This window comes from Sylvia atricapilla, chromosome Z, assembly GCF_009819655.1.
Source record: "Sylvia atricapilla isolate bSylAtr1 chromosome Z, bSylAtr1.pri, whole genome shotgun sequence".
In the NCBI taxonomy this organism is placed as follows: Eukaryota; Metazoa; Chordata; class Aves; order Passeriformes; family Sylviidae; genus Sylvia; species Sylvia atricapilla.
This window is the reverse complement of record NC_089174.1, coordinates 86892876-86963676: the sequence shown is the minus strand read 5'-3', so window position 1 is coordinate 86963676 and position 70801 is coordinate 86892876. Positions and strand designations below refer to the sequence as shown.

At 48.7% G+C, this 70801-nt stretch overlaps 1 protein-coding gene across 1 annotated transcript; it reads left to right on the top strand.

The window, feature by feature from the left end:
• The first annotated feature begins 44711 nt into the window (after positions 1 to 44711).
• ZBTB7C (zinc finger and BTB domain containing 7C) lies at positions 44712 to 52963 on the top strand. Its single transcript, XM_066339995.1, has 2 exons — positions 44712 to 45907; positions 52268 to 52963. The coding sequence occupies exons 1-2, from the start codon at positions 44727 to 44729 to the stop codon at positions 52902 to 52904; spliced, it is 1818 nt and encodes a 605-aa protein (XP_066196092.1). The 5' UTR covers positions 44712 to 44726; the 3' UTR covers positions 52905 to 52963.
• Positions 52964 to 70801: the final 17838 nt, after the last annotated feature.

The window sequence follows — 70801 nt, the reverse complement described above, 5'->3', positions numbered from 1 at the left end:
GTAGCATTCAAATCTCCGCTTTGGGAAGAGAGTCAAAATGTTTTATTTAGTAGAAAAATGGTTGGTGTGATGAGATGCTCAGAAAAAAGATCTAAACATGTCCAGGGGAAAAGGAAAAGGAAAGAAAATTAATGCAAATTTTTTTTATAATGAGGCTAATAAACTTCTAGAAACAGTTACCACAGGATTAGGGCAAGCCCCCTTGATTTGAAATCTTCCAGCCAAGATTGCCTCTGTTTCTGAATGCTGGAGGGCAGGCAGGAATGACAGCCTTGCTGCAGAAATTACTGGGTAAAGTATTTTATTTTGTATGAAGCTGGAGGGCAAAATATATGATCATAACAGTCCCTGTTCCTTGAAAATACTGATATGAAATAAACCTTTGTTTTGTAGCCTAAATATCCTATGAAGTGTGGTCTGAAATCCGTGAGTAGATTTAACATGGATGTCAAAACCTTGAGTGGTGGAGTGATGGATGTTAAAATCTTGAATAATGGAGTGAATGCTGTGAGGGAAAGAGGGGAAAAAAACCCCAAAACAAAAACAAACAAACATAAAAGCAACAAACACAAAGTTCTGCTGTAAAGTTTGGGATGGCAAGGGATGAGGATGCTTGGGGAGCAGAGGTGGGAGCTGTGCAGGAAAATCCTCCTGCGCCCACTGAAGGGGGATTGACCAGCCGTGTTCAATATTGTGTGCAGCTCAGGTCCTCCCTCCCGAGTACAGTGTGAAAGCAGTGGAAATAAAAGCTTGGCTTTTGCTAAGGAAAAGAATGACCCACAATGTCAATTTTTTTTTATTTTTTTCTGTGGGAAGAAGGGCTGAATTCAATGTTTTCCTTTCTCGCTCCATCCTGCTGCAACGCTTCGCTGTGTGGCCGGGCAGGCTGGCGAGCAGATAATGAATCTGCCGAAATGTGGTTATTGATATAGCTGAGATCATTATACCTGAGGGTCTTGTGAGCTTTCCCATCTAAAGGGGCATTTTTCAGAAGGTTGTGGTCATGACATAAACAGTCTCATTCCGCCTGAAATCTCAGCTGGCAAAGTCCTGAGCCCGGGAACATTTTTTTTTTTTTTAAATACATTATCAGAAAGGTAAATCAGGTCAGCTGCATTTTTATTTTTTCTTTCAGCTAGGAAAAGTAAAATGGTTCATTTGCCTCTCACTATTAATGTGATGCTCTGCAAGGAGCTGTGGCCTGATCCGCAGCTTTTGAAAGCAAAAGAGATTTGTTTCCATCTACACCAGGGAGCTTCTGAGGAATTTCCTATTCCCGGGCAAGGATAACTTTCCAGTTTGGGAAGGAAAGCAAGTGATCTGTGCAGAGGGTTACCAGTGCTTGGAGGCTGAAATGCTGGCTGTGATGAGCCATTGGCTTGGTTGTCCTTAGCCCATCCACGTGTGGGATGGTGTGAGTGGACCCAGCAAGGAGCTGTGGCTCATTTTGTGTGAGAGCAAAGGAAAAATAACCCACCGAGAAATTACGAGGCAGAGAAAGCGTTTCAAAATTGCAGCTGGGACTGTGAATTGCACAGGGAGGTTTAAAGTGATTGTGGTGGAGGTCAGGCTGCTCTCTGCAGCACCAGAAGCATCTGAGTCTTTGCAGATGCTCTCCAGCACCTCGCTTCCATCCCAATGCAGACTCTATCTGGGTTTTTGCCACCCATCTCAAATTTGGTCTGAGGTGCTGGGGAAGTTTTTTGGTATTGGGGATGGTGACACATGGAACGTGAATGTTCTGTGTTCTGTTCATCTGTGAATGTTCTATTCATGTGATCTGAACCTCCTTGGGGGCTTTCATCTCACCCAGCTTCAGCTGCCCTGGAGCATGAGAGGTATCCCCAATAAAATTATGCACCAAGCCATCAAGCTCTGAAAAGAGGATCTTTGATCCGTGTCATGCCTTTTATTGTTAACATCCATTTGTGTTTAAATTTCATTTTATTGCCATTTGTTCTTAGTCGCCCTCACCCAATCCCAGTCCTACACCAACACAAACGGAAGCAGACTCAAAAGTATTTATCAGTGAGGAGAAAGGGAGGACTGAAGCATTAAAAGAAAGTAAAATGACCTGTTCTAGTGGAAGGTGTCCCTACCAATGACAGGGGGCTTGGAAAGACATGGTCTTGCAAGTCCTTCCCAATCTAAGCCATTCTGAGATTTTTTTGACCAGGATGTTGCCCTCAGGCATGTATTGTCTAGCCAAATCCAGGTTTAATTGAAAGTTTGTGCAGAAGTTTTGCCATGTTCTTGCTGAGATCTTCCTCATACCCTGAAGCTGCACAGGACCAAGAAAGACTGGGAACTGTGGATCACAAAATATTTGGGAGCTCTAGCAGGCCAGAGGTGGCTGCACTTTCAGGGGAACAGTCAGGGGGACAACTCTTTAAAGAGTTTCTCAGTGAAGCCATATGATGCAGAAAAACCCTATTGTGTAGTTGCACATATATTGTGTAAGTATATGCATACACAACACCTGTTCAGTGTCACCTTGGCTCCATCCAGCCCTGCTCCTTGAAAGAAATCCAACTGTGCTTCCTTTCTTTGAGAAAGATTCTGGGTAGAATAATTGACTGTTTTTCTGCTGGAGACAATGGAGCCTCATTGTCTTCTGCTTTCCATAAAAAGCACTGGGGATCCCTCAGGATCAATCTGGATTATAACCACTAAGGATTCTAATATGAAATCACTGAGATTATTTAAGGAAAGCACTTCATCAGCATTGCTTTTCACTGATTTCCTGTAGAGCTTTTTTGTTTTTTTGGTTTTGTTTTTCTTTTTGTATAAGGGTATTGTGGCAGCAGTAGCTTTGTATATGGACACATCCTGGAGCAGCAAATCTGCCCAGTCTGTGGCATGAGGGAACTGGTAATTCAGCCTCTTGCTGGAAAGTGCAGGCTGTGGGACTACTAGCAAAGAAATACCTACCCAAGCATACTTCCCTAAGGTCCACAGTTCTCTTTAAAGATGGAAAACCATCAGCACATCTCTGCACCATGGGCAGAGAGATTTTAAATGGAGTGGTGCCCCCATCCCTCTTCTGCCCTGCTGGTGCCCCAGTGAGGGAGGTGTTTGTCAGAAGTGTGGGCTCACATCTCTTCCTTCCCCTACTCGGGCACCTTTAAAACAAGGCCAGCATTTGGGAGCACTTAGGGCAGGTTTAACTTTATTGCCATGCTGGAGTTAATGGGGACATGCACAGCTGTAAAAGGAAACATGTGCAGGTGTGTGGGATGGGTACCTTGGAGGAAACCTCCCTAGGCTTTTCCAAGTTTCCCAATTTGGAAGCATCTTCATTGAGATTTTGGATTTTTTTTTTATTATTTTCTTACCAAAATCAACCTGTTAAAAAAAAAAAAAAAAAAAAGGTTTGGGTAGGTGGTGCTTTTTTTTTTGTTAACCACCACAGTTTGGCAATGGAATAGGGATGTTTGAGGAAGAAAATTATTTTCCTTTGAAAAAATGTAACTGCTGCAGCAAATCTCGTTGCAAAAAATATTTTCCTCTAGCTCTCAGAGAGCTGTCTTCACTGAAGTTGATTACTGGGCTCCAACTAGAAAGTCTAAAATCAGCCTGAAATACTGAAGTATGAAAGGAAAATACTGTATAAATTCACAAACCAAAAAAACCCACCCAAAACTCTGGCAAAATTTATTTTGCCCATGCAAATCTTTACATTTGTTGATCGTTTATTTTTCTGATGGACAAGTTTCCTTCAAGTACTCTTCTGGAAAGTTTTCAATTCAATAAACTTGAGATTAGAGTTTTCCTCACCTATGATAAGAAATCATTGCAACGTTTTCTATTGTGTTTTTACTAGGTTGTCCTTGTGAATCAAGGTGGGGTCTGGCACAGCCCTTTCTTCTCTTTATCCTGCTGTTCTTATTTCACACCTTCTTAGAAGTACTTTATTTTCTTCTCATTTATAGTGTAGGAGACCTGTTCAACCTTCCATTAACGGTGATTAAAAAAAAAAAAAAAAAAAAAAAAAAAAAAGTGAACTAATTGCATATGGAAAAGGGCAAATAATTTCCAGGGTTCAGTGGGGTCTTAAGTGGCCTGCAGTGGTTTTGGACTCAGAGTTATCACTGAGATGTTTCAGTTGTCACAGTCCACACCCAGATATTTTTCTGTATGAAAGCACTGGGTTTGGCTTGCAGGAATTTGGGGTTGGAATAGTTTGGGTTGGAAAAGCCCTTTAAGAGCATGGAGTCCAACCATTTCCCCAGCACTGCCAAGGCCACCACTGACCCATGTCCTCAGGTGCCACATCCACACAGTTTTTAAAATCCCTCCAGGGATGGGGACTCCACCACTGCCCTCAGCAGCCTGTGCCAGGGTTGGACAATGCTTCCAGTAAAAATATTTTCCTTGATATCCCATTTAAACTTCTGGTGCTATTGAAAGACATTCCTCTCCTGTCCCTGTTCCCTGGGAGCACAGTCAGGGAGTTGTGCAGAGCCACAAGGTCCCCCCTGAGCCTCCTTTTCTCCAGGCTCAGCCCCTTTCCCAGCTCCCTCAGCCTCTCCTGGGGCTCCAGCCCCTTCCCCAGCTCCGTTCCCTTCTCTGGATGTGCTCTGACACCTCCATAGTGCTGAGGACATTTTAATACACCCTGATTATAAACCATCTTGAGAAGCAGCACCGTGAACGACATTCTTGCTGGCATGGGAGAGAAGTAATTTATTCCTCAACACATTGACTTTGGTGAACTGATGAAGGCAAATCCTTTTGATGGGAGGAGGGAAAAAAAAAAAAAAAAAAAGGAGGTTTTGTGGGAAGTGAATAGTTGCATGGTTTTGTGCTTGAGGAACTTGGGTGGGTGGTTGCATGAGTGCTCCCATCCCACAGAGGATGCCAGCTAGGGGAGTACCAGGAAAAGCAGTGGGTGGCAATTGGTGTTCCTCTCCATGCCGACTTTGACAGTCACTGGATGCTGCCCAAGTTCTGCTCTGCCCTTATCTGGGGCCAGACACATTGTTCACTCCGACTTCATTTACTGATTTACCCAGACACTCCTTAGAAACCCAGCAGTCAGAGGAGCTGCAGATAGTGCTTTGGGTGTGGGGATGGAAACAGCATTAATGTTTTTTTTTCCTACAGACTGAGAAAGCGTGTAATAAAAGTTTCAAAAGTAACCGTGCGCTGAGCACGGAGCTCTTCCAAGCCCTGTCTGGGAGTGCCAGGTTGCCCCAGGCTATCTTACACTTGATTTTGCCTTGTGCTTCAGAAAGATTTCCCTTGTATAAACAATTTTGGTTATGATTTGGCCTTGGTTTTTTTTTTTTTTTTTTTCTTTTTAATGTGCCTCTTTAGAGGAAAACCACCAGGAAAGCATGTAACATGGAACTTGGTGTCCAGCTGCTCCCATCAAATTTATTGCATTAACAAAAAACATTATTTCCCCGTTGCTATACCTGTGCCAGAAAAGAACTAGCTTTTTATGAAACTCAATGTTTTATCCGGTGTAATTTGGGGCAGAATCTCAAGAACAAGCTGTTCCCTGGGGCACCCAGCGAGGAGAGGAGGACAGAGCCCAAGTTATTTATCACTCAACATGATGGCCAGCCCTCTGTGGTTGTGGGCTTTGCCAGGCAAGGCTGCTCATGGCTGCTGAGGTGGGCTCCCAAGGGGCGAGTCCTGCTCTGGGGACATCCTTGTGGCCAGGGGCCACGGGAGCTGCGTGTGGGATGGGATTGTTGGCGAAGCTGATGTGGCCAGGGGTTGGCTTCCAAACCTCAAGGGTGGGGTTTGGAAGCCCCACAGTGGGCATTGAGAAGGTTTTTCAGTCACTCATTCCTTGGATTGAACAGCTGGGTTGGGGTCTTGTCACCAGGACAGCTCGGTGACTGGGGGACTTGAGTGACCAACCTCCTTTGTCTAAATATTTTACCTCCATCTTCTTGCTTGTTTGGGTCATTCACGTGACCTGATTTTTTAGTTAAATTACAGCCAGTTCTTTTTTCAAAAGATGTGTTTTTCACCCCCCTCCCCGCACTGACCCGTCTCAGATGGGTGCACTGTTTGCAGGGGAAGTGGAGCAGATCATAGGAAAGTCAACCACAGAGTGACCTCCGTGGGGGCAAATTTGGGGGTCACCAGTTAGACCAGGGAGGGGCTTGTCTCACTGAGCAGAGAACAAAAAGAATGAGATAAATCTGCTTTAAGAAAACTGAGAGGAAAAAAAAAAAAAAGACTTGAAAAAAATAAAAAAAATCAAAGCCACAACAATCCCCCCCCAACTTTTTCTTTCTGAAGAACTTCATGTGCCGGGTTTAAAAAAGGAAACTCGGAACAGATCCGGTAAAAATCAGTCCGTGTCCCACGTGTTGTTTAGACCTTAATAGTACAGGTGGACGAGGAAGGCTCGGTGCCAAATACTTTTGGTTTAGAGGGAGTGGTGGGAGTGAATTCTCCCAACCGCTCCTAGAAAGGCTTAACTTTCTGCACACAAATCAATGACAATCTCCGCTTGGCTGCAGACACCCGGGGAGCGACGCTGCCGGATTCCCCGCGCAGCCACGGCAGCCGGCGGGAGGACGAGGGTCGGCACCTGGACGGGGAAGGTGGGTCAGATGCTGTATTTTCTGCCTCCTGAAATATCCGATTTTTAGATTATAAACATACCCACCCCCTCCCCAGCTTTTAGGGTGGGTTTTTTGGGGGTTTTTTTTGCGGGATATTGAGGGGAGGGGAAGGCACTTGAATTTATTGCTCGGAGGCTAATCGTGCTGGTGTTGGAAGTCTTTGGCGTGCAGTAGCGATCCTCTGTACTAATCTATCGCCATTTACATGCGCTCTTAATTGCTGTTTGAACTCAAACCCGTGAATCTCTATCTGATTTTCCTCCTTGGTAACTTGAATCTTAACCAGGCTTAGAGATTTTTGGGTGTGCATCAACACTTGTACGATACAACCTCTCAGTTTGTGGGGCTTGGGCTTTTTTTTTTTTTTTTTTTTGTGTTGGAAGTCCAGCTTAGTTGTATGTTTATTTGCTTTAGATAGGAAATACCGGTGCAAAAACAGACCTGCCAGAATGTCCAGCTGGGTAGGCAGAAGAGATCTCGTAGGCAGCTGATTAATATTTAAAATAGAACAGAATAGAATAGAATAGAATAGAATAGAACAGAATGATACATTAATAGAAATATTTCAGTAGGTGGAAATATATAATAGCTAGAAATATATGTCTGTAATTATACAAGATAATATCTATTATATTCCATTATATATTTTTAGCACTCGTTCGTTAGTATTTGTGTTGAAGGAGTTCCTGTTTCAGTTGTTCTCTGCAGAAAACTTGCGAGGAAAACAAAAAAAAAATCCCATTCTCTCCTTGAATAGTTAAAATGTCTTGGAAGATCTAATGCTGGCAGAAAAAAATGTGATTTAAGACATGCTGGGAAGCATGGTTGAGAGGAGGTTGGTGCTTGGTGCAGGGTTAAGCCCAGCTCAAGCTGACCTGCTCTGCGCTGCGAGCGGGGCAGACATGGGAAAGACAAAACTATTTTATCTGGAGACCCTATATCTAGAGCTTGAGTGTAAACCTCATTCTATCTTGGGAACTTCTTGCTTCTTCACTGGTAAACGGGATGCAGCAGGACAGTGTGTTATACCCAGTTAAGCGCTTGTGTTTCCAACAGCTCCTTCTGGAGATGAAACTCGGTTTCAGCAGCACAAATCCCCTCTCCAACTCCCCTGACCCCTTGTAGGCAATTCTCAGATCCTCACTGCGGATAAAAACAACAGTGGTGGTTTTGTTTAAGGCTGGGCTGAATGAGAGCAGGAGGGGAGGAATGTGCTCGGCGGAGGAGGACCCGGCGCTCGGCCATCCCGGCGCTGCTGCCCGGAGCCTTGGGATGGACAGGAATGCTCAGTGTAGGGGCCTGCAGCTGGCCCTGCCCCCTGGAAGGGGCTGTGGAACCCCCCTCCAGTTCACTCACCTGCAATATTTCGGGGAATGAAGCTGGATAAGGCTTTTTCCTTCCTTCTGCTTGGTGCGAGTGGAATCAGAGAGGAGTTTCTCCTCCTGGGTCTATCGGAGAGCTGTTTGCAGGCAGTGATACCATGGGCATGGCCAACCTTTTGTGCCTTCAGCATCTCCAGCACCCTAAACCAGAGAAGAAACCTTTTACAGTCTTCTGGGCACATATCCTGATGTATCCACACCAGGCAGCCCAGCAGCCTCCTGGGAAGGTAGAGGAGATGTTCTGTGGTCTCTCCTTGGTCTTCCAATGCCTTCCAGCGCTCACACCACTGCAGCAAGGACTTTCCAAACCCCTGATCCAGAACAGGCAGCGTTCAACACTCACTTTTTGCCTATGCTTGACACTGTTTACTTCAGGTGCCAGGCAGTGAGGAGTCAGACCCGGCGTGTTTGAGCACTGAGCAAGCATTATCTGGAGAAACCTGGGATTTTCCAGCGAGCCCGGGGCTGTCCAGCACCCAGCTCCCGTAGCCTCCTTTGAAATTCCTCCTCTAATTAATAAATAAGTAGCAAGTTTCACTGACATAATTTCAGAGCTATTGCTCTTAATTAAATAACGAGTTATTAAAATAGTTTCAAAACTGGAGTCTTCCCTGCCCTGGTCTTTTTCCCATTAAGTCTTCCTGGTGGAATGCCTTTATACACTTGGAAGAAATTAGAAAAGGTGAAGGATCTCAGACCGCAGAGAAACGTGATATTGTTGAGTGTGTGTGGATGATGCTTGGAAAAGCAGACAGTGGTGGGAGGACCCATCCCTACCCCTGCCAGTGCCCCTGCCTTCCTGGCAGAATGGAGGTGGGAATACAGAATCAAGATGGGTCTCATCTGCGTGTTGTTTCTCCCTTTAATATTTGTATTATTACATATATATAAATATTTTATAAAAACACAATACATAATATAAATATATGCACCCGTATGATGTGTCTTTTTGTGTATAATGCGTATTATAAATTCACGCGCAGTATAAAAATCAACATAATGTACATTTAACATATGCTGTTGCAATGTCATTTGATATTGGAGAAGGGGCAGCCTGCATCCTGCTGCAGGTTGGGTCAGTGAGGTAGCTGCACGGTTTATTTTCCTTTGCCTGAGAGAGCTTTAGTGATGAATAGAGGGAGGGGATCCGAGGCTGGGATGCTTCTGCCAAGAATGATTTGGAGGCCTCTTTATATTAGTCAGAGGTTTTTTATTCCTTACTGGAAGCCTGAGAGGAGCTGCGTGCCTGATGGCAACGTTGCTCACAGGTCTGCATAATTCTCAAGTATCGCTCATGTGAGCAGCTTGCCTTAATTATAGATTTATCTCTCACTGCTCTTGGATTGCCTTCCTCCCTATTCCTCAAAAATATGCCCTTGCACCTGAGGAATGGGTGTGTGGTGGTCCTGAGTGATTTCTTTTGAGGTGGGCGAAAGGCCGCCGTATCCCAGGTGTTGATTTTGCAAGGGACTTGATGTTCTTGGCAGCTGCAGAAGAGGAGGAGGAGAAGGAGGAGGAAATGTCCACACCATGAAATCTCTGCGCTGTCTCCATGTGGGTTCGGGCAGATGTTGGGACCATCAAACGACTTCCACCTGCCAGGGAGAGGCAGAGCCCAGCAGTGCTGTCCCCCACCCTGCCCTGCCTAGCAGGGAACCAGTTTGGGAAGTGCCTCTGTGTTGCCCATGGATGAGCCAGCCCAGGAGGAGGAAGGAGACCACTTTGGATTGAGGTCCTGGCACTGCTGGGAGGAGGCAGGGTGGAGGGATGGAGACCAGCCAGCTTCCTAACTATGCAAACAACCCACACCCATGTTCAGTGTTTATCCCTGCCGAGCCCGTCACCATGGTATCTGGGCACCTTTTGCCAAGGTGAGTTGAAGCTGATGGAGCAGATCCTCAGCCAAACCCCAGGCTCTCTAGGCATGTGCCTGGGAGGTCTCCTAGATCAGCTGGATCTGCCAGAGCTGCTGCTGCTGGGATAATCCCAACCATTTTGCTGCTGCCTTTGGACCCATGCTGCAGCCTGCCTGGTCCCTGCCTGGCTCCTGTTGCCATGAGCTCCTCCAAGCAGGTGCTTCCTCACCTCTGCCATGGAATTTCTTTATGCTGTGTCACGCAGCAGTACCAGGTGAGTGGCTGGAGAGGTGGATCCACAGGCCCCTATGCTAGCACTGCTTCCTTTATGCAAAATTTGGGCCCTTTCTCCACCATGTGGCACTGGGAGGAAAGAGGAAGAGGAAGAGGAAGAGGAAGAGGAAGAGGAAGAGAAGAGAAGAGATCAAAAAAGAAAACAGCAAAGAGGAAAGAAATGCAAAAGCATGTGTTTTTGTGCAAGTCTGTTTAGCTTTAAAAAAAAACAGCAGTTTTTTGTTACTGATGTTGAGCAATTTCAAAATGGGAATGTCCCCTCCTGCCTTAGCAGCAAGTCACCGTCCTGGGCACTCACTAGAGGGGTGTGAGAGGAGATGAGCCACATCAGCTCATCCCTGTCTCCTGTCTCCAGTGTCTTCCCTCCACATCTTCTCCCCAGCCTTGCAGGGATGGAGACTCCTGGTGCAGCTGCCTTCCCTCTACAGAAATAATTGTTCAGGGGATGAGGCTCAAGGCAGGTGTGGGTGGATTTGGTGCCTTCTCATTTCAACAAGGCTGCCCAGCAGTTACATTATGGCTGTTGCAGTCTGTGCTGAGGGGCAGGATGCTGGCTGAGAGAGGCTCTGGAAGCCCGCTTGAGCAGGGATTCATGCCACAGCTGGATGGTAAAAAGGAATGGACTGTGAAAAAATGGGATGAGATTTACTTTCCTCTGTTGTAGAATGATTTTGATTGGAAGTAATTTTAAAGATCATCTATTCCACACACCTGAAATGTGCAGGGATACCTTCCACTACTCCAGGTTGCTCCAAGCCCTGTCAAGAGGGGCCTTGGACACTTCCAGGGATGGGACATCATTGCTTCCAACTATCACTGCTGTCTGTCTTTAGGGAGATCTTTTGCTTCATGTTGAATTTATGGATGAGGCAACCTCCTCTGTTGGCAGGAGGCAGATCCCAGCCTCTTCAAGGTGCTGGGTGGCTTTAGTAGCTGCAAGGGAACATGAGAACCTCTGAGTGTTGCAGGGCTGTGATTTACAGCTGGGACAGGGCATGGTTTACTTTGGGCAATTTATACCCTCTTAGTCACGTCTGAAGAGAAATTAAAGAGATTAGCTCCTGTGAGCCCTAATTTCCCTGGATGTAAAGTCAGTAGTAGCATTCCCTGAGTATTGGTCTGGCTTTGAGAGATCTTGGACATCTCTGGATTCAAAGTGGTAAAATGAATGCTAAGTGTTGTAGAGAAAGAGGATGATAGATCTTATGCTTGTGGCTGCAACAGTGGAGTCAGGTTGCAATATTCCAGCCTTTCCACTGTGCACATGCACTTTCCAAACAGTTTTGTTGCAATTAATTACAGTGCAATTAAAGCAGAACAACAGTGCTAACTAAGGGCAAAATCTTGTGAAACAAATGGTATTTGGGCTGATTTTGTAATTGCTCCAGGTTCCCCAGATACAAATTACAGTGTCAGGGCTCCTGATTTATGGCAGAGCAATATACGTGTAGATAACTCAGGGCAAGAGCTTCCTGTGTGGGCTGCAGATGCAGAGGTCCATGTCCCATCAGTTCTTGTTATTGTTGACCCCTGAGGGGTGGGTTCTCTTTGAACTGTCCCAGGACACAGGTGGCACCAGCTGTCCCTCTCTGCCTCATCCCCAAGGCTTCTCACGAGGTTTCCTCACCAGGGAGGTGTGGGTGCAATTCTGGGTGCAGCTCCATTCTGGGCAGAGGGGTACAGCCATGAATGGGGATGTGGTGGGGAGAGGGATCCCATTCCTCCCACGTTCTGTGGAGGACATGGCTGATGGTGCAGGACCATGTCCTAGGAAGGGCAGTGGAGGTCAGGCAGCGTCTGGAGCGCAAATCTGATGTGGAACAGCTGAGGGAGCTGGGAAAGGGGCTGAGCCTGGAGAAAAGGAGGCTCAGAGGGGACCCTGTGGCTCTGCACAAGTCCCTGACAGGAGGGGACAGCCGGGGGGGTCGGGCTGTGCTCCCAGGGAACAGGGACAGGAGGAGAGGGAATAGCCTCAACCTGCACCAGGAGAGGTTCAGGTTGGTTATTGGGAAATTTTCTTCACAGAATGGGTGGTCAGGCATTGGCACAGGCTGCCCAGTGCAGTGGTGACATCCCCACCCCTGGGGAAGTTTAAAAGCTGTGTTTATCTGGCACTTGTGGACATGGGTTAGTGTTGGGCTGGGCTGAGAGTGAATGGTTGGGCTCAGCAGGATATTCCAGCCTCAGTGATAGTGTGATTCTGCTGAGTGGTTTAGCCCTTGGGTCCCAGCCTTCAGGTGCTTGTAGAAGGTCCCTGTGAGGGTGAGCAGGTGAGGCTTGGCACTGCTAAATCACAGAAAACAAACTGATGCACAGTCCCTCTCAGTCTGTCTGGTGGGGCCTCAGTAAACCTCGATGGATCACAGTGGCTCAGCTGGGGAAGGTGACCTGCAGAGGGAATACCAAGAGGTTGAACCCTTATCTGCTTGTCCGAGGGGTGCCAGGCATTTTTGCTTCATGGATTGGTTTCCTCTGCTCCTGCTTCCAGCCGTGCTGGGAATACTGTGCTTTGTGTTCGTGTGGGAAGTCCCTTTCCAGATTAAAGAACTGGAGTGAGTGTTTTCTCACCTGTAGTTAAAAGGAGCAAACCTGTGACTTTTTAGTAAAGGAAGGCAGCTTTGTGAGTGTTTAGAGGTTATTAGAGTTAAAGCATTTCAAGAAACCCAAACAAAAAACTCAGCTAATTCAGATATCACTATCTGGAGCTTGAAGCGAGGCAAATTTCTGAAAACATCACGAGATCAAGCAAAAAAAAAATGAGGTGAGCTTAAAGCATCACTTTATATACTTAGGCTTTTCTGTATTCATTTTTTACCCATGGACAATGGGGTTTGGGCTGTGAGTTGATGTTCCAGTGCTGCCATGAACCTACCTGGACACACCAAGGGCTCCCCACAGGATCATAAAATGAGATTATAGAAACACAGAGCAGGTTTTTAGAAGCCACCTTCAAAATCACCTAGTTCAAACCTTCCCCAGGACAGGGGCACAGACAGCTTCCACTATCCCAGGTCGCTCCACACCCAATCCACCCTGGTCTTGAATACTTCCAGGGATCCAGGGGCAGCCACAGCTGCTCTGGGCACCCTGTGCCAGGGCCTCCCCACCCTCACAGCCACCAATTCCTTCCCCAGATCCCAGCTGGCGCTGCCCTCTGGCCCTGGGAAGCCATTCCCTGTGTCCTGTCCCTGCAGGCCTTGTCCCCAGCCCCTCTGCAGCTCTCCTGGAGCCCCTTGAGGCCCTGGCAGGGGCTGGGAGCTCTCCCTGGAGCTTTCTCTTCTCCAGGCTGAACATCTCCAGCTCTGCCAGCCTTTCCTCTTAGGAGAATATTCAGCCATGGAGTGCTAATCTGTTCACCAGCCACCACAGAATCCTGTGGTGCTCACGAACATCTTTTGCTGTGGGTCTCAGATGTACCTGGAAAACCAAGGTGGTTCTTAGCACCATCCCAGCTGCAGATTGGAGTTCCAGTCTTCCCCCAGCAGGCTCTGGTTGGGTACCAGTGCTCCCCACACACATCCCACCATCAGCTGGGCTCCTGCTCTGAATACTAAATCCTGAGACAGAGAGAAGAAGCCCGAACACTGATTAATTTGAGCCTGCGCTGCTCTTATCCTGGTTTCAAAGTAATTGTCTCTCTTGTCCACAATTTTCTCTCCTTACATTTCACTGCATATTTATTAGGTTTTTGTGAGGCTATCTGCAGCCACATTAAACCAATTTACTTCTTGAAATGTCTGACCTTTGATCTTCCAGCCACTGCCTTTCGGAGCCAGAAAAAGAGCCTTTAATAACGTGTCACATGAAAGGCTGGCTGCAGAGCCTGTCACTTGCACACCCCAACTCCAGTTAATAAACTATCGGATGAATCAATTATTGCCTCATAATTGTTACCTATATTTTTGTGCTAAACAGGAAGGGTATTTCTCCCCCTCTTCTCCCACTCACTTTGTGAGGCGAATGCGTGCAAACAGCTACAGCTAATATTTTTCAGAAAAACACCCTCGTTCTTTGTAGCCAGTTCTGATCTTGGCAGACATGTGTTGGGGGCAGGGGTGGTTTGCAGAGGCATTAGACTATCTGGGTGCATCTTATTTTAGGAGTCCCTGCAGCATCTCTCTGTGCTGTGTCTCCTGAGCCCCTCCAGCTGCCCTCTGCAGCAGGCACAGCAGAGGGGGGTTAGTGGGTTGCAGAGTGTTTTTCTGGGGTTATTTTGGCTGTTTTCCAGGCAGCAGCAGTGAGGCAGGGCTGTGCCTGGACTTCTCCATCCCAGCAAGGTTGGAAGCTGCCACTCCAGTGACTGCAGTGCTCGCCATCACCTCCCAGCACACCTCCTTGTGCATCAGGGCTGGACGATTCTGTGTCACTGCTGAAGGACAGGCATCCTGCTCCAGCGGTGATGCCTCACCTCCTAACTCATGGAAAGGACAGTGTGGGGACAGGATGCCTTTCAGTGGGCTGCTGGCACTATTGGCACAGCCAGCTCTCCGTGTTATGAGTCAGGACACCCCACATCATGGTCTTGGCTGCATCCAGCCACACCACGTACCTTTTATTTTGCATTCCAGTTACGTAGCTGGAGTGTCAAATATGTTATCTCTTACTGCTACAGAGCCATAGAGGTCTTGGAGGGTTGCTGTGAAAAATAAAGGCAGATGTGGCCAAGCTGCTGTCAAAGTAAGGACTTGGGGATGGAGCCCTGGGGTCTCTGCAGCCTCTGCACACAGGACACTGCTGCCCTGATCCCCAAGAAGGCATTGGGTCCAAGATCCCTTTTTTTTTTTAAGGCTGCTGGCTCTCTGCACCTGTTTTGGGCTGCTGTTGGGGAGGATGAAGAATGTTGTTCAGGTCCTCACGGAAGCCAGAGCATCCACGAGGCCCCAGGGGTACAAGGAACCCTCTGCTCAGGATGTAGGGCTTTGCTCAGGCTTTGGAGAGAGGTGTCCCTCCCATCTACCCTGTCAGGGGCACGTCCCTCCCTCTTGTGCTGAAATCAGCAGCAGAGCTGGGTTTCACAGGGGTGGAACGGGCCAGTGAGGTTTAAGCACAGCAATTACAGTTTCTGTCACCCGCAAGGTTTTCTGATGCATCACTCTGGAACAACGTCTTGCCCAGGAGCTCCATTTCACTCCCAGTGACATCTCTCCAGGGCAGGAGCAGGCAGCTGTCCAGAGGGTACAGATCCATCCTGGAGGTGGCCTTGGCAACACACTTCAACATCTATGTATTATTTATTTCCCCTGACTCTTCTCATCTCTTACATAGTTGCTTAACAGCACTAGCCTTTCACAAAGGGATGGAAAAGGGCTGAAAAATGCAGGAGGCAACCCAGGTCTTCTCTCTGCTTTAATCTTCCCAGGGTGACTTCTCGCTTGCCATATGGGGGAGGCTCCTGACATCCCCAGTCTGCAGAACACCACGGCACTGAGCAGAAGCAAAGTCTCGAGTTTCAGGGGAAGGAAAAACCATCTGCATTGCTCTCTGGCACATCTGTGCTGATTTGGCTCTGTGAGGACATGGTTTCAAGCTTGTAGGATTCAGCCTCTTCAGAAAGACTGAGATTAATTGCTGAAATGAGAAATGCTGAAAGCTGGGCAAAGAAGAGGTGGAGGGAAGGAGAGAAGCATGGAAATACTCTGGGCTGATAATTCCTTGTGGCAGTCTTGAGTTTATTTACATTAGCATTAAGATTGTTCTGTAGATCATCTGCTGGGTTTTGCCTGCCATGGATGCTGAGGGAGGTAGAAGTGAGACTCACTGGGGAATGACAGAAACGTGGAGTTGTTCAAGTTGGAAAAGCCCTCCAAGGCCATCAAGGGGGCCATGCCCCCAGCACAGCCAAGGCCACCACTGACCCATGTCCCCAAGTGCCACATCCACATGGCTTTTAAATCCCTCCATGGGTATGGGGACTCCAGCAATATCCTGAGCAGCCCATGTCATGACTGGACAACACTTTCCGTGAAGAAATTCTCCCTAACTTACAACCTTAACCACCCCCTTGCACACCTTGAGGCTGTTCCTTCTCCTCCTGTCCCTGTTCCCTGGAGCACAGCCCGACCCCCCGGCTGTCCCCTCCTGTCAGGGACTTGTGCAGAGCCACAAGGTCCCCCCTGAGCCTCCTTTTCTCCAGGCTCAGCCCCTTTCCCAGCTCCCTCAGCGTCTCCTCATCAGACTTGTGCTCCTTCACTTTATAAGTTCCAGAGCAAATCTCAAACTTGAGATAAGATTCAGATGGTCCTGAAGACCTTAATAAACTTCCATGTAAAAAATAAACGTGCCAAACCAGACCTTACTCTCTTCATTACTGATTGCATCTTGGATAGAGGCTCTTAATCTACTTTCCAGCTTTAATCCTGACTCACACCTTGCTACCTGCTTTCTGAGGCAGGTAAAAGCAATGATTTGGCACAGATTTTATTCAGGACTGTTTCCAAGTTGAGCTTCAGAGAGGAAGTTAGCCTGGAATAAGACAGGGATGGGGAGAAGTACCTGTGTTAGTCCTGGCAATGGAAAGCCATATTGCCACATTGGCGTGGAAGTTCTGGAAGTCCCTGCAGAGATTTCCATCTTGTCCTTGGGTGTCTCAGAAATCAGCTCTTTTCTTTCATGTATTCCAGTAATGAGAGCCCTGGCATTGTGGGTTGATTCTCCTTAAAACGATGCTGTCACTCCTGCCTCTTTTACATTTAACATCCTCTGATACCCTGGCAAGACCATCCCAGCTGAGGTGCTGTGCATTATTTTCCAGCCCTAAATCCATGAATGCTTGGCTCGTGGCCCCCACCATACCCCCTCCAGGTGGGCAGGGAGAAATTCAAGCCTTTTTGACCTTCAGCTTTCCTCCCTGAGAGACGAAATTAATACTTCCTGCCATACCTTGGAGGGATGCTGCTGGGATTAATTAGTTAACAGAACAAATCCCGCTCGCCTGCCTCCGTAAGGGCCACCACCGTGTGGCTGAGAGTAACATTCACCTTTCCCGTGACCACAGGGGACTTTGGGCCTCTGTGGCTGGGATTTTGCCACGACTTGGGCGGGAGCATCCTGTGGGTCCTGCCAGGACCCACCCCTTGGGTGGCGAAGGGCTGAAGCTGTTGCAGAGATGCCGCGGGTGCCTCCCCCTGCCAGCCCCACACCGCATAATTCCAGGCTCGCAGTGCTGCCTCTGCAAAGGTAGATTTGGTTTCTATTAATAAGGGGATAATAGCACGGGAAAACCTGGCTGCAGGATGGCCCGTGCCCAATTACTGCGGTCCTTGGGCTACAGCAGCCGCTTCCCTGCAATTATCCCGCCGCGCCAGCACAGCACAGCCCTCTCTGTGTTATTCTTAGCAACAGAGCCCCGGGCAAGGTCAGGGGGGTCCCTGCAGCGAAGCTCTCTTGCTGGGGGGATGCTGGAGTTGAGGTGGGGGATGGCAGAGCCACCTCAGTGTCACCTGCTGGAGATGAGGCCGGTGGGGATGGCAGGGATGCGCCCTGGGATGTGCAGTCATGAGGCTGGCAGCAAAGCAGTGCCTTGTTTTTTGTCCTTGTCCCAGGCCAGGTGGTGCCAGGGGAGTGCAGATAATTCCCAAGGGGCGTATTGGTTGCTTGTTGGTTGCTGTGGGGTCATATCATTCAGCCTCGTGTTTTTGGGACGCACAGAATTCCCAATCCAGTCAAAATGCAGGGGTGGCCTTGGCCACTCTGGGTTAACACTTAGACTTGATTATCTTAAAGGGCTTTTCCAACCTAAACAATTCTGCGATTCTGTGATTTAAGGCTGGATGTGATGCTTGGTCTTGGTCCCAGTGTGAAATGGGTTGTATGGAAGTTCTGCTGGTTTGCACCCACTTAGCCAGCCCACAGTGGAATCAGAGGTAGGAAAGGCAGGGGGTAGTCTGGGGATTGAGATCTGGGAAACCCAGGGTGAATTTCTTTCACTTTCCTTCTTCATCCCTCAGGTGGGTATCCATAAACATGGTTAATGGCCTGGCAAGAGGGATACAGTGAGAAGAGGTGCGTTCCAGACAGGGAGATGCTCAAAGCCAAGCCACCCAAATCACTCTAAAAACACAGAAGACCCTTCTTAAACTTGTGTTGGCTGTGGGAAAAAGATGAATGAAAAATATGTGTCAAGGATAAAAAAGTGATGCTTAAAGGGCAGGAGTAAAGCCTTTCTGTGAGAAAAGTCCGGCTCGAGCCTGTGCTGTTTCAAATTAAGTTTTTGGTTTCCTAGAGGCAGCAGACAATGGTTCACTCAATTCTCTCCCCACTGTCATTAAAACTCGAGTGTGTTGTCTGGATATAGTATTTTGCCCTACCTTAAGAGCTCTAATCTTTTTAGGACCATTTCTTGCCGCTATCTGCAGACACTCGAAAGCCTTCTCAACCGCGGAGTGAAATACAATCCCTGTCTTGGGGAGCTTTCCCTCCCCTTTGTCTTCTGCACAGACAGAGGGAAAATTACCACTTAACAAATCTGCCAGGTCTGAAATTTTCTCCCCCCCTTCCTTCACCCCTTTTGCAGCTATCATTTGTCGGGGGTTGCTTTCTCCCAGTGCCATCTGCCTTTTGCAGGGAGATGGCGAGCAGCGCTTTATTGTTTGCCGAACAATTCCCTGCAATTTGCTGTTCGCTATTTCTTTCGGACTCCTTTAATCCCACCCCCCCCCTTTTTTTTTTTTCCACTTGCTGCTGCTTATTTTTAGCTTGCACACCATTTGTGTTTGTTCCCCAAAACTGTTTATAATTTTAAAAGCCTCGCTTGGTTGGTACTTCTTTTTTGAGTGTCCCTTCTTGCATGCAAAACCCTCCCTGCCCTTGTCCTTTCCCCAGCACCCTGCCAGGCTGGGTGGTAGATGGAACAAGCTGGCATTCCCAACTTCTCTGGCTATCCTTGTTTTTCCCTGGAATCCCTCTCTTCTTTCATGCCTACATAATTTTTGTTTCATCCAGTGTAAATCCCAGCTGAACTGTGGAGGTGCTGAGTGATGCCACCAGCACAAACCCTGCCACTCCCAGCTCCCTTTGGGTGATTTACCCTGTCCTAGTACACTTCAACATCCTCTGGCTTTGCCAGGTGCCAAAACACTGCCAGTGATGGGCTGAGCCACCCAGCTGCTGGGCTGGTGCCACCAGCCGTGGGGTGTGGGCTCAAAATTCAGCACATGGCAACCACCTGGCACAGGGGATTCACTCAGAGGTTTGGGTTGGAAGAACCTTAAAGGCCCTGCCATGGACAGGGACACCTTCCACTATCCCAAGTTGCTCCAAGCCCCATCCAGCCTGGCCTTGAACACTTCCAGGGATCCAGGGGCAGCTGCTCTGGGCACCCTGTGCCAGGGTCTCACCATGCATGGAAAACTTCCTCATATCTAATCTAAATCTCCTCTTCTTTAGTATAAAACCCTTATCCCTTGTCCTGTCACAACACCCCTGCTGAGAAAAGTGTGTCCCCACCAGCACCCGTGGGGTGGCCCTGACCTGAAGCCCCTCTGAACTTTAGGCTGCCTCTCTCCTTGAATAAAGCTGAGCCTTAGATGAGAGCTAGTTCAGACTGATAATCTAGACAGAGAGCTGAGTTGGGATTTGTAAAAGCTAACATCACATTTTGGCTCCTCCAAAGGCTTCATCCATGGCCTTTGCAAGTTGTCAAGCCTCTCTATTCCTCTTCTGCACCAAAACAGGCAATCTCTTTTTTCTCCCACTGTTTTTTTTTGAGCACAAGCATGTAGGGATGGATTATTGCTTCCTTGGTCTCACTTATACAGTGCCTTTAAGGGAATGAGCATCCAACTTGTAGCTATAGGCCTCTTCTGCAGTTTAAATGGTCACTACAATTAATAGCAATTGTAATAATAAGAGTAATTGTCATAGTAGTAGTAATAGTAATAATAATAATGGTAATAAAACCTTGCCCAGTAGAAACTTAGTCAGATCTGAACATGCTCCGAGCCATCATCAGTAAACAATAATATTGGATATTTTTATTTCTTTGCTTGTATGTGCACTGGTGGGGCTACGCCTCACTCCTGTTAATCACTGCTGCAGCTGGAGAATTAAAATCCATCTTTTCTCCAGCCCTCTCTCAGGATTCAGAAATCGAAGCAGGAGTTTTCTTATCTGTACAAACACCTCCTGCTCTGCCCCAGCTGGGTGCCCTGAGGGCAAGTAGTCAGGTCCAGCATGACCCCCTTGCTCCTGAGCTCTCCGAACTGTGTCCACTGTGCCAGGAATATATATTTCATTTGTCCCTGGTGCTGCTGTCTTCTCCCTCGTTAATATTGCAACAACCATTCCTCCCTGGGAGCAACACCTGGCCCCAGGAAGGCTTGGAGCCTCCCTCTTTTTGGGCAGGTAGACAGTAACTCTGCTGGCTCCATCATTCCATCAGGCTCAAAGCCATTGCTTTTTTCAGAAAGTAGATTTATCACAATCATAATATCTTCTTCTTCTTCTTTTTTTTTTTTTTTTTTTTAATGATCAGGTGAATTTATGTTGGAAAACATAACTTGAATTACGTTGGAAAAGCGACTTAAATTTCCTGACCTCAGAAATTATTAGGAATAGATCTAGAGACACTTTCATTTTGTTGCCTTTTTTTTTTTTTTTTTTTTTCTTTTCCTGGAGGTGCAACCCCAGAGCTGCATCTTTAATTGCTATTTTCATGAGCATCACAGCAAATGCACTGTGGTTTAGGGGGAAAAAAAAAGTGGGATCTCTGTTAATAACCAACACATCTCGCTGCCGATATCTCAGACCAGCAGAACAGTGTTATTTCTCCTGTCTCCTAATAACAAACTGATTTTCTCTGTTGTCTCTCAACATCTGATGAGTTCTTTCTCCCATTTCCCTTTAATAAGTGCTATTTTGTTTCCATTATTACTCAATAGTAAAATCTTTTCCCGGCGACTTTACCAGAAGTAGATTTACAGCTGTGAAAATAAGCTTGGGTGTGATGAGATCTTGTCGTTTTATTATCTATTAAGTGCCTCGCATGACTTTGTCGTTATCAAAATGTAATTATGCATTTAAATAGTTCCATCATCTCTGTTTGTTGGTTTGTTTGCTGGTTGCTTTTTGTTTGGGTACTTTTTCTTTTTTTTTTTTTCCTTCAGGAGTGAAACGAAAAAAAAACTCCAAATAGATGTTCAATACAACTCAAAATACGAATGCCACTGACTTCCAGGGGAAGGGCAGCAAAAATCGCGTGCAGCGACGGTGCGGATCTGCCCGGGGTGATGTTCATGTTAAGACACATCTTTGGTTTGGGTTTTTTTTGTGGGTGGTTTTTTTGTTGTTGTTGTTTTTTTTTTGTTTTTTTTTTTGTTTGTTTGTTTGTTTTTTTGGGTTTTTTTTGGTTTTTTTTTGGTTTTTTTTTTTTTTTTTCCTTCTCCACGCACTGGAAAAAGCCGGCGTTTCCTGGTTTGAGATAGGGTATTTACTGATCCCTGCGCCCGAGCTGGATATTAATTGTCGTCGGAGGCTCTGGGCGTGGGCGAATCATTGTATAATGCCCACACCCTTCGGGTTGGCTTAGGGTGTGGCGTTGTCTTTGCCTCACCATGCAGTTTTAAGATGTATTATTACCCAAAAAGCGACACGCCCTTCCGTGCTTCTTTTGTTTTTATTAGGGATCGCTCTGAGCACTCCCAGCACCTGGCAAAGCCGCCGCTGGAGGTGCAGCTCGTAATTTAGGCTTGCCCGGGCTTCCCGCTGGGATTCCCTGTGGAGCAGCTCTCAGGTGCTTTGGGGTGGGAGCGAGCCAACTGGGGCACCTCCATGGGCTTGGTGGCTTCTAACCAAAGGCACCTGGAGTGGCTGAAGACCACCGGGGACTTGGGCTGGTCCCACCTAGGCTGGGCTCCCAGACAGATCTTGCCTAGACAAAGCTTTCTCAATGATCAGGGGTGGGAGATGGAGAGGTGGGAAAGTATTTCTGTCAGAGGTGGACAGGGCAGGAGAGGATTTTACCCCTTTCGGCAGCCTGATCCCTGTTTTGGGCACTTTGTTGGCCGGAGATGCCCCGTGCAAAGGCTTTTGAATCGGTGATCTGCTCTGCCTCAGTTTCCCAATCTCCTGGCAGCTGTCCAGCTGCTTCTCCCACATGGTGCAGGTCCTGAAGGTGGCCAACACAACCAGTTCTTCCTTCAAGTGGAGACATTTCCTTCAAACTGTTTAGGAGAGAAGTGTCAACAGTTAAGAGCCCACTTCATACCTGCCCATATGGGCTTTTGCAGGAACACACCCCACAGGTGGCACATCTTCTCCATCCTGGCACAGCCACTGTGGTGGTTTTTCCACGTGGACAGCCCTCAGGAGCGTCCCTGGTGTCAGTGGTGATGCCCATCTCCTTTGCTCACCTTTAGGTTGCTGCCACCTTCTCCAACCACCCAGTTTTCCTTCTGTGAAGAGTTTTATTACTTTTTCTTGCCTGAAGCAGGGGGCCATATTTAAATGAAACACATCCAAGGCAAACTTGCAGAGAAGTCTCACCTTTCCTGTGCTGCATGATTGAATAGGGGGACAAAGATGCAACCCCCTTATTAGAGTAATATAATTTTCCATCTCGAATAGGAACCAGGGATGTTTTAATGATTGGGCTCATTAGGTGGACTTTCCACTTAAAGTGTCTGTCTGGCAATTAAGTCTGGAAAAAGCATGACTGATGACCACACCTTCTGTGACTTAATGGGGAGTCTGAAGGCTGATCTTATTATCACACTGATACAGTCTGTGATAAAAAAGAATTTAAGATACTCTCCAGAGATTTATTTGCCCATTAGGAAACTGCCAGGAGAAGGTTAAGGGAACTCGTAAGGTCAAAGCTAAACAGAGGAAAGTACTAAACACTTGGGATACAGGTGGGCAAAAACAGGAGGACAAGATTTCCACTCTTGGCTCCTCTACTGACCTGTTCCATGGCCTTCACCAAGTCACTTTCTTCCTGTGTTTTTTCCAGTGTGAGGAGTTGCACCTTGTTGCGCCCTGTGGTGGCCCTGCAAGTACTTGATGAAGCAGCACCACGTCTTTGCCTCAGTGACACAAGTCCCTGCTGCCATCCACTGCTGGATGAGCACGTGGAAAAAGTGGTGTGGAGTGGGAGAAAGCAGTCGGTCAGGAGGACAGAAGTGGTGATTAGGGCAGGGAGATGAAAAAGGCAGAATTTCTGTTCTCCTCCAGGAGGATCCTCATGGGTCCTCAATGATTCCCTCACCTATTCTGTCTGCTTTAAAACATGACCTGCTGTAATATTTTACTTAAGCCTGGTGTTTAAAGGACTGGAACTTATTGTAGAGCTCACTGTGCTGGCTTCAAACCTCCTGTTGGGTACCATTTCACTGACATTAGCTTGCCATAGCTTGTCAGTGATTTTAACTCTGCTGATGGGTTGAATGCCCCAGGATAGAGGACCCGACTCTTCCGGCTTTGTACTTCACTTTGGCTTCCTCAAGTACAGTGGGGAGAGATAATTCAGCTAAATACATTTCAGTACAAAGTGAAGGTTTTGATGACAAAAGAACTCCTCTGTGTCTGGGTCAGTTTTGTTAGATTAGTGGTGGAATTGTGAAAAAATGGAAGCGTTTCGTTTCAGCATCCGCAGAGTGAAAGTCCTGGTTCTGACAGGCAGCATGATTTGTTTAACTCAACGTTTGCTGTGTTTTTGATTAAACAGATGCCTGGAATTTAGCAAAACATTTTGTTTCAGGCTGAGCAACTCCATTTATAACATTTCTCAGTTCCAGAAAGGAGAAGTCCTGCTCACTCCTGTTGTTGTTCTCCTGAAAAGCCTCCTCCGCTTCACTCTGTATCCTGTGCAAGGGGGTCTTGGCAGCTCCAGCCCTGTCTCATCCACTAGAAAAACAGAGTCCCAGACTTCTCTTATCATCCTTCCACTTGGTCTTCCCTCTGTGCCAAACAGAGTGTTGGGAGGCAATCCCCCCTGACCCCTCCTCCTGCCTCCAATAATACTTAGATTTGTGTGGAAACTAAATAATTGAATATGAAGGCTTTTGCCCTGTGTCTTTAAGGAATCCTTTTGAAGTTGACTCTTTTGACCTTCAAGGCCCCAGATAATTTTTTCCTTCTCCGTTTTCCTCCTCTTTGTTGTTCCTTGAGCTCCTGTAATCTTCTCTCCTGCCTGCTTCCTTCACCTCCTCCCACCCTGCTCCACAACTCCAGTTATCTGCTCCCTGTGTTTGAAGGCACGCAGTGGCTGCTGCAGCCAGCATCCTCCTCTGCCCCGTGAGCCTTGGTCTCACTCCCCTCTGTGAGGAGCCTCTCCTGCCCACCCTGTTCTCTCCAGATGATGTTTTACCTGCTCTCTTTCCCACCCCTCAAATTGCTTTTTTAATCTCCCTCCCATTGGGAAATGTTCAATTAGGGGACCTGCCTTAATCTTCTGGCTGGCCAAGTGCAATACGTCCACCCACAGCTTTCAGCAGGGGATGGGCTTCCTTCCCTCTCTCTGGACAGAAGTAGGTCTCCACCCTCCCGTGCTTATGGCCTTGTGACTGTGTGAGCTTCCTGAGCTGAATCCACATCATGTCCATCCCCACTGACTTCTCTGCTGGCCTCGTGGTCTCCCTGCAGGTGGTTGTTGGGGTTGTGTGTTCCCACACTGCCCAGCACACAGTGGGGTCCTGCATCCCCTGACCAGACCCTGTGATTCACAGGGTTAGGAGGGATTCAATTAAAGAGGTTTCAGACAGTGAAAAAAAAACAAACCAAACGTTTAGGTAGTATGTGAGAATTGCTAGACAGTCTCAGTTTTACAGCTTCATGGAATGGTTTTCTCTGTTTTGCCAAGAGTTGCAGCATTCCTGGGGTGAATAGGAGGATTCAGCTGACTTATCGCAGAATCACAGATTGGTTTGGAAGGGACTTTTAAAGCTCATCTGGTCTAACCCCCTGCCATGGTCAAGGACACCTTCCACTATCCCAAGTTGCTTCAAGCCCTGTCCTACCTGGCCTTGAGCATTTTCAGGGATGGGGCAGCTACAGCTCCTCTGGGAAACCTGTGCCAGGGCCTCACCACCCTCAGTATAAAGAATTTCTTCCTCCTTTCTGGCTTCAATGGGACAAGCAGTCTTCTTTCTAAAGAGCAAATACAGCTCTGAATAAAGGATGTGTACACATGCACACACACATATTTAGGCATGGGAGTGCTGGTGTTGGAGGGGAAGCAAAGCTCTCACCCTGCATTTATCTGGGCAAGGTCTTCCTGCTTATTCACCGGGAGGGAGGAATATGGATTTGCTCCTGGTGGAGGTAAATATTCACAGCGATTTCACGAGGACTTGCACTCCTCCTGCAGTAAGTGTGTGAGCTGAGAAAGGGCAGCAGTGGTTAGCCTCAGGAGGAGCTGCTCCCTCTCCTCGCCAGGGTGCAGAGTTCATTTTTCCACTGACGCATCCCTGACAAACGCCCAGCGAGAGCTGGCATGGGCAGCCAAGTGATTGTGTTGTCACGGCAAAGACCAGTGAAAGAAGAGCAAGATTTATATCCTGGCTGCTCAGAGGGCTGGAGAAAAATGGCCCAAAGCCAGGAGCCATGCAGGCATGGCTGATACTGTCTTCAGTCTTTTGCCAAGTGTGAGCTTGATGGTGGCTGATGTGAAATGGGCTGCACGGTCCTGGTCCGAGTCTGGGTGGGCATGGTTCCACATCACAGAAACCAGCCATGCAGTTCACGCTTTCACTGGCACTCTTAGCAGAAAGATGAGTTGCTGAATTGGCCCCAAAGTTGAAAAAAAATTTGAAAATCTTAAGAATTTTGCCACAGGAGGAGCTCAGCTTTCTAGCAGGAAAGCAGATGACCTCAGAAAGCCCAGCACACACAGACACAACTGTGGTGATGGGTTTAGTATGTTCAAAAGCAGTGAGGGCAGGGCTTTGGGTTGCTCTGTGGAGATGTGGCCTCAGGTGCAGGTTGCCTGCATACCTGTGGTTTTGTTATTTTATCTGTTCTGTGCCTTGGCTCCCTATATCTGCACAACTGGAGCACAGAGTCAGGGAATGGTTTTGGTGGAAAGAACCTTTGAAAACTCCTGATCTAAATTCCACCTCTCAGTCAGGCTCATGCCTTTGTGTGGTTGAGTTTTGAGCATCTCTAGGGATACAAATCCCAGCATTTTCCTGGCTCCATGGTTCAAGGTATGACCAGACTCTTCCTAAGAAATATTTTCCTTATGTCTGATAAAAATTTGCTTTGCTAAAACTTCTCCCCATGGCTTCTCCTGCTCTGAGGAGAGTCTGACTCCTTTTTCTCTATAGTTTTGCATTAGGTAGGTAGATGAAAAAAGGAGATTTCACGCCCTTCATGCCCTCTTCTCTGGGCTGAACAAAACTTTCTCTTCTCACCTCCTGTGCTCCAGCTCACTGACCATCTTGGTGCCTCCACAATGGAGTGGTCTCCATTCTAGAGACTCCAAACTGGTCACAGTGCTCCAGCTGTGGTCTCACAAGTGATGAATGGAACAGAAGGTTCACTTCTCTTGACCTCTGGCACCAGCTGAGTGTGTGCCTGGACATCTTCACTGCAAGGACACTGAGTTCTGGCCACCAGGTCTTTGTCTACAAAGTGTCTCTCTAGACAAAGGCAGGTGGTAATTGCTTCTTCTGAGGTGGGATGGATGGGACATGCCATTGTCTTGGCAGAATTTGGCAAATTGTCCATAAAAAATGCAGAGTCTGGGGGATCAGATGGGGCAAGAGCTTGGCTGTGTCATGTTCCTATCTACATCAAGAACCAAGAAAGGCTCAAATTTCTTTGAAAGGCTGAAGCCTGTTAACTGCAGAGAGGTGAGGTAGCTATAGGAGCTGGAAAGTGCTGTAGAAGGACTGAGGACACACGGAAACACTTTTTTTTTTTTTGTCTCAGGCTTGTTCAGAGGAGTTGCAGCTCATGTAGCCACCGTGGCTGCTGATTCAGTACCTGCCCTGTGAATATAGTAGGAAGATTTCTGTCTCCACCGCTGCCCATCCATCACCTTTCACAAGCCTAGGAGCAAAAGGAAGAATAAGAGGAATAACAAGAAAATAAAGAAACATTGCAGCCAGAAAGCTATCCTCTGTGTTTCACAATTCTATAAATTATGCCCTTTCCTTCCCCTTTAATCGCCAGGCATATAATATATGCTTGCAGCAGAATCATATCCTTCCATTAAAGTTTCAGAAGAGAAATACAGGTCCCATCTGCCTGTTTAGCAAAGCAGGGCAGTGCACAACCATTTCTTTCTCCACCCCCCCCGCCCCCCACTTTAAAATCTACTTTATGGCAGGAGTTTTCTCTTTTAGGACTGGCTGTTTATTTCATTTTCTAATTTCAGTGTGTGTTTCCACGAGCGGTCTGCTCTTTGTTCTCTCACAGGTCTTTCTCCAATGCCTTCACACTCAAATGCACCCCAAAGGGCATGGGGATGCAGTCTGCCCTTGGTGAGGGTCAGGGGAGAAAAGGAGGGTTTCTAGGTCTTGGGCAGGGTTCTTGGGGGTGTGTTTCTGCTCTGCAGACAGGACAGACACTGTCTGAACAGCAGGAGTTGGCAATAGTGAGGATTATTAAACTGGGCTGTGGAGGCAACCATGAGCTTCACTGCCTGTCCCTGCTTGCTCCCAAAGATACTCAGTTTTATTTGTGGTGTTCTGGAGTCAGGATGGGCATAAGATCATGGGGTTGTGTTGGCTGTGACAGAGGAGAGAGTGTGGCATTGTCCCCATGACCCCCCCTGTGCAAAGGGCAGGCAGAGGAGATGCTTTGGGTGCATCCTCCCTCTGCATTTGGGTGGCGTGGCAGTGAGGTGGGTACATCCTGGGGGACGTGTGACACAACCCGTGTGCCTGGCTGTGCATATGGACAGGGCTGGATCACAGTTTTTGGGAGGCAGTGATGGGTGAGAAGACCCGACAGCCTCCACTTCTAGTTCAACCCACTGGGTCTCCATGGAAATCAGGCAGCGGTTTGGGATGGACGGGGATTTTAAAGGCCATCCAGTGCCACCCCACACCTTCCGCTGTCCCAGGCTGCTCCAAGCCCTGTCCAGCCTGGCCTGGGACACTGCCAGGGATCCAGGGGCAGCCACAGCTGCTCTGGGCACCCTGTGCCAGGGCCTCCCCACCCTCACAGCCACCAATTCCTTCCCCAGATCCCAGCTGGCCCTGCCCTCTGGCCCTGGGAAGCCATTCCCTGTGTCCTGTCCCTGCAGGCCTTGTCCCCAGCCCCTCTGCAGCTCTCCTGGAGCCCCTTGAGGCCCTGGCAGGGGCTGGGAGCTCTCCCTGGAGCTTCTCTTGTGCAGCTGAAGAGCCCCAGGTGTCGCAGGCTGGCTCCAGAGCAGAGGGGCTCCATCCTCCTGATCATTTCTGTGGTTTTCTCAATAACCTGTTCAGTGTCTCACCATGGGCTACACGAGACTTGTGCAAACTGGCTCAAATCATTATTTATAGCACTGCATCCTTAGAAATCTCTCCTATCCAGCAGAAGGACATGTACCTCCTTTTTTTTTTTTTTTTTTTTTTTTTTTTTTAACCATAAAGCCTCATTTTTATTCAGTGGCATTCAGAGCAGAGTGGATCCAGAGGGCTGGGGCCGTGCGTCTGATTTTTCCGTGCCTGGAGATTTACACCCGCACTCCTGCTGCCATTAAGGGTGCCCTGCTCCAAGTATAAATCAGACTCTGCTCTGGTACATGTTTTATGTGTTTCCCAGAAGTCTTGTGCGGAGGTAGGAAGGACCCACTGCAAATTTCTGCTTTTTGGGGGGGCTTTTTTGAGTGCTGCTGGGGGAACACAACCACAGGGGGATTTATATTCCCTTTTCCTGAAGGGTTGATCATGGAAGAGGCTTTGCTTTTTTTTTTCACCACCTCGGGCAAGAAGCTGTTTGGTTTGATATAGGTTCAAATTTTATTTTTAAGCAAAGTATGAGAAACACAGGAGAGGAAACCACACTCTGTTCCTTAAAATTAGTGGCAGAAAAAGACAGGGCTACAAAAATATTCTCTGATGCATGCACTTGATGAGCATGTACCTTGGCCAACAGAGGACTGAGGAGCTCTGGTTGTCTTTTCATCTAAAGGTGTTGTTGTGTTTTTTTTTTTTTTTAAATAAGGATTCAGCTCCTGGGCTTACAATGTCCTGCAGCCCATCTCTGTGTGTAAAATGTCAGCAGCTCACACTGGGCTTTGACTCTGCAATACCATTTGGAAAAGGGAGTTAAAACCAAACCCATCTAAGACCTTAGCCTTCCGGTAGGAGGGAGATGATAAAAAAGGGTGGAAGGCAACTTTTTACATGGGCAGATTTCTATATAGGACAAGGGGGAACGGCTTCTCACTGTCAGAGGGCAGGATTAGATTGGACAGTGGGAAGAAATTCTTGACTTTGAGTGTGGGGAGGCCCTGGCACGGGTTGTCCAGAGAAGCTGTAGCTGCCCCATCCCTGGAGGTGTCCAAGACCAGGTTGGATGGGGCTTGGAGCACCCTGGGATAGTGGAAGGTGCTCTATCCTGCTCATGGATAGGGGGGGCGGCACTGGATGATCTCTAATGTCCCTTGCATCCCAAACCATTCTGTGAGTCCCATGACCTACCTGAGGGAGCCTGTGTTCAGGCCCATGACTGGGAAAATAGGAAAGAGAATAACTGTGGGTAATTTGGCCATCCACCTCCCCTTAGTCCCCTTCCTGTTGCTCCTGACCTGGTGAGACAAAAATCCCTCCCAGATTTTTAAGTCTCCGTGCTTTGCCTCCCCTGGTTCAATGCTCAGCCTTCAACAACCATGGAGGAAGACCCCAAATCCCCCCTTTTTCACCCTCCACAAAAGCTGGACCCACCAGCAGCCACCTGGGCAGGGAGAGCAGCCCAGCTCTGGGCTCTGTGTGCGCTGCGCACGCCCACAGCACCATTACCTTGTAATTAAATCTCTTTTTTTTTTTTTCCCCCCCCGACTGGAAGGAGGATCCTGCTATAAACAAGGGCTTTCTCTAACCATAATTGCGCCCGGCGGAGGGCACAGCTCCGAAATCACTCGGGGCTTTGTTCTGCCAGCGGAGGAGCCAGTCCCTCTGCCTCTCCTCAGGTATGCCAGCAATGCGAGCGGAACTCCCCGCGACCTGACATGAATCCCGGGGCAGGGTTTGCAAACACAGGCAGTGGTCAGAACGGGGCTTTAAGTGCCCTTGTAAATATTTTGAAGTGCCGGCTCTGGGGAGGAAAGTCCCCGGCGTGCTGGTGTTTCATCCAGCGCTGGTTGTGCGGCTTTGAAGTGTGGTGTGAGCAAAGCTGCTGGGGCTGCTGCCCCGTCCCTGGGTGAGCAAAAAATATACCTGTCTGTGCGTTTAAAACCGTGCAAGAGATTGTGTCCACGCCCCTTATTCTCGTGTGTCTTCCTGGAAGGAATCACTGTGTTCTGTTCACACGGTGGATGTGTGAGGCAACGTGATGTGGGTCAGAGAGGTCCACAAGTCGCAGGTGGGGTGGTTGAATGGAGAGATAAGTGCTTCCAAGTGTCTGGATTTATTGTAGCCCCTCACCTGATGAGTTTTCCTTTCCTGGAGAGTGATCACTGCAATGTGTTTCACTTGTATTCCCGTTGTATTCCTGCTGTGGAGGGAGATGCAAAGCCCCGACGGTGAGATGGCAGGGAAAGTGGGGTGAAACATCAATGTTTTCCCACCCAGGACGAAAAGTAGGTCTTAAGATAGTGTGAGTGGTTCCACATGTATGCTGGTGCTCTCCAGAACATTGCCTAACCACAAACACACACCCAGAGCATCCTCCAGTGCTTTGCTCAGGAGGTGAATCAAACCTGCACCCTGGGAAGAGTACAGAGAAGCAGCCATGTGCTCCCCACACACGTGCAGTGCACTTCTCCAGCCAACAAGTCCTTGTTGTGTTAGGTGTTTGCTTTTTTTATTTTTTTCCCCCTTTTTTTAGTGTAAGAGAGCAAGAACAAAGCAGCTGCTCTATAAGATACTCTGTGTAGGAGCTGAGAGCCAAAACATCCACAGGTTGGCTATCACTGAGTAATTCGGGTGGAAATGTCCTTAAAGGTGATCTGATTTCACCCCCTGCCATGGGCAGGGACACCTTCCACTGTCCCAGGCTGCTCCCAGCCCTGTCCAGCCTGGCCTGGGACACTGCCAGGGATCCAGGGGCAGCCACAGCTGCTCTGGGCACCCTGTGCCAGGGCCTCCCCACCCTCACAGCCACCAATTCCTTCCCCAGATCCCAGCTGGCCCTGCCCTCTGGCCCTGGGAAGCCATTCCCTGTGTCCTGCCCCTGCAGGCCTTGTCCCCAGCCCCTCTGCAGCTCTCCTGGAGCCCCTTGAGGCCCTGGCAGGGGCTGGGAGCTCTCCCTGGAGCTTCTCTTCTCCAGGCCGAACATCCTCAGCTCCCGCTCTGTCTCAGTATGTCACAATGCACTGCAAGGTTATCTGTGACATCCTGTCTGTTTCTCTGGAAATTGTAGCACTTTAGCTGGACCAGCCTAGCTAGATTTGTACCATTCCCCCCTCAGCAGATGCAGTCAGAGCTGTACAGATGTTGCCTTATGCACCCAGCTGTGCCAGTGGAAGATAATGCCTCTTTTCTGGGGTTTGCTGCTGGAACCATACTCCAGGAGCACTGGCCAAGTTCTCTTTATCCACCTGCCCATGGCAGTTGGAAGAGTTCTGATTGCTGTTTTTCCTAGCAGAAATTGAGGTTTTGTTAACACCTTAAAGGCTGAGCTTTGTGGAGCACTTACCTCTGGTCTAGTAGTGGATGAGAAGCTGGGGTTCCTTTCTTATGGCTCTAGCACATCTTGGATCAGATGGGAGCATCTGTCCTCAGTCTTGAAGTGCTCTGTAGGGGCAGATGTGTGAAAGGGGATCATCTACCTTGTACCTTCATCCTGCACTTCCATATCCCATCCCTGGAAGTGTTCCAGGTTGTGTTAGACAGGGCCTGGTCTAGTGGAGGGTGTCCCTGCCCATGGCAGGGGTTTGGGACTGGATGGGCTTTAAGGTCCCTCCAAACAATTTTAGGATTTGTGACCTTCATAGTGGCTGCAGCACAGAATCCCTTTGCAATTCAGATCACTCTGCAAAGTCTGTCCTGCAGAGAACTGTAACCCCCTCATCCTCTTTGTGCCGGTGCAAATCCAGAACAACATCAGTTAAATCCCTGGAGTCAATCCAGAATTACACCCCGATAAATAAGAGTACATTTTACCCAGCAAAGCCCCCCAAAAATGTAATTCAGTTCCAGCGAGGCCAAGTTGAGGCTGTAGGCAGTGCCCTGTAATTCAAAGACTCCTTTGGACATCCCCTTTGGGTTGAGGCATGTGAGCAGCTTCCCTCTTCCCTTAAAGCTGTTTCCTTGTAAAGCCTCTGTGAACTTGTGCATGTGTCAATGTTATGGTTATCACACATGTAATTTCATTTGACATTGTAATGACAGCATGGGGACTTCAAAATGTAACAGTAAATATAGTTGTTAGGGGAAAAAAAAATACCAACATCCTAGCCCATCATCCTGAATGCCTGTTCACGTCATGGGAGGGATGCAGACAGACTCCAAACACCATCAGCATTTCTGGGTTCCAGTTGGAAACTGCCTGGAGTTCAGTATCGGCCAACACAAACAGGCGAGACTGTCTCTCTCTACATGTCAGGGCTGCGTTTGCTCCTCCTTTTCCCTATTTGTATTTTTGTTTTGTTTGTTTTGTTGTTGTTTCAGATGGGTCACCCCTCTAAAGAGGGGAGAGGCTGGGAGTTCTCCCTGCTTGCTTGGGGTGTTTTGTAGCCTGTGGCATGATGCACCCCAGATCCTGCACTCACCCTTGGCCGAGAGCTGAGTCCTGACTCGACCCCTGGTTATTTTTGAGTGCTGTCGGTTTGCCATGCTGTATTGAAGGGTCATTTGCCAATTCCATTATAAGCCTCATTTACAACTCAGCTGGTTTAAATCAGATCAGACTGTGAATTGGCATGTGCAGAGAGTCAGCTGGGACATAGGACTTGCCTGCTGAGGGACCTGGTCCCGCAGACCCCCTCCTCGCTTGCAGAAGCGTCGGTTAAAAAAATTAATACCACTGACTTTCAGCGTTACTTTTTTTTCCGTGCGTTTGAGCAAAAACATCTTAAGCAGTGGGTATTTTTCTTTTCCTTCTTCAGGGAGAGTTCAAATGTTTTTTTTTTTTCTGTTGGTCCTCCAGCAGCTTTGACTATATTTACCAAGCTGGGCATGGGTGGGCCCCGCCGGATCGCACGGATTGCTCAGGCGGGTGAGGCTTTGCAGGAGCTGAGGGCTCAGCTGCTCTTTAGCTTTGCAGCCAGGTTGGCAGAGAAGGCAGGGACTTTGAGCACAGAAAGAGCTCGGATACGAATGAAATCTGAATCTGACCCCAGATCTTCAGTTAAATTGCTCTGTAACCTTGAGAGCTGGATTAAATCATCCCAGGAAGACAGGGAGTTGGTTCTGGATATTTGGTGCTTGGGCCACGCTATAACGTTATGCCCATATATTACCTGTGGTCTTCAGAGAGCTCATTAGATGATTGTTTTACTTATAAAAAGTCTGGATGAAAGTCTCACCCCACTTCCCTGACCATCCTGTGCTGAAACCTGGCAGTATATGCACTAGAAATGCCCAGCTCAGGAGTTAGGTGCATGATGCATCTCACTGGGGCTTCAGCATGGTCAGGACAATGTTGAGTTGCAGGAAAAAAATGGTCATGGGACCACAGAATCATCAGATGGCTTGAGTTGGAAGTGACTTTTGAAGGTCATCTTGGGCAGGGATGCCTTTCACTAAACTGGGTTGCTCCAAGTACTGTCCAAACTAGACTTGAATGTTTCAGGGATGGGGCAGCCACAGCTTCTGTGGGCAACCTGTGCCCGTGTTTTACCACCCTCATCATAAGAGTTTCTTCCTCCTAACTAGTCTAAATCTCCACTCTTTTCATTTAAAGCCATCACCTCTTGTTTCCATGGGTGGAGCATCTGTGGAGCTCCTCTTCGGGGCAGCAAAGGATGGGGAGATGCAATATTCACCCACTCTGCATAACTCCCCTCTGTGATGGGACAGGGCCTGTAGGTGGCTCAGAGGAGATACTCACAGGTAACATCTGTGTCTCTTTGGTCTCTTCTCTGAACCAGGGTACTGAATTTTCCTCCTGTGTTGGGTTGGACTGTGACACCACCACACAATCCCAGGACTATCCTTCTGCCCATGGTTCAGATGATGGGGTGGTGGTGGTGCTGGAGGGGCTGTGTCTTTGCAAGATGGATTGCCATTGCAGGAATGAACACAACCCTCCAAAAGCCACCTCATGTCTGTGTGGGAACTCCTCTGGCCCAGCCATAGCACAGGAGCTTGTGTGTTTAGAGCTCCTGGACTGAAACAATTACAAACCAATGAGGCTGCAAGGACTCTCACGAGAGTCAAGCAGGAATAGAATCTTTTGAGTTATGCCAGAGTTAAATAGACCAATCTGAGGTACCTTTCTCCTAAATACCTGTGGGATTATGAGCCTAATGAGTGGCAACACGGTGTCAGCAGCACAGGGCACAGGGGGGGCTGACAGGAGAAGCTGAGCTTGTGTTATAGGGCTTGACCCAAAGAAAGTAGGGCTTTAGAGAGGTACTGAGCTGCTGAGCTTGTCCTCCTGAGAGGGAAGACAAAGCTCCTGCCTCTGCCTTGGTGTGAGTCTGGAGACATCTCAGGCCCAGCAGCGTCTTTGCCAATGCACGGGGATGACTGGGGGCTTCTCCTGGAGAATTGATGGTGGGAAACTAAATGGAGATCAGCAAGAAACACCCCCAAAAAGGGGCGTGTGCCACTGGGGATGCCCAGTGATGCTGCCAGGGCTCCTGGGCAGGGTCTGGAGGAGCAGTCCTGCCCGGGCAGGGGATGGGGCTCAGCTGCTGCCAATGCCACCGCTGAGCTGAGCTTCCCACCCCACCGCTGCTGGAGCCTGCCTGTACCTGCTCCCAAGCCGATATTAATCCTGCTCAAACACTGCACCGCCTTCTCCTCACATTGTTTTCTGTACCCCACACCCAGCACCGAAATAGCGATAACCCCCCCTTCCCCACCCTCCCCTGGTGACTCAGGCTGGCGAGCAGGCACACATCTGCTTCTGATTTAGTGTGCGAGCGCTCCGACCCTTTTATTTTTATTCCCAAAGTCCTCCCGCCGGTGGCTTTCTCTCTGGGGGCGGGTTGTGGGGGGAGAAGAGAAGGGGAAGCTGAATCCCCTGTCCTCAGTGTGCTGCTTTTCTGGAGCCCTCAAAAAATGTATTTATTTTGGAGTTTTTGTGCAGGCTGGTGACAGCCTCACCCGGATCCGAGTCCAAGTCCCTCGCAATCCTGTCCACTCCGGAGGGATGCCAGCCAAACCAGTTTTCCATGGTTAAGCTGGGCACATTTTTCCGCCGTGGTTGGTTGGTTGGTTTTTTTGTTTCGTTTTTTTTTTTTTTCTTTCTTTTTTTTTTTCTTTTTTTCTTTTTTTTTTTTTTTTTTGCGTCAGGAAGCAAACCCACCCAGTGTGTGCAGGCCGTTCAATAGGGGCCTTTTTTTAAATTTCTTTTCCTATTTCTGGCTCTGAAGAAGAACAGGACAAGAGAGAGTGAAGGGGCTGGCATGTTTTCCCAGGAGAGTTCAGAATGGGAGGAAATGGGGGTTTTTGGCTATTTTTAAGGCCATGCTGGAAGGAGGTACCTACCAGTGATGTGCTCATTGGATTGTAATGTTGTATGTTAATAGGGATTTATCCTATATATATTTATATCCTGTATCACTCCCTGTAGCAGAGTCTGGGCACCATGGGAAGGTGTTGGATGAGAGTGGCTGCACACATGGGGGCAGAAATGCCACCAGCAATGTCACATACCTCATGGGCCTTCATCCGTCTCATGCCAGAGCTGCTGGGGGGAGCAGCAACCTGATGTTCAGCCAGACCCTGGCATGGGCATTGCTCTGGTGGGGATTTTCCTCTTGCTTTCTCTTTTCTTCCTCATTTTGGTGGTGTGGGAGGGGGAGTGCATCACTTGAAGTGTGAATGAGTTTCCATGAGAGTGGGGTGTTTGCAGAGGATGCCTGGAAGCTCTCCTGTTTAATTTAACATATTCCCCCCTGCCATGTGTGTTTTAAGTGTGTGCATATAGATTTAGCTGGGGGGGAGATACTCACCCAGCATCTGGCCTGTGCCAGCAGCATCCTGTTGAGCATGGCCAGGAGACCATCAAGGCTACACAGAGCTGTGCAGAAAGGGCCCACTGAGCATTTCAAGAAGAAAAAAAAAAAAAAAAAAGGATATTGAGCATCTTCTGCCTTGCAGCTCCTTCTGAAGTCTCAGCAGAGAGGAGCAGTAGGGAGCTGATGCCCTAGAGCACCATCCCCTCAAGCTCCAGACCTCCAAGGAATTGCTTGAATGGGGACACAAGGCTGCAAGAAGAGACTGTGGTCAGATGTGGCCACTCTATAAAGCGTCCTCTCTGGTACCTGGCTAGATGCTGTGGTTAATTAATTTCCCCCTGCTCTGTGCGTGGATGAAGCCCTCAAAACACCATCTGGAGCCAGGCGGTGCCTTTGATGTAGCTCCACTAATTGTTTATGTTTATTTGACCATTTATCACCAGGGTGCCCCTTTGCCAAGGCCTGCTCAGCACATCAGATGGCATTTGTCATGCAGCATTCAGACTTCATCAAGCTGCCACCCAGAAGTGACCTGGAGCTCCTGATTTTGGAGCTTTATATATAAATTCTGAAACTGGGCAGTGTGACGGGCAATTTAAGAAGCATGGAAAAGGAAACCAAAGTGAAAACATGGCCCTTCAATTACAGGAGGCATTGAATTCTATTCTTGCCCTGACAGGGCTCATGTTGGCATTTATCTGGGGCTGAGACCTGGTTCCAAGGAAATAGGAGCAGCATGGGACTTGGAGATGTGATCACAGAAATCACAGAATGGTTTGGGTTGGAAGGGGCCTTAAAGATCAGGTAGTTCCAACACCCTGCCATGAGCTCAACCTTTTCATCCCCATGTGCCACCCAGGAGCTCAACCTGAGCCACGAGTTCCTCCCCAGAGAGGAGCTGAGGACAGAAAATCCAGCCATTTTATGGGCTGGGGTCAGGTCCTGGTGGTCATGGAGCAGCAGCAAATTCCCATTACAACCAGCAGCACCCTCAGCACGCTGAGGGGTGATTGAATTCAGAATTTGCAATTTCGCCAGATCACATCTGTATGGGAACGAAGTTGGTGAAGTGCACAGCGTGCTTCGTGTAGGCTCTGGATAGCTGGAGTTAACCTGCAGGGATGGATTTATTGGCAGGGGTATATTTGATGTGATGTGTAAGGAGTCTTTAGAAATCCCGTGGGATGGATTCACACAGGGTACAGGAGTTCCTTTGGCCTCCACATCCTGGTGAGCCAGTGAGTGGCACCTGTCATCCTTCCTAAGCAAATAGTCCTCCTGGAGCTTCCCAAGTGATGTTGTACCAGAGATATCCAACAGATCTCTAGTATTCACGTGCCCCTGCTTGGCTGGATAAACTCCTGCATGGATTTTGGAAACTGGGAAGAGAAAGGGTTGTTGTTGGGGTCACTGGAAACTCTGGAGATATTTCTAAAGCACTTTTTATTTTGGACTCCCTGTTGGGACTTCAGTGAATATGGCTTTTTTTGTGGCCTGCTTGTAGGAAACTAGTAGTTCCAGCTGAAAAAAAAAAAAAAAAAAAAAAAAAAAAAAGGTCAGTTTTATATAGTATGTGCAAATATAAATAGTTCACATGGGCTCAACTTGCCAGCCAGATGTTGGTAAGGATGAATTCTTGTATGCCCAAGGATTTTGTTCAGAGATTAGTATGAATACTGACAAGTCCAGTAAGTAATGAAGAAATACCACGGTGAAGGTCACCCCTGTGATTTCACTCCCTGAAGCCTAACCACTTTAATTATGTGATCAAACCATGCTCGACTTCTGGGGCACTTCCATCTCACGTGGAGGGCTGGGCTCCTTGGCCACCCCTCTCCTCGTGGCATCAGAGGGTGGTCTCCATCTGTGTCAGCATCACAGGGGCTCTGCTTTGAACTGTTTAGCATGTAGAGCATCCCTTTGAACTGTTTAGAGCTGCTCCCCCCTTGCCAGGGGACGTGTGGGGTGATGCCACCTCTGCCCCCACCCGTGGGGCTTCCTCCCCATCCATGCTGCCAGCGAGCTTCTTCCAGGGAGAATGCCACCTTCTGTGCATCCCTCCTTGCCAAAAGCATCTCTTTGGAAACATCTTCCCTCTTCTGCTCTGCCCAGATCCAAGCAAAATCCACGAGTTTTTGGCGAGGTCCTCATTTTTGTGTGGATGAGCTGCATTAAAAGCCGAGCTCCCCCAGCTACACCCTGTGTCTCCCAGACTGGTCACAATTCCTGGGGGCTGGGGTGGGTGCCCAGCCCGGGGTTCAAACCCTGGTGGTGTTGCTGTGGGGTGGTTCCCTCCCTCAGAGGCTCCTCTGGGTCTGCAGAGGGGATGGTGTCCCCCAAAATTCCTGTGGTTTCCTTGCCAGGGAGGCGGCGGTCGGTGTCACCACATTTTCCTCACCGTTCCAGGCATCCCAGGGAAGTGATTGAAAGGAGAGGAGCTTTCTGCCCCACCTTCCTGCTGGAGGGCAGAAACGCTTGCTGCTGGGGTGGGTGGTTTAATAACATGTTCTTCTGGAGACAAGATGTTCGGAGGGGAGGTGTGCCCCTATAGTAAGGAATAAATATAAGGGCAATATTTACCTTTGTTAGGTTTTACACCTTCCTTCTTTTTCAGATTAAAAGATAATCCCAACCTCTCTGCCTGCCTTCAAACAGGCGTTTGGGGATCTCAGGTCTTTCTTGATCTTCCAAATTGGAGTGAAGTGCTTGGCCAAAGCAGTGGTGTTGTCCCTGTGGGGCTGGCTTTGAATGGGGTGTCAGTGTGGGTGTTTTTGCACAGGGACATTTGCACAGCGGCCTTGCTCAAGGTCGTGAAGCAGTTGGTGGATGCAGGAACAGAGCTGCAGCATCCCTATGCCCCTAAAACAGAATCCTGGTTTGGTTTGGGTTTGAAGTGAGCATTGTGTCCAAGCCCCCTGCCATGGGCAGGGAACACCTTCCACTATCCCAAGTTGCTCCAAGCCCTGTCCAGCCTGGCCTTGGGCACTTCCAGGGATCCAGGGGCAGCCACAGCTGCTCTGGGCACCCTGTGCCAGTGTTTTTCCACCACGTAACAGGAACAGGAGTAATCAATCACTGGCCAGCGTGTCCCAGTGAAAGTAGCTGTAATATTTTGACAGATTACGGTGATCTCACATGCACATCTTAATTGCCTCATTATGAACAGGCACAAATAAAACTAGGGGGGAAAAAATAACCCACATATATTTATGAGGTGATGGATGTAGCAGACAGGTCTCCACAGAGAGGACCATGGGTGGATGCAGAGGGTGAGCCCACCTTGGCTGCTGCCTCCGCTCCTGCAGCCTGGAGCAGGGATTGGGAAAGAGGTGCAGGTAGCACAGCAGCAGAGCCAAAGCATCTGATCCTCAGGGTGATGAGTGCCCCGGGCTGGGGAGGTGCTGGTAGAAAATAAATCTGGGTGAGGAAAGGTGTTGAGATCTCCTACTGACTCTCCTACGTGCAAGGCCAGGCTGGAGAGGGCTTGGAGCAACCTGGGAATAGTGGAAGGTGTCCCTGCCCATGGCAGGGGGTGGAAGGTGATGAGCTTTAAGGTCCCTTCCAGCCCAAACCATTCTGAGGTTCATTCTGTGGTTCTCTGACTCCCTCTCCTGACAGGGTCAGCAGCCTGGGGTGGCCTGGCATGCTCAGCGCCCCAAAACCTGGTTCTGACACCTCTGGAATGCTTTGCTGGGTGGTCTCATGCTTCAGGGATAAAGCTGGAATTCTTCCAGGAGTTTTGTGTCAGCAAGGACGGAGGGATGCTCAGGAGAGGGGCTCAGCAGCTGGCTGGGGTGGGGGAGCAGTGGTCAGGGATGTTCAACCCCAAGCCTTGCCCCTGGCCTTGCACCCTGAATCCCTCTACACGCACAGGCTGGGTGAAGGGAGGAACTGGAGACACCTTGTTTTGCCTGGAAAAAATGACATTTTGACACGAGGAGCAGGCAGAGATCAGCCAGAGCCTCAGGCTCCTTCCTCTGCTGTGCTGAATGCAGAATGAGCCTGGCATGGGGGGGCAGCTGCTTTGCATCCCCTGCTTGCCCTGGGGCACCCCTATATCTTTGGGGGGGCACTCCCACAGAGAGTCACTGTAGGCACAGAAAAAAGAAAGCTAGCACTTTCCTGAGGGAAAATCATAGCAAAGAGAAGGCCAAGCAATGCACATTTTAAAGGGAGGTGCTCAGAAAAATCTCGATACGAGTACCAAAATATAAAATAAAAACACACAAAATATGGAGATATACAATATTAATGCAATATTATAAATATCTAAAATATACAAATAATAAAACATTAATGTAGCAGAATATTAATACATTAAAATATTAGAGTATTAAAATATTGAAACGCTGCGTGTTACAGCAATTATGTTATGTGCCAACACACAATTAAAAGCCAGAACTGCCATCTCCCAGCCAAGACTCAGGTTGTGAAGCACTGTCCCCGTGGATGGGAAGGGGACATCCCCGGTTCCTGACACAGCCCTGAACCATCAGCCACACCTTTCACAAGCCCGGGCTCTCCCTGGCAGCCTTTATCTCCTCCAAGGGCTCGGCTTTTCAGGGCGTTGTCACCGGGGGTGAGGAAGGAGATGGGAAAGGGAAGTGCTGGTGAAGAGCCCTCACAGGTCACAGATCTCTTCTTGCTCCTGCCATTGAGCAACGCTGAGACCCGGGGGCAGGATCCTGCCCCTCCCCAGGGCTGGCACATCTTTCCAGGGCTGCTCCAGAGCTGTGCCAGTGCCCAATTTCCACCCCTACAAACGAGAAGAGGCAACAGGAGTTTGCTTTATCTATTTTCCGTGCGTATGTCTTTATAACCTATTGAGTGTACTTCTGGTGTTTACTTTCCACGATGTTAAAACGAGTGTTTTGCCTCTCTCTGATATTTCAATTTTACATCGCTAGTTTGGAGATGCTGAGACCCTTCAGCGTTACAGTGAAGGAGGTTGGAGAGAAAAGATTATTAAAAAACAATAAAATTGAAGGGGTTTTTGAGCAGCAGAGTGCCTGGATGAGGTTTGGGTCACCCAGGGAGTTGCAGGTGACATTGCTGGCTTGAATCTGGTGTTTTTCATCCAAAAAGGGACAAAGCTTAGCTCCCCCAACCCCTCTTTTTTTTTCCCATTGCAGCTTCAGGTGTCTAAATCTGTTGGCAGAATGTGGGGGAAGCAGTCCAATGTCCCACCATCATTTTTTTCCAAGTGGGGCTTTTCCTGGCAAGAAAGTAATGAATGAGTTTTAAGCATAACCATAAATGCAATGTTTCACAACGTCATCTGCAGAATACGTTTATTTTAGGTGCCCTCCACCCTTTCCACCATCTCCCTCCAGTTTATTTTAACAATGCTGTAATTTTCTATTATAAAACGGGATTTTGCTGTTTAACTCCATGTCTTCTGCTCAGCATTTGCGTGCGTGTGTGTGTGTGTGTGCATACACTGGTGACATTTGTCACCATCAGATGCTATTTTAAGCCTGTTATTATTGAGGACCCCACCCTTGGCTTGGGGAGGGGAAGGGGGGAGTGCAGGAGGAGGGAGAGGAGGGAGGGGAAGGAAGGAAAACGTCAGCCTCAGCACACTTCCAGCCTCTGGCCATCAACCTCCCCGGGGGCATGGGAACCATAAGGTCATTTCTCAAGCTCGCTGAGCTCCAGAGCTGTCAAGCCACCCTGAGAGTTTAAAAAATGCAAATGTATGCAAATGAACGGGCTGTTTCTCTCCCTCTCCCCCCCTCGCCCCCGGTTTAAATGACATGAATCACCTTCAATTTTGCCAGCATCCTGTAAAGTTATCGGCTTGCCTAAACGCTGCAGTTTAACAGAACCACATCTCAGGAGGACCAGGGAGGGATAAAGAAAGGAAAAACAGCTAATTTCCACCCAGACCCCGTAATATTTTAATTTATTTTGTACATATAAATTATATGTAACTACGTATGTAATCACACCCAAATCTCCCAGTTCCAATTTTTCTTGCTGTCGAGTGAATAATCCACTAATTAGGGAGAATGAGGCTTAGTGTCCGGAAAAAACCCTCTACAAAAGCATTTCTCAGGGTAGTCTAATATTCTGCTGTTCTGATTTTTGGCACTTAGGGTGGTCTGGCAGTGAAGGATCAAAATAGGAAGACACGTTCCTTCATGCAAAAAGCTCCTCTAACACTCTCTCCTTCCAAACAAAAATAAACGAGCAGATGATAAAAACAGCAATATAAATTTAATTGCTCACGCTTATTATTCGGGATACAAAGCCCTAGAAAGGAAGCTGTCTTTTCCTCCCTGGCTCAGGGGTTATTTATTATCTTACACTCCACTTGGAGAAGGTATTGGATTTACTGTCATTTATCGGCGATTTTCAAGGAGGATTTGATACGGAGCTGGTCGGGATGGCAGAGGAGCATTGCTGGTTAACATGGTTAAGCGCAGCACACTGTAATGAATCAATTTGTTTCAGACAACAGACGTAATTAGCGTGGAGGTAATGGGCACACCATGGGATGCGGGGCTGGAGGGTCCTCCCTCCGCTGGAAAATGTCGGTGGCTGGAGCTGGGTGTGATTCCTGGCTCCTTTGCCCAGCTCTGGGCACGGGGAGATGGCTTCCCATGTTTTTGGGGCTGCCCTCCAGGCCCTGTGAGGCTCCACTGGCCGTGGGCAGCCGTCCTCTATCCCTGCTGCTCCCACAGGCCTGTGGTCCATCACCTCACTCTGGGGTGCACAACCCTCCCAGACCTTCACTCTCTGGCTCCCACACACCCGATTTTGGCAGTGCTGGTTAGGCGTGGGGGAGATACCTGCAAGGGCTCCCTGGGGAGGAAGGAAAAGGGAGACAGCGTTCCTTTTCCCACGGGAACGTTTCCTGCAGAATCTGATCCCCTCTATGGGCCCCCCCTGCCATCCTTCCACAAGGGTTTCTGGCCAAGGTGAGGCACAGGTTTTCATGGACAGCCTCCATCAAACCAGGCTCTTTTCCATCCCTGAGGCAGCTGAGAGCCAGCTGAAGTAAACCAGGTCCCCACTGGTGGCTTGGAAGGAGGTTTGGAATCAGCAGAGCCAAAAACCGAGCAGGGAAGGACACCCAAGACATGGCAGTGGATCCCAGGAGAGCTGCCCCAGGAGGCGGATGGTGTGGAATTGGGGAGCCTGCCTGATGTGTCAGCCTTGCAGAAGGGATGGAGTGGGGCTCCAGTTTTGCTTTCACGTGCCTTGAGTTCTCCTAGAGATAACTGCTCTGTCCCTCAGCTGTGAATCAAGTGTCCACCTGCAGCAGGGCCAGGGCTGGTAGAGGTGACACTGCATGAACACATGCTCTGTGTCCTAGGGGTTTCCAAGAGTTAGTGTATTCAAAGTTATTCTGTCTGTTTGATGTATTCTGTCTGTGAGGGGATTAATGTATTCGTCGCCTGCTGGAGGAAATCGCTTTCCTTTCCTGGGATTTCTCATGTGGAAGGGCTGCTGGAGCCATGTGAAAGAGGAAACATCTTACAGATTAAAAAATGGCAAAAAAAATTTAAAAAATCAGGTTTTCCTCTTGGGTGTGGGCATTTTGCTTCCGAGTTTTCCTTTGAAGCTAAAGCTGCTCTATCAGGGGAAGATGTCTGCCAGATGCACAGGGCATTTTGATACCATGCTGACAAGTCCAAGCAGGATTGGGAATGGAGAGAGCTCAGCTCATGGGAAGAGACAGCAGACAACAATTTGTGTCTGGTCAGGTCCTTGCTTCCTCTGAGTCTTCCTCAGAGTGTTTAGGTACACACTGTGACACAAATCCTTGCTTTCCTCCCCATTCCCAGATCCCCCAGGAAGACATTCCTATGTGGCTTGTCCCCATGTGAGGTGACATGTCAGAGCTTCCAGGCATGAAGTAGCAGAACTGAAGATCCACAAGGATTGCTCTCCTGCTGCAGCAGGAAGTCCTGACCCTCCTGTCTGGGGTGTCCAGTTGTACCAGCCCCAAAAACAACCACGTAGATGAGATGGGCACTCCCTGGCTCATCTTGTTCACGCAGTGTAGGTGCTGGCTCTTGGCAGTGTGAAGCAATACAGCGTCACACTTTCCCCACATAGCTCCTGGCAGGGCAAATCCCACGTGTGCCTGGAACAGCGCTGGCTCCAGGAGGATGTAGAAGAAATGTGATGGGGAAGGAGTCATTGCACAGAGTTCCTGGGGGAAGGGTGTGAAAGAGAGGAAGGAGCTTGTGAAAAGGTGAACGCTGTGGGAATCAAGGAGGACAAAGAAGGAGGTGAAGATATAGGGAGGGAAGCAGAGGTTCTGGAAGGAGCTGAAGGTGGCCCAGAGACAGTGCAAGCAGGAGGTGATGGCAGGTGAGGTAGAGGAGAGAAGAACCCTGGGAGAAGGCAGCATCACTTTGGCATTATCAGCTGAGAATCCCCCCTCTAACGCTCTGTGCTGTCTGTGCTTTGTCCTAGGGCACTAAATGAGAATATGGCCAATGGCATTGAGGATCTTATCGGGATCCCATTCCCGAACCACAGCAGCGAGGTCCTGTGCGGCCTGAACGAGCAGAGGCACGACGGGCTGCTCTGTGATGTCATCCTCATCGTGCAGGACCAGGAGTACCGCACCCACCGCTCCGTCCTGGCCGCCTGCAGCAAGTACTTCAAAAAACTCTTCACTACCGGCACTTTAACAGACCAGCCCTATGTTTACGAGATTGACTTTGTCAAGCCTGAAGCACTTTCTGCCATCCTGGAGTTCGCCTACACCTCAACCCTCACCATCACCACCTCAAACGTCAAGCACATCCTCAGCGCCGCCAAGATGTTGGAGATCCAGAGCATCATCAACGTTTGCCTTGAAATCATGGAGCCCGACAGGGGGGCCGAGGAGGAAGATGACAAAGAGGATGATGACGACGACGAAGACGAAGATGAAGATGAGGAGGAAGAGGAGGAGGAGGAGGAAGTGGAAGATTTTGTCAATCAGGAGAACCTAGCCGATGTGCAAGAAGTAAGCTGCCACCAAAGCCCTTCTGAGTCTGATCTTACCGAAGAAGCTTACACAGAAGCGCCTAAAGATTTTCCAAATCACTTCCCAGCCAGTAACTCCACTGGACACCTGGGCATGATACGCGACTTCTCCATAGAGTCCTTGCTGAGTGAAAACTTGTACCCTAAGGCAAACATCCCAGAAAGGAGGCCAGCTCTGTCTCCTTTTGCCCCCAGCTTCTTCCCCCATCTGTGGAACGGCGACTTCAACTCCTTCCCCCAGCTCGAGGAGCCACAAGTAGACAATGGCCCCTTGGATCTGGTGATCAAAAAGAGGAAGATCAAGGAAGAGGAGGAGAAGGAAGACGTGCCTCCGCCTCCTTTCCCTAATGACTTCTTCAAGGACATGTTTGCCAACACCCCAGCAGCTCCCTTAGGGCACATTAAGGCAGAGACTGACTATAGCGCTTATCTCAATTTCCTAAGTGCTACCCAGTTCGGAGGAGTTTTTCCCCCATGGCCCCTGGAGGAAGAGAGGAAAATAAAGCCCAAGGCATCCCAGCAGTGTCCCATCTGTAACAAAGTCATCATGGGAGCCGGCAAGCTGCCCAGGCACATGAGGACCCACACGGGGGAGAAGCCCTATATGTGCAATATCTGTGAAGTTCGCTTTACCAGGTGTGTGTTGGTCACTTCTGCTGTGTCTGGGGTGTGGGGTGGTGGCTGGAGGGGCCACATCATAACCCTTGACTGATTTCTCAGCTACTCATCAGAGAAAACTCATCACAGTTTTTGGTTGTTTGGGGTTTTTTTTCCCCAGAATAAAAGTAGGGAAGAAAGCAGGGCAAGGTCTCTATCCCTTTGGAAAAAAAAAAAATAAAAAGGGAGGAAGGGAGGGTGGAGGAAGAAAAAGAACCTACTGATTTTTGTGGGTTGTGGATGACATCCACAGCTCACTGGATCCATCCCCTCACTGGACAAAAGCTTAAATAAGTAACAGGATATTTTCAACCCCACCATAGCTCACCACAGTGGGACCAGAGTGAGCTGGAAAACAGATGGTCAAACAGCCAAAGAGGCTTCATCTCTAATGTGCTGAGAGATGCATTGAGTTGGGAGGGCCATTTTAGCCACAGGATGTAATTACTTCGGGTTTGCACATTTTGGCATCGGTGTAGACCACAACCAAGTTGCACATGTTTAGACATGACAGTATCTGGGCTTTCTGGGGCTGGAGTGACCCTAATTATTATGTGTTAGTAGTGCAGTTGGGGTCTCGGTCTCTTCCCCAAAGTAACAAATGACAGGACAAGGGGAAACATCCTCAAGCTTCACCAGGGGAGGTTTAGATTGGATATTAGGAACAATTTCTTCATGCAGAGCACTGTAACAGTCTTCCCAGGGCAGTGGAGGAGTCCCCATCTCTGGAGGGATTTAAAGGATTTGTAGATATGATACCTGGGGACATGGTTTGGTGAGGGTAGAGTTGGACTCACAGAATCATGGAATGGTTTGGGCTGGAAATGACTTTAGAGTTCATCCAGTTCCATCCCCTGCCATGGGTAGGGACACATTCCACTATCCCAGGTTGCTCCAAGCACTGTCCAGCCTGGCCTGGGACACTTCCAGAGATGGGGCAGCTGCAACTTCTCTTGCCAAGTTGTATTTAGCAGTGCAAATATAATGTTCCAGCCTGAAACGGTGCTCTGCAAAGCTGGGCAAATTTAATCGGTGAGCAGAGACAAATAGATTCCTGGATCTGCTCTTGCTGAGTATAATTAATATCTAATGAGAACAATCTTTACCATAATAATAAAGCTTTCTGACAAGAGCATGGTATTTCAGCTCCTGGCTGCATGTGAGAGAAAGAAGAGCCCTATTAAGCTTGGGTGAGAAAACCAGAGGAAAATAATCTGCACAGTAGGCAGAGGCGAGCTCCTGACAATGGCCGGACACCTGGGGTGCTCCTGCATTCAGTCTGTCTTTTCTTCTCCTGTCCCTGTGATAATATTCGAATGGAAGATATGCAGATGACGAGAATTTGACCTGAAAATAAATTTCCCTGCTCCCCTCCATTAACGCAGCAGACACCGTATTGTAATGCGGGGAGCATCGTGCCTCGGGCGGGCATCTGCGACGTGAGCCAGCTCACCCTGGTATTTGCAGGGGAAAGGCCACTGCGTGGTGATAATTCCTGCCTGCAGGAATTTAGATCTGGCTCCTGCTGGTGCTGCATCCTCAGGTTAGCACTGGGCTGTTGTCTCAGCCCCGTGAGCCTGGTGGCATCTCGGGCTGGAGGGAGAGCCCCGTCCCTGTGGTCCCTGTCTCTGTCTTGTGTGTGCACTGCTGCGGGTGCTAATTGCTGATGAGGAAATGGCCTGGCTAGACCCATCACTGACACCTTCCCTGTGACAGGAATAATAGAGCTGAGCCCTCCCAGAGGGCTCCCAAAGTCCTTTACAGGCAAGGGCAGCGTTGTTCACTTAGTTCGGGGAAACTGAGGCACTGGTACTGACGCCTAGTCCAGGCAGGTTATATCAGCATGGTGGAGGTTAAAAGCTCCACACAGAGCTGGTCTAGCATGACCCATTACTAATGCAGGATTAAAACCTGATAGTTTTGACATCCCTGATGTGCTCAGCAGCTTCTAAATACAAGGCACAGGGGTAGGAGGACTTCAGGAAAGAAAAAAAATCAAAAAACAGGGACTCACCCAACAGTGCAGTCCCCCAACACCACTGATGAAAACTGGTCTTGTGGGTCACCCTGTGCAGAGCTGGGTGCTGGAGGGTCTTGTCCTTCATTAACGCCCTGAGCAAAGTGGATATCTTAAAATATTGATTCGTTTTTAAATGTGTTTGTAAGGATTTTGAATAGTGTGCAGCTAATTGGTTTTGTTCGGGGTGGGGTTTTCTTAGCTGTTTTCGTTATTGCTCTGGTGTGAGTGCTCTCTTTTAGGAAAAAGTGTCTTTTTAAGCGAAGTGGACTGATTGAGATGTAGAAAGAGATTTCTGCTGGGATTTCTTGAGTGCTGCCACTTGCATTATGTGTTTTGCTCTCGGGGGGAATCCCATGCTTTCTGAAAACATTGGGCTTGCACCCACAGTGCCTTCACTGGGGAGATGCAAGCTCAGATCGTCCTTTTTGAGGTCCCCTGGGAGTGAGGTTGCAGAGAAGCAGAGGTTCCCAGATGGAATTTCAGTATGCATTAGTCCTTTGCATTATTTCTGCATTTAAGGAACTGTGGAGGAGAAAATCTGCTGGGGAGATGGAGAAGATATATTTTCCGGGGTGAGGAGTGCCCCAACCTCCCCAGCAGATCCCTTCCCCTGCACATCAGTGGGATCTCATCCCCCAGCAAGGGCCCTATGTGCACCTGGATCTGCCACTCCTGCTGCCCACGGACATCTGATCGCAGGAAGCAGGACTTCATTTAATGGCTCATTAATTATTTTTTCCTTAAACAAAGGCTGCTCAGCTAATAGTCCGCTAGTTCCACCCTGCTAGAACGCCGGGGAAAGCTGCAAATATTTCAGCTTTTCCACCAAGACAGCCCCAGAGTGCTCAAGGAGATACCGTTCCAGCTGGAAAGGTTAACATTATTTGTTCCTATTATTTGTGTTGTGACAGCTCGCAGAGCCCTAATCGCTCTGCTAATGCAATTGCATTAAGGTTATTCACACACACACACACACACACGGAGCGTGGATCTCTGTCGGAGCGAGCCTCTTCACCACAGAGCACCTCACCATTCCTCCCCCAGCCTCTGAGCGGCTCCAGGTGGAGCCACAAACCTCCCCTGCATTCCCCGGAGATGCTGCCGGGGCAGGGAGGATTGGGTTTCTCCCCGTCTGCTGCCGGAGATGGGTAATAGCCTGAAAAGAGCTTTGCCTGTATTTACATTATACAGTCCTGGCACGCAGAGTGTTTATTAGGGAAAGCGATCCTGCTAAGTTAAACATTACATGCAGAGGTTCAAATTAAATTATGGGTGGGGTCGGCAGCTCTGCTTTTTATTAACATTTCACCCGGCTTTGCAGCGGGAGCCCCCGCGCTCATCCGTGCGCGATTTCTCCGTTCGGGGTGAAGTTCTTCCTGCTGCTGCTGCTTTGTCTGCTGCTGAGCACTGATCCCGGCCCTTCCAGAGGGAATGCACCCCTGTGAAAACCTCGGGGTAACACCAGCTTTAAAAATGACAGAGTGGGAAGTTGCCCTGAGCTTGGCACAGGGACTGAGAGATGCTTTCTTTCACGTCTCCCTAAAAAATCTGTGTGTGCAGGATCAGTCTCCCAAAAGCAATAAAGCATCATCTGGTGGAAAATTGACTCTCCTGCTAGGGATACTCCTTGGGATCCTTAATCCTGAGGGACTGGTGTGCAGGGATGCCCAGCCCAGGACTTCATTCCTCACGGTGTGGCCGACACCTCTGTGCTGCTGGGCATGTCACCAAAAACTGTTTCAACATGCACACGGGTTGGGTGGCAAAAACTAGTCCAGAGGCAGCACCTTGCAAGTTTTGAGGGCTTGACCTGCCAGAAGAAACAGATTTTTTTGTGGTTTTTATGTTACATCAATTGAATCATCGTATATATACTTATATGATGCAATTTATAATATAATCACAGTTTAAAACGATTATAAGTTGTATATTCTTTACTGTTTACATTAAATATACCATATAGTTTCATATGGCATATCTGTAATATACTATATGTATTTTATATCTAATAATGACATTACTCCACACATTCTACATATTTTTAGCCTCAATACTAGCATGTTGGAGGGTTCGTACTGAAATAATTTTGGAAAACAATATGAATTTTCCAACTTTACTCTTTACTTGAACTCCACTGGTGCAACCTAGGAAGCAGTGTTCAGCTCAGCTGAGCTATAATCAGCTTCACTTTTTATAATCATGCACTTCAGCTGTGATTTTGTTAGGTTTTATTCTTTTTTTGGCTGCAGAAGGAAACATTTATTTATTGAGGGAAAAAGTGGTGATTGGATTGCCAGTATAAGAATAATATTCTGGCTTTTAGGTGTTCCCCTTAAAAAATACATACTTGTAAAAAAAGTGCCATTGGGGTGGATATTACACTACTCCATGGCTGGATTTAAAAAACTTCTCCAAACTGTTTGGGAGGTTGGATGTGTGCTGGGCTTGGAGACCCTGGCAGGGAAGCACAGAGTGCCTGGGTGCTGCACCTTTGGCAGCATCACTCTCTGCTCCAAAAGAAAGCTCCTGAGACACCCTGTGGTCAGTGCAAGAATAAAAGGAGAGGAAAATCAGCTCCAAGAGGGACTGGATTTAAGCAGTATGTCCCACATTGCCAGGCTCTCAAATCCCAACTAATTTCCTTCTTTGCGGGCTGGAATAGGGCTGTATTTATTTAATAATCCCAGATTCAGTTATATATAGATGTATTCCCATATTTAGAATTTCCTCTTTGCAAAATACGTGGAAGGAGGTTGTAGCCTATTGGGGGTCAGACTCATCTCCCAGGGAACAAGGGACAGAGCAAGAGGGAGCAGCCTCAGGTTGTGCCAGAGAAAGCTGAGCTTGGAAAATCAGGAGAAATTTCTTCCCTGAAAGGGCTGTCCAGCCCTGGCACAGCCTGCCCGAGGCAGTACTGGAATCCCCATCCCTGGAAGGATTTAAAAGCCATCTGGATGTGGAACTTGGGGACATGGGTTAGTGATGGCCTTGGCTTGGGGAATGGTTGGACTTGATGATCTTAGGTCTTCTCCAGCCTTAATGATTCTCTCTTTTTAGGGTTTATTCCGGGGATTTTTTTTTCCTCCAGTTTAAGCTGGTTTTGAGCTCTTCGGGATGGGCTGCAAACTCCTGGCATGGAGGGCTCTGTGTGTGTGGTGTTTTAGCACCCAGGAAGGAGGAAGGGGATTCAAACATCAGCCTGCAAGACCATCCAGACTTTGGGAGAGGCCCCAGCATGAGCTGCCCACTTTCCCATCAGCTCCTCCCCTATCCCAATCAGGGAGACACACCTGTGGGAAGTGGATTTCTGTCAAAGCTTGACAGAAGGCTCACATAGTATGCATCTGTATGCTAATTTTGAGATAGAAAATGCTGACTTAGGAATGCAATGGAATAGGATAGACATTGTTGAGAGAGAAATGGAACTAGAAACAAGTTTCAAGTGATGGCCTTGCAAATAAGACTGGATGCTTTGGAGAAATAAAACTATGAAAGAGGCATTGTAGTAGAACCCACGAGAGGTAATTTTAGATGATTTGCTTTAAGGTATTAATGGCATTGCGTGGCAAAAGCTGATGGGCCAAGAAACACTTATAATGTATCGTAATTAGGAAATAGTTGGGCTTCTGATTGTGATAGTGGGAATTGTAACATCCGTACTATCTCACCCTTCTCACATGGAATGAAAATGGAATAAGAGTTTTTGAAACGCCTCTCAGGAGCCCTGTCTCTGGGTCAAAACCAGGGCATAATCCTACAAGCAACCCCAAAAAGAGGAATCCCACTGTTGTGGTTTGAAAACAAACCAAGTGAGAGGCTCTAAGTCAGAAATACAATTTATTGAGAAGAAAGGGAAATAAAATAAAATAAAATAAATAAAATAAAATAAAAGCAACAATACAAAAAGAAAAAAAAACACTGACAGAGTCAGAATACAACCTGATCAGGGTGATGGAAGCAGTCCAGGTGAGGTGGTCTTCCTGAAGCAGTGATCTTGTGGAAAGGTCTGGTAGCTCCAGTCCTCTGGGAATCCAGTGGGTGAGGGCTGCTTCTACTGTCCCAAATCCCAGCTTATATCCAGGTGAGAATGCTTGGCTCCTCCCCATGGGCGGGGCATCTCACAATGGGATGATGAGTCATAAAGGAGGTCCTTGATGGCCCATTAAAGAGAGATAACTCCCGGAGGGAGTTATCCGTGAGTCATGCACAAGGCATTGATGGGCCATGAACTGAACATGGTGATAGAATACATCCTAAACTACAACCCAGGACACCTCAGCCCGCACCGCCTGACCAAACCCCCTTTTATCTTTCCGCAGGCAGGACAAGCTGAAAATCCACATGCGGAAGCACACGGGGGAGCGGCCGTACCTGTGCATCCACTGCAACGCCAAGTTCGTGCACAACTACGACCTGAAGAACCACATGCGCATCCACACGGGCATCCGGCCCTACCAGTGCGAGTTCTGCTACAAGAGCTTCACCCGCTCCGACCACCTGCACCGCCACATCAAGCGCCAGAGCTGCCGCGTGGCCCGGCCCCGGCGTGGCCGCAAGCCCGCGGCGTGGAGGGCGGCCGGCCTGCTCTTTGCCCCCGGCGGCCCGCCCGTGGAGAGCGGCTTCGTGGTGCCTCCAGCGCTGGAGGAGGTGAGCGGCCACCTCGGCGGCGCGGCCGTGTGCCTTCCCGGCCCCAGCCCCAAGCATTTCCTCAGCGGGGCCAAGGCGCCGTTCAGCCTGCAGGAGTTGGAGAGCCAGATCGAGGAAACGCAGATGAAGCTCTTCAGGCGGGCGCAGATGGACATGGAGAGGAACGCGGGCATCTTCGCCTTCGCCCTGGGCCACAATGAGAGCCTCGCTGCCCAGCCCTTCTTCCCTCTCCCAGACCCTTGGAGCGCGGGCTTCAGCGGCTTGGCGGGGCTCGGCCACGTGGCTCCCATCTCAGAGGCCAGCAACTAAACCCGTGCCCGGTCCCACCATGCGTCCCAGCAAGGCAGCCCGCTCCCCTGGGGCTCCCTCCTGCCATTCTGCATCATCAGGTTCCCCAGAAGCTCCTTGTCCTCTCACTGCCGTGGCCTGCCGTGGGGTTTGGGGATGGGCGGGTGCTGTGCCCCGTGGCCACCGGCACTTTAGACTCTGCACTTGGCTTTGGGGCACTTGGCTGTCCCATCCCACCACTCACTCATGGCTCCGTCTGGGAAGGCCAGGCCAGGACTGCTGCTCTCTTCAACACCCCCAAAAAATGTCACTTGCCTTAGTCCAGGGCTCGGCCATCACCATGAGATAGCTTTTCTGTGGGAAATGTTCCCCATTTTCCCACGCACAGAGCTCACTGGACACTGACAAGCCGTCCAGACTTGGGTTTGTTACGTTGCATTCCTTGGCCCTTTTGGTCAAAAAGACTTTTCTGTTTTCTTTCTGGTTTTGTTTTCTTTTTTTTTCTTAATTAATTCCCATGTCTGGCAACAATTTATTCTACAAGGGATAAAGGGGACATCTAGCAGCCTTGCTGGGAGAGGGAGAGAGGGAGGATCCTGGCCACTGCCTTTCTCAGCAGTATATCAGATTTACAGGGCTGCTGAAAGCCCTGATCTGCAGCATGAGTTGGGACCTTAAAAAAAAAAAAAAAAAAAAAAAAAAAAAAAAAAAAATGGAGATAGAACACCTAGTGCAAAGCTGGGTGGAAAAGGGGGATTTTACTTATTTTGGTTCTTTAGCTATTTCAAAGTTTCAAAAGGAGAACCAAAGCCTATTTTGAGTATTTTAACTTCAGTTGCTTGAAAAGGTGAAGGAAAAGTTTTGGAAGAATCAGTAATGTTTCGATACTGAGCTTTTATTAAACCCTTGCTTTGAAAAAAATGAACCAGTGGGAATTTTGAAATGAAAAAAAAAAGTAGTTTCAAACCAAAGAGTCAGAATTCGCTGCCGCTGACCAGTCTAAAATGTCTGGGGTTCTTTCCTTAATTCCCTCGAATTCTTATGTGATAGTGATGAGAAAAATTTACCAAACACTCACATGGCCCCAAATCTGCAGTGTTGATGGGAAAAGATCAGGTGTGCAAATGTCCCTGCTGCTTGTCTCAAGGGATCTTTGTGGAAAAGTTCACTAAAGGTGTCTTGATGGTGACACTGCCTACTTGCAAGCAAGTAGAAGTGCTATTTCATTCTCAGCTGTAATTAGTTCAAAAGAGAAGTGACATATGATGGGATACTCCAAGCTGAAGGTCACCTACAGTGGCCAGCAGGTTTGGGGTGACTCCCCAGCATCCCTGCAGTCCCCATCCTGGCCATCCCATCTGGTAATTCTTTTTGGGGCAAAAAAAAAACCCTGTGGTTGATTGGCTGAAATTGCCCTGTCCACCTCCTTCAGCCCCAAATCCATGAGCTACTTGTGAAGGATCAAGGCTTTTGGTGGCCCTCTGCCTCTCATGGCTCCTCCTAGATGAGCCCTGGGAGGCAGACACGGTGGGACCCTGGTTCCACCACTGGCTGAGGTGGGTTGCAGTGGTTGTTCTACACAAAACCAACACCTGGAAATGTCAATGTTACAATTTAGGGCTTTTTATTTCTCTTTTTACTACGACCTTTCAACGTCAGCAGAATCGAAGGGAATGCGAGGACCCGCGGGTTCATGAGATTTTTGGTTTTTCCATCAGTGGCGCGGTGGCTGGATGAGAATCTGCCCACCAGAGGCAAGGAGGGGGACACAGGGAGTCCAGGGTTCCACAGCCCCCAGGAGGGCCTGAGGGGCTTCTGCTCTGAGACCACCCCCAGCAGAATGTTCCCAAGGAACTGCCCAACACTCGGCTTGCTCCTCCAGAAAGAAACCCATAAAGACTCCACGTGCAACAAAAGTCAATGGAGAGAGAAAAAAAAGAAAGTAAGAAGAAAAAGAAATCTTCTTAAAACTGCATCAGACTTTTTCTTTTTAATCCATATCAACTTCTTAAACAAGCGACGTTTGCAGATGGTTGGTTCCTTCAGGTGTTTTGTTTGTTTTTTTGATTTTTTTTTTTGTCTACGATATGGAGTCATTGTAAAATATCCAAAGATGCTGAGTACTGTATGATCTGCAAGGACTTGAAGCAAGGTGTTTTTTCTGTCTCGGTTTGTTTGTTAGGTCAGTTGGGTTCTTTTTTTTTTTTTTTTTCCTATATGTCTAAGTGGGGATAAACCTTTGCAATTTTTCTATTTATAACTATTTTTATGTGATTGCTTTATGTACAAAACAATGGAAAAAAAATCAAAACAAAAAAGTAGAGAGAAACACACACGTACACAAACAAATTTGCCTTAGTTACTCACGGGACAATCACCCTTAACTTTGATTGATGCTAAAAAGCGGATGGAAAAAAAAGAGAGACTAGATCATTTTATGTATTTATTAAACTGTATTAATTGATGCTTTTAAATTATTAGCAGGACTTGATTTTCTTGCCTGTGGCCATGGTGAGAAGGCAAAGCCACCGCAGTTGCTGAGCTGCCAGCGCATCCATCCGTGTGGCCTCAGCTCTGTGGATGTTTGCCTGACACCTTTTGGAAAGCCAGAATAATCACTTATTAATTAAACATTGAGTTGGTATGGGCTCCAGCCCAAGGGGCTGCTGGTGCTGCGATGCTGATGACAATTATGGAGTTAAGGTTGATTTTCCCGCTGGCGCTGGGTTGGGTAGGGCTGGAGGGAGCTGAGTGCTGGCAGTGATCGTGTTTTGGGGTGTAGAGGGATGATTAGAGAAAACCCTGTTTCTTCCCGTTTCGGTGTTGTGTGGTGAGTCCAGGCCACAGGTATCCACATGGGAGCCCAGCTGGGTGTGAAGGTGCCTTCCTGGGGATCTGCTCCCGTTTCCCAACCAGGACAGGTGTACTGAGCACCAAACCTGGGGCTGGAAGGACACGGGGTCTGTCCCAGCTCACAGTCTGGTGGCTCCTTGTTCATCTCACCCTGGCTCTTACAGCCTGGCTGCAGCAGGGGCAGTGGCTGGGGCATTCTGCCCCTGTGCCCAGGTGAGAGCCCACCTGCAGAGCTGCCCCAGCCCTGCCTCCAACAGCACAAGGACGTGGAGCTGCTGCAGCCAGTCCAGAGGAGGCCACGGAGATGCTGCCAGGGCTGGAGCCCCTCTGCTCTGGAGCCAGCCTGGGACACCTGGGGCTCTTCAGCTGCACAAGAGAAGCTCCAGGGAGAGCTCCCAGCCCCTGCCAGGGCCTAAAGGCAGATTGGGAGACAGATGGGGCAGATTTTAGCAGGGCCTATTGTGATAGAGCAGGAGGAGGTGTTTCAGACTAAAAGAGAGGCGATTCAGTCTAGATAGAAGGAAGAAATTATTTACAGCTGAAACAAGTTACCCAAAGAGATGATGACTGGCCCTGAATCCCTAGAAGTGTCCAAGACCAGGCTGGACAGGGCTTGAAGCAACCTGGGATAGAGGAAGGTGTCCCTGCCCATGGCAGGGGGTGGATCTGGATGACCCTTAAAGGTCCCTTCCAACTCCAATCCTCTGATGATTCTATGATGATGTGAACACAGCTGACACAAACATGGGCCCTGTAATTCACGTGGCTGCTCAGAAATTGCAGAATCCCTTTGTTGTTTCTGAATGAGGTGCAAAAGCCTGGAAAATAAGCTCCAGGTAGGAATGGCGGGACTTGTTCAGCCTCTTGGAAGCAAAGTAAACAGGTTCCCTGTGGCTGTTGAGAGACCTACGTGCTGTCCTGCAACCTGCAGCGTGATTCCCAGCCTTCCTCTGAAGCCATCCTGGCTCTGGAGGGAGGCAGGTGCTGGTGGAGGGTGATTCACCCCAGCGTAGGCTGGACCTCCCAGGGGTGGGATGAATCACCTTTGGGCACCTCTCTGCTACCTACCAGCGTGCTGTGCTTTCCCATAGCTCACTGAGATAAGGTTAACCCCAGGGAGGGATGTTTCCACCACCACCACCTCTCTCCTCAGCCTGTGGGACAGTCCCTGGTAAAACCTTTCCCAAGAGAATGGGATGCTGGCACAGCCCAGGGACCCAGGTCAGGCAGCTTGATTTCTTCCCAGTGTTTTTTAACTGGGAATGCAGTGGGAAATAAAGGTCCGTGTCTCCCAAGCCTGGGCGCCAAGGATTCAGGCTCATGGGTGGTACACCCTGCTGCAATCCCAGCAAAACATCCCAGGTTCTTACAGCCACAGGTCATTTTCCTTCCTTTACGCTTAGGAGAAGGACTGCACAGCATCAGGTGCTGGTGCAGGGGTCCAGATCTGCAGGCAGAGTCCAGAAATGTGACTTGGGAACAAAGAAATACCAACCCCCCTCCCAGTGCAGGTGGTGAATTGTTGAGCAGCTACTCCGTGCTTGGACCTGCACAACCATGGCAGGACAGCCCATAAACTATGTGTTTCTGAGCACAAAAAAATCCACAAAATGAAAATTGTGTAGTCTGCTTTTCAGCTATTTAAATACACTTACAACTTCTTTTTTTTTTCAGGTCTTGTGGCTTTTAACCCCATTTTATGCTCACATTCTGGTTTGCTTATAATGCCAGAATGACAACAACAACAGCAACAAAAATAAAAAAGAAGAGGTAGATTTGCAAGTGGAGGGTGGAAAAAAAAAAATCTAAAAATTGCTCGGAGGAGCTGTGCATTAATCAGACACTTGGGAATCACGGGAATAAACCAGCTTCAGTAAATGCTTGTTAGCAACAACATATGGCTACATGCTTGCTCCTGAACAGCTGCTGTTATCTGCTGGAGCATCCAGGCTGTGGAGGGGGAACAGCACCGGGGTGATGCTGCTTGGACCAGGTGTGGCAGCCAAAGGAGCATCTCCTGGCACGAGTGGCAGGGAGCTGGATGGGCAAACCCTTTCCCTGGGCTCAAAACCCTGTGCTGAGCATTGCAAGATCCTCTTCTTGCAGTTGTGCAGGAGGAAATTACATACAGGGAAAAAAAAAAAAAAAAAAAAAAAAAAAAAAAAAAAGAAAAAAGTTGGTGTTTTAAGAAGGGGGAGAAAGAGCCTGCAAGTTTGGGAAGCGAGAGGGTTTTCCATTTGGCAGTCACCTGCAGGAAAAAAAAAAAAGAAAAAAGAATAATTTTGCAAAGTACAGCCTAAAATGTTTTAGACTTGAATGTGTCAGCAGGACTCCTGGCAGCACCAGTGAGGCTGCAAATGCTGCCCAGTGTCTGCTCTGCTCGTGCTCTGCCTGCAGCTCCCTGGGACCTGCTATGCCCCCCATCCTTTTCCATCCATTTTGGAGGGGATTAGTGCTTTATTTACAGTCTCTGTGCCCTGCAGCTGGAATATTTTGTGGCTGCAGAGGAAACTTTTAAGGTAAGGGAGTACATGAAGCAAGACCCCAACCATCTCGTTTTAAGAAAATGCTGTGTTTGGCAGCAAGTCACCCCTGGCTGGGTTTTTAAGATCTGCCATTGCCTTTTGGTACCTCTAACTGTGTGCACCTGTGTTTCTTTCCAAGCCAAAAAAAGGAAAAGGGAAGAACTGAGAAAAAAATCCCTGCTTGTAGAAGATAACACCCCATATAGTCTGAGCCTGAGTGAATTCATCCCCATCCCACCTCCCAGCCCCACCTCTGGGATCTCCAGCAGAGGGAGAGAAAATACCTGTGGCTTGGAAATACCTTTTCCCCCCCTCCCCGTGTTTTCCTATGTTGAACCAATGTTTTACATGACTTGCACTATTTGCTGTAGGGCAGGATACTGTTTAGGTTTCTTTGTTCCAGTCTCTTGTTTGGTTGCGACTCCTTTTGGCGGTCCTGTACACGTACCTGCTGCACATTTTACACCCCTGGAGAAAATAAACTGTTACCTGAAGCGGTGAGCCTGTGGTGTGTCCTTAGCGCTGCTCTGGGGCTGGGGAATTCAGATTTCGGGACCAGATCCAGTGGTTGGGCTTGATGATCCCAGCCGTCTTTTTTTCCAGCACAAGTGATTCTGTGTCCGAACGCTGATGAGCAAGCTGATGGAGCGTTTTGCGGTGTCCCTTCATGTGGCATCTGGGCTTGTCACCACGAGAATGAAATTTTGCGAGGGGCGGATAAACGCTGTAAATGTTGAGTGCAATTGTTGGGGTTCTGTTTTTCACCCTTTCGGGCACATCTGGTCGCCCAGCTCCCTGCACGCCCGAACTTGGGCTGCCCTCATGTGGTGGCCCGGAGGCAGCTCGGCCACGCTGAGGACATCAGAGGGCTGGCACCAACATCTGGAGCAGTTTTGGGGGGACCTCAGCAGCGCCAGGACATGCAGGACCCTCTTGTCACCTCCCGTCACACCCAGACACGTCGACCTGCCAGGAAGGGGAAATACAAACCTCAGCCACGTCCAGAGGGAGTTCAGTGGCTGGACTTGATGATTTTAAAGGTCTTTTCCAACCTAAGTGATTCTGTGATTCCTAAGAATTTTTTACAGTTAACCACCACCAAGTAATAAGGCCAGTGAGGCTGGGAACATGCCGCAGTTTTCAGTGGCCTCTTGGGATCTCTGATTTTTAGGGAACTATTATTCCCTGAAGGGTAAGCCAGTACTGGACCCTCTGATGCCCAGTGTGGCCTCAGCTGATATTTCCCATTTCCCCTCATGGTACCACTAATAATTTTGCTCAGTTCAGGCAAGTAAGGGTTTCAAATGTAAATATCATGCAATTATTTTAAAGCTCATTTCCTTAGGAACTGAGACTAAAAGCCATAAATGCAAACACCGAGGAAGAAGCCAACCAGCAGTGCTCAGCTGCAACCCCCGAAGTTTCATTTTATTTCCTTCTTTCTGCAGAGATGACACTGACTGAGATGTCACAAATCCTATCGGGCTTCCTAATAATTCATGCAGTGCCTCGAGCCTCAGGGGTCATCTGAAATTCAGGCAGCCAATTTGCAGGCAGGAGATGCAAAGCCAGACCAGGCAGGGGCTGAGGTTTTTAAGGACAGACCCTGTCTGTCAGCTAAAACCTTCCTCTGCTCTTGGGTAACCTCTGGCAAATCCTTATAGGGATGGCTGTAAACCTGCCTGTCTTTAAGGTGTAGCTGTTAACTCAGTTTCCATAGTGAATAGGAGAGGGTTGTCTCAGTGGGACCAACTTCTGCACTGTTAGCTGGAGTTTTGCAGTGTTGGGGAAATATTTAAGGCTTCACCTTTGAGTTCTCAGAAACGGGGTTCTCATTTAAACAGCTTTTACGGTATTTTTCTGGAGGTCTTGATGATATATTCATTGAAATCGGCTGGAAATACAAAGCCCTCACAACCTTTCTGAGACAAGGTCCCTGGATCTGAAGGTGAGCAGTGATGTGCTCTGGGTGTTGCTGCAAGGGTCTGAGCCAGGCTGTGACCCAAAAAAATTGAAGCACGGGAGCTGGATGAGAAAAGTGAAGAGTGAACAGAAGCTCTGTGGGAGGTGGAAGAAAATGTCCCAAGGGGAGACAGTGAGGCTGCACCTCCAGTGCTGGGGACAGCTCTGGGCCCCTCAGGACAAGAGACCCCGAGGGGCTGGAGCGTGTCCAGGGCAGGGAATGGAGCTGGGGAAGGGGCTGGAGCCCCAGGAGAGGCTGAGGGAGCTGGGAAAGGGGCTGAGCCTGGAGAAAAGGAGGCTCAGGGGGGACCCTGTGGCTCTGCACAAGTCCCTGACAGGAGGGGACAGCCGGGGGGGTCGGGCTGTGCTCCCAGCTGACAAGAGGAAATAGCCTGTGCTAAGGCAGGTCTAGATTGGATATGGGGAAAATCTCTTCCCTGAAAGGGTTGTCCAGCCCTGGCAGTGCTGCCCAGGGCAGTGGACTCCTCATCCCTGGGATTTAAAAGAGATTTGAAAGATGTCCTGATATGGCAACAGGGGACATGGGTTTGGTGGACTTGGCAGTGCTGGGGGAATGGTTGGATCTGATGATCTTAGTGGCTGTTCCCACCTAAATAATTCTGTGATTCTGTGAGCTAGGGGCAACCATCACTGCTGGAGCAGCAGTTCCAGATGCAGATGAGCTCCTCATGCAGCTGCCTGGTGCTCTTTATGTTCAATCAGCTCAGCCTATGACAGAGGTTTGTAGCTCCAAGCACTTGGGGTGCTTTTTCCCTGGAGTGAAAACAAGCAAGCTGGATTTTATATTTTGATATATATATATATATATATATACACACACACACACACATATGTGCATGTGTGTGTGTACATAAATATATACTTTCAGACGGATCAAACAACCCTTATATATTTCTGTGAATATGATCACAGACTTACGTACATCTAAAATGCATTTAGCTGTTTATCCTCACCAGATGTTATGTGTAAGACAACAGAATTTCTCCTTCGGGAGGGGAAACTGAGGCATGGGGAGGCACAAAGATTTATTCACGGTGCCTTTCCAGCACACAGGTATCTCTGTGCTCTGTGTACCCTTTACACAGGTGCAAAATCATCCCTGGGGAGTGCTTGGCCATGGCTCCATCAGCCTGTTAAATTAAATGTTAGGAAGGAGTATTCCCAAGAAGCCTCATCTCCTTGTCTCCAGCCTCCCTGTCTGATTCACCTGGCCGCTGCACAAATCGCCATCCAGCTGAAATTTGGAGCAGGAGGGAAAAAGAAAGCAACCAAGAGAGGGCGTTTTTTAACCGAGAGGAGACCAGGATGAGCAGCAGGAGCCGTCGGGGGCATCTGCGATCCAGGATTGTCTCTGAGGGTGGAGGATTCCCTGCCAACACCCCACTGCTGAAAAAAATCCCACTCAGAGAGAGGTAAATGCCCACGTCCCCGGTGATGCTCTGAACCAACCCTGCAACAGCGAGGGAAAAAGAAACACCGGGATGATTCTAAACGCCAGTGAGGGAGGAAACTCCTTCCCCCGATAAGCAGCAGCGGAGTAAATCCCAGCAGCAGGGAGGGGCGGCAGACACTGCCAACACCCTCCCTGGCCGGGAAGGGATGTCCAGAGCATGGGATGTGGCCGTGTCACACACGCGGGTTCCTTGTTTGCATCCCGGGCGCTCCGCCCTGTGCCAGCTGCTGCATTAAGGCCCCATATGCCCGGCCATATGCTCCATCCACGCCGGGAGGGTGCTGGGGGGGCCTCCAGGGGAGGAAAAGGGACATCCCAGCACGTGGGAGCAGGTAGGGTTTAGATAGACCCTCGCGGACCAGAGGGATGGGAAGGATGCCCGGAGATCGTGAAGAGATGGCGTGGGATGAATGTCCCCGTGGGATGAATGTCCCCATGCCCAGCAGCAGCACAAGGGGACCAGAGCATGTCAGGAGGATGATAAAGGGCACCACAGACCTTTTGCAATGGGTCCCTGGTGTAAAGCAGCTAAAATCTGAGCAGGAGGATGATAACGGGGTGTAGGAGGGCACCGCTGACCCTTTTGCAGTGTTTTCTCTAAAGCAGCTCGGCGGCAGCAGGCTGCACTTTCAAAATTTGCTATGAAGTGGATTTTCAGGACAGCAACGAGCTCTGAAATAATGTCGCGGTGTAAATCAGAGGGTGCTGGGTGTTGCTGCACATTGGGAGCACAGCCTGCCTGGGTGGCAGCAGCAGGATGGGTGGGGGAAAGGGTTTCAGCCCATCCAGGTCATACACTCACAGGTGTGCCAGCTCCTCCTACAGCTCAGGGGAGAGCAATCCCTCTCGAGTCAAACATCTGGAATGGGTCACACAGCCATATTTTCCAAATGCTGGTTGCTCTCCTGTGGCAGGAAGGGAATAAATCCCTTCTCATGCCCTGTCCACTTTGGTCATCAGTCTCCTCGTCTCTTGCACCCAGCATTCAAAGCTTTCACCAAAGATCGCGGCACATTTGAACACCCAGGATGGGGTAGGCTATGGTACTAAAGCACACATTCTCTGTGTGGAACAGCAGATTAGAGAGGCAGGAGGCTGTGGGTGCACCCAGAGCTCTCCTTTGCTGGATGCAGAGCTAATGAGGGACACCACCAGATGAAGATCCACAGGTTCAGCCCAAGTAGCTTGGGGTTGTTTGGCTGTGCTGCTGATCCCACAGCACAGGGAGAGAAGAGGGTGGGATCTGCACCACCTTCAAGCTGTACTATGGGGTGAATGTGGTTTTTCCTGCATTTTTTGCAGGAAAATAACATATTTCCCTGTTTTTTTCTTGGTAGCTCAGACAGGTGCAGGAGAGAGAGATAGAGAGAGGATACCAGCATGATGCAAGAGGTTGGTGAAGATGCTTGAAAAGATACTTTTTGCTTTGAAAATTCAATTTATCTGGACAAATTAGGGTATTGGCCTCAAACAAAACTGGGCACCTAAGCCTCATTACATTTAATAAACTATCATGTGTTCTCTCCCATCAGCCTGCACCAGGCACTCTGTGATTTACAGCCCACAGCTGTAACCTGAGCCATCTCCCTGCTTAGAGAGAAACTCATTTAATTTGAGTCCAGGTCTGAGGCTCCTTGAGGGAAGGCAGCTAATCTTTCTGCCTTAGCTCCTCTATTTGTAAAATGGAAATGGTGACTTTATCCATCTTTGTGGGCTGTGGTGAGGCTTATCGCTTAATCTGAGACTCTGCTGTGCCTGGATGAGGGAGCCTGGTGTGAGGGGCTGTCTTAGCTGAATTGTTTGGGATGCTGGTTCCCTGCTAGGGCTCCGAGGATGTGGAGGGATTTGTGAGGGGAGGACGGGAGGGAGGGACTGTGGAGCTGATTTCAGTGTCAGGAGAGCAGGCACAGGCTCATCCCTGGTGAAAAGGAAGGAACTGCTTGCTCAGGAAGAGATGGGGAATTTTGAGTGTGAGGAGAAATGAGCCTTGCTGTGGCCTTAAATCCATTGGGGCCAGTCCAGAGGAGGCCACGGAGATGCTGCCAGGGCTGGAGCCCCTCTGCTCTGGAGCCAGCCTGGGACACCTGGGGCTCTTCAGCTGCACAAGAGAAGCTCCAGGGAGAGCTCCCAGCCCCTGCCAGGGCCTCAAGGGGCTCCAGGAGAGCTGCAGAGGGGCTGGGGACAAGGCCTGCAGGGACAGGACACAGGGAATGGCTTCCCAGGGCCAGAGGGCAGGGCCAGCTGGGATCTGGGGAAGGAATTGGTGGCTGTGAGGGTGGGGAGGCCCTGGCACAGGGTGCCCAGAGCAGCTGTGGCTGCCCCTGGATCCCTGGCAGTGTCCCTGGACAGGCTGGACAGGGTTTGGGACAACCTGGAACAGTGGAATGTGTCCCTGCCCATGTAAGCCTTGAGCTCTGTCAAGGCAAGAGGACAGAGCTGTTGTTGTCTCTGCTGGTGCAGGACCAAAGCCTGAGAGGATCTGCATCTGCATGTTGTCTTCCAGTGTCTTTATAATTCATGATGGTGTGTCTGAAAGAAGCTTCTGGCAATGTGTTTTTGTTACTGGTCTTAAAATAGGATGCAGAAGAAAGGTTTCTGGGACATAATTCATTTTATTGGCTCTTCTGCACCAGAATTAATTGCAGCCATGTTTATTGCTCCAGCAAGTAGAGATGAGTTAGATAAGGGAATTACTTTGTTTAGGACAATGAATAATTTATGTCTCAAATTCACCAGAACCTTGAAATTTGAAGGACTGGGTTTGCTTCTTTCCATGCTCAGGGAGCAAGATTGAGCCATAATCCTTGCTTGTGACAAACATTTCATGATTTTCTTTCCATCATTGTGACCATCTCTTCAAACTCCTGTAACACAAAACATGGAATTTCTCTGTGTAGGGTGCCTTGGCATCCAGGTTACCTCTGTGTATGGTGGTGAGAGGTTTGCCCAAGGAGTAATACGTTCTGTCCTTCGGCAAATATCTAATGCACAATAAAATACATAATACAACTGACTACAGAGGGAGTTTTGATAGCTTTGGTGGCTCATCAAATCCTCTGCCAAGAAAGGGGTTCTGTGTCAAACCCACAACTCCTAGCTGAGCTGGAGGAGAAGGTTTTAGAAAGACATCCTGAGCATCAGGGACGAAAAACCTCCCACACTTTACTAGAAAGCCACAGTTTCTAGTGACTAGAAAGTCACTTTCCCAAAGTGACTTTTCCCCAGGCTGTGGGCTTCTGATGAGTATCTGAATCACAGAATATCCTGAGTTGGAAGAGACCTACAAGGATGGTCAAATTCAACTCCTGGAATATTATTAGTATTTGTGCTCCAGGGGAAAAAAAAATTCTATTTTTTTTTCCCAAAGAGGATAGAGGTGATGTTGAGACTTATTCTGTCCCTGTGGTGGGCACAGCTGTCTGCCCATCTCCTTGAGAGGCTGCAGAGCTGTGTCCTAGGATGGGAGCTGTATGGGTCTGAGAGCCTTGTCCTTGGAGGTGGATGGTGCATATCAGTTTATCAGTCTGGTCTGCCTGTGTTCTGGAGCAGAGCTGGAGGGCTCTCAATCAAGCACACACACTGGTGTCCCTTGGATGATCCCTCACTTCAAAACGAGGAGGGTAGGTAGGAGGGAGAGGCAGAGAAAGTCAGAAACTGTAACTTCAAAGACAGGCTGGGATGGGAGCCCATGTCAGCTTCTGAGAGGAAAAACAGGGATGGTTTTCATTAGTGAGAAGGTAAAACACATGGCTAGACGAATAGCAATGCCCTTGCATAGCTCTCTTCTAGTCCAAGAAAGGACAGTGGTGGGGGACACTGGCATCCTCAGTGGAAACTGTTATGTCTGGGGAGAAAAATCTATTTTAACCAACTGAGAAGTAGGCTTTGGCCTTGGAGTGGCCCCCTTTCTGTGACACCAGGGTTGCTGCTTCTGCAGAACAGAGGACTCTGAAATCAAACTAAGGCTAAAAGAAAGGACTGAGTGAGGGGAGAAGGACATCTCTGAGGCCGAATCTGCCTCTGCAGGAGGTAACACTGCTCTAAAGAATGTAGGTTGAAGGTTGGTTATCCCTACCCCACAGTCTGGAGGGAGGTCACCAGCACATCCCAGCTGCAGCAGAGGGTTCTCTGTAACATCCAACACGGGCAGGAGCCCTTCCAGAGCACACAAAATGGGCAGGTGGGCAATTGCAGGGAATACGTGTATTTTTCATAGTCACTAAAAGCAAAAAAAGCAGCAGCAGGATCACGGTGTGGGGTGAGCAGGTCAGGGGATGGCAGAAGGAACCCAAGCTAGATAAAAAGCACAAGTGCTGAGTGTGGAAGGGGCAGTGGGGAATGATGCCACTGCAGTGACTTGGGCATTTGGCCAGAGTCTGATAGATGATGACAAACATCAGCACTGGCTGGAAATTGGTATTTAGGGCTTGCATTTTGGATGTGGATGCCTAAAATGGGATTCAGCTGCCTGATTTGGCAGTGTTCTGGCAGCTCCAAGTGTGGCCCCTGTGTTGGTTGCTGCGTGTTCCTTGTGCTCTGGTCAAGCCTGAGCTGTGTCCTGAAGCCCTCAAAGGTCCCTGCTTCTGACACCCATCCTCACATCCAAGACACAGCTGAAGCAAAACACAAATAATGGTGGGGAAAAGGAATCTCACTGTTTTCTGATTTTTTTTTCTTTTAAAGTGCCAGTTTGCTGGCATTTCTTTCCTTCCTTGCAGGTACAAGGAAGGGACAAGCATGTTTCCCCCCCAACCCTGCAGTTTCTCCAATTTGCAGGTCAGCATTCTTCCAGCAGCTGAATTTTTGTCTCTTGCATAGGCAGAGAGGAGGGAAAAAAAAAGTATGATAGCTAAAAAGCCACCTGTGGATCAGTCACAAGCAGACAGAGCTGGAGGCTGCTGGGGGAGCAATTTTCACTGGCAGAAGTGACCAAAGTGGGCAGCTTTTTCTCTTCTTGGTTTTAAGAGTTGTCAGACAGCTGGTGAGATGGTTCTGTGCTGGAAATTTCTGTGACAGGAGAGGTAATTTCAGCAGCTGCTGAAGTGTGTTAGCCCTCAGCTTCTCCTGCCCTCCTGGACACAGCCATAAAAGCCATTTTCTGTGTGCGGGAAGATTGGGACACGTGGGCACTGGCTCCTCCAGGAGGATACACTGGTGAAGCAGCTTTGAGGCAGAAGTTTGGCATGTGCCATGGCCCAAACAACAAACCTTTAACTGTGCTATCTCCCAGATCTGCTAACCTCATCCATGCTGTTTGCCTCCCCTGCCTCAGTTTTTCCTCCAGTGCTTTAATTCCCATCTACTCTAGTCAGTCAAAATTTACCCTTCCTTGGCTACCAGAACAGCCAAGACTGCGTCATGTTGGTTAGAAAATGGTAGGGCACTACTTTTTGAGCCCTGTGAGGGCTGTGGAAGCTGGAGCAAGGTCTGGGCAGTGTCTGGGCTCATGGTTTGAGTCCTGCCTGCAGCTGGGGAGGGATCAGGTTGGAGGGCATGGGGAAAAGTGGATCATCACTGGGAAAATGGTGAACACCTCTTTTTTCTCTGTCTGAGCAGGCTATTGTTTGCACAGAGGCTTCAGACTTGGGGGAGGATGAGCTTACTGCAGGATTAGATTTTGGTGCAGGGACACTTTTTACACAAGCATGTAGTGACAGGACAACAGGGAATGCTTGCCAACTCACAGATGGCAGGGAAAGATTAGATATTAGAAAGAAATTCCTCCCTGTGAGGGTGGTGAGGCCCTGGCACAGAGAAGCTGTGGCTACCCCATCCCCGGAAGTGTTCAAAGCCAGTTTGGGTGGGGCTCTGAGTAAACTGGTTTTGGTGGAAGGTGTCCCTGCCCATGACATGGGGTCAGAACTAGATCATCTTAAAGGTTCCTTCCAATCCAAGCCACTCCACGATTCCCCAGGAGCTCTTGGCCATAGGAGGCACCATGCCACAGGGCACAGCCCTTGAGTCACCACTCCTTGGGGTTATGGGTTCTTTCTTCTTCTCTAATACAGAAATCACCCAGGAGAGAAATCACAGCATAAACCAGAACGCAGTGAGTGCAGGCTCAGGCTGCTGCCCTCCTCAGCAAGGCTTGGATCAGTGTCTTATGCCCAGGCATAAGAAAGCTCAGCCTCGTGCTTAGCCATTTGCAAAGCATTTCCCACTTTCACTGTGTTGTCCTGGTCCTCAGAGGGAATTTCCAAGTGCTGCCTTGCTGAAATGGCTTTAACAGCATCTTTGGATTGTGCAGGATCAGACTTCAAGGTGCCCATCAGAAAAGTGGCTGCTACAGCCTCTACCACAACTCACCTGTGTGCTGTCAAAACCTAATCCCCACCTGGAATTCTCTGAAGCAGCAAAGCTGGCAAATTCACAGACAGAGGTCTGGTAAGGGAGCAGCTGAGGTTACATTAGCACCAGGCTGTACAGTGCAGGTCCTTCAAATCTGTAAACCAAAAACAGGGAGAATGTTTGGTTTCAGTCAACCAAGATAACAAATATAAAATCCACTACTTAAAATCACTGCAATGTAAAGTAATGCTCCAATGAAAGCTCATGAAATATATTTATTCTGACTGATACGAAGTAAAAAAGGGAGTAATTACTTAGCTAAGCTATTATTTCATTCATTATTATTAGGTGGATTTAGATTATTTGCTAACTTGAGATTAGAGATTTGAAATACATGGCTGAAATCCTCTTTCTAATCCAGAATTGCTAAATCCTTGTGTATTTCCCCACGATCATGCTTTCATTTGCATCTGTGTTAATGTTCAGGACATAATTTCAGTGCTCTGCCAAAAGATCTGTTTCTTTCTTCTCCCCTAAACATAGTCCCTGGTTTTCCTGATAACAAACACTGTAGATAAACCAAAAGCACCAAGGTTCCACAGGGCTCCCAGAATTTCAGATATCAGCACAATGTTGTAATTATTAACGAAAAGCAAAAGAGAACTAATTTTATTGAGACAAAAAGTGCCAACAGTGTGAAACCACTTGAAAATGTGGTTGATTTTCTTGGGGTTTTTTTGATTTTAACAGATCTGTATGTTCACAGACTAGTTTGAGTTGGAAGTGACCTTAAAGATCATATCATTCTGGGTGGGCAGAGACAACATCCACTATCCCAGGTGTCTCTAAGCCCTGTCCGGCCTGGCCTGGGACACTGCCAGGGATCCAGGGGCAGCCACAGCTGCTCTGGGCACCCTGTGCCAGGGCCTCCCCACCCTCACAGCCACCAATTCCTTCCCCAGATCCCAGCTGGCGCTGCCCTCTGGCCCTGGGAAGCCATTCCCTGTGTCCTGTCCCTGCAGGCCTTGTCCCCAGCCCCTCTGCAGCTCTCCTGGAGCCCCTTGAGGCCCTGGCAGGGGCTGGGAGCTCTCCCTGGAGCTTCTCTTGTGCAGCTGAAGAGCCCCAGGTGTCCCAGGCTGGCTCCAGAGCAGAGGGGCTCCAGCCCTGGCAGCATCTCCGTGGCCTCCTCTGGACTGGCTGTACATCCTTCTGATGCTGGAGCACACAGCGAGTTCACAGACTTGACAAACCTTTCCTGGATTTCAGCTACCAGAGGTGAATTCCAAGCCCTGTCCCCAGCTGCTGGGTCCCTTTGGCTCTGCCTGCCCACGAGCTGTTGCTGGGTTCTGTCAAAGGAAGGAGAAAGCAGACAGAGCTGGTGTTCCAAGAAAGGGGAGCTAAACTTCAGCTGGACAATTGGGGTGGCTCCCACAGTGCCAACAGGGTTATGCCAACTTGGGTTGGGAAGGGTTTTTTTTTTCCCTTCATGTTTTTGGAAGGATGTTTCTAGACCCTTCTGGTCCTCACTAAGCCATTTTTTCTTGGTGTTAAAGTACTTGGGGAACTCCATGAGGTTCTGCCTGTCTGCCTTTGTCTTTGTTAGGGGAAGAGGTGATTATTTCTGGGTGTTTGTGTGATGTGAATCCTATCCCATGACTGCTCACTGAAGTTTCACCTGTGGAAACTCCAACTTCAAAAAGTGAAGCATTTTACTTTGGGACACTAGGATGTCACTTTGTGTTCACTGCCTCACCCTAGCAACTGAACCTCATATCAAGAGAGGGAGCAAGGTGTGGTGCTCTGAGGGACAGTGTTTAGGCAGCTTCTGAAATGTGGCACCCAGCAGCCTGCTCATTAGCTCTGATGGAAAAGGCATCCATGATTTCCTTCCCAAAGTAATATAAAATCAAGAATTGTATGAGAAAGGAAAAAAAAAAAAAACAACCCAACCACATTTTGTCAGAAAAACCCAAATCAAACCCAAACTAACTGAACAAACCAAACCAAACGAAACCCCAAACAAATAAAGAAACAACAACAACAAGAAGACACCAAAAAAGAAAACCAGTCTGGTGGAGATCTACCTCCTTTTGGTTTTTCCTCAGTCCAAACAAATGCTCAGGGTGTGAATTTGGGTGCTGCCCAGAGCTGTAACCACACTGGCTGATGTTTCAGTCACGTCTGGTTTCTAGCTGTTACCTGCTCTCACCCAACTGATTTTTAACTCTCTCGGTGTTTTCTGTGCGTGCAAGATGTTTGATTAGATCCCTCGTGTTGCGTGTGTGGAAATAAAAGGCCAGCCAGGAACAGACAACTGATTAGGCATTAGGTGAGGTATTATCCTCCCTAATCACATTTCTAAACGTGGTAGTTGGAGGTGGGATTAAAGTTATTAGCATGCGGACAATAAAGCATATAATTTATTTAACAATTACTGGCCCTTTGTGAAGGGGGGTCTGTGTGAGGTGCAACCACTCACCAGCTCCTTCACCCTGTGTAGGATGGAGCTGATGTCAGTGACAAAGCTGTGACAAAGTGACAAAGATATGGATGGCTGTGCCCTGACATGAAGGGAAACAAAATAATCAGAAATTCCTTCACGGGACCTCTGTAGGAGAACACCTGACATCTAGATATCAAACTGTACAAAAAAAGAGGGGGAAAAAATCAAAAGGTAAAAAAAAAAATTACTGAAGTTTGCTAGACTTCTCTTCCTGAACACACTGCAATGCAAATGTACAATAATCTAAAAAGCGGTTTAAAAACTTGTAGGATGAAGAACAGGAGGCAAAGGCAGCAGCTGGCAAGCACTGATG

Coding starts and splice junctions, on each gene's coding strand:
- ZBTB7C (XM_066339995.1), top strand. CDS start 44,727: ATGGCCAATGGCATTGAGGATCTTATCGGGATCCCATTCCCGAACCAC. Junction 45,908..52,267: donor TGTGAAGTTCGCTTTACCAG/GTGTGTGTTGGT, acceptor ATCTTTCCGCAG/GCAGGACAAGCTGAAAATCC.